At 36.8% G+C, this 60,948-nt stretch overlaps 4 protein-coding genes and 1 non-coding gene across 5 annotated transcripts; all 5 read left to right on the top strand.

Annotated features, from left to right (window-relative positions):
• The first annotated feature begins 13,388 nt into the window (after nt 1–13,388).
• Nucleotides 13,389–13,520, top strand: LOC127671393 (small nucleolar RNA SNORA17). The gene has a single exon (XR_007974752.1). It is a non-coding gene; the product is annotated as a small nucleolar RNA SNORA17 (small nucleolar RNA).
• An 8,544-nt stretch (nt 13,521–22,064) lies between these two features.
• Nucleotides 22,065–23,009, top strand: LOC127671207 (olfactory receptor 6C6-like). Its single transcript, XM_052165937.1, is given in 1 exon segment — nt 22,065–23,009. A coding segment is annotated over 1 exon segment (945 nt).
• Nucleotides 23,010–31,663: 8,654 nt separating this feature from the next.
• On the top strand, nt 31,664–32,602 carry LOC127671215 (olfactory receptor 6C68). Its single transcript, XM_052165946.1, has one exon. The coding sequence runs from the start codon at nt 31,664–31,666 to the stop codon at nt 32,600–32,602; it is 939 nt and encodes a 312-aa protein (XP_052021906.1).
• A 13,687-nt stretch (nt 32,603–46,289) lies between these two features.
• On the top strand, nt 46,290–47,225 carry LOC127671224 (olfactory receptor 6C2-like). Its single transcript, XM_052165955.1, has one exon. It carries the CDS (start codon nt 46,290–46,292, stop codon nt 47,223–47,225), a length of 936 nt encoding a protein of 311 aa, XP_052021915.1.
• An 8,210-nt stretch (nt 47,226–55,435) lies between these two features.
• Nucleotides 55,436–56,368, top strand: LOC127671225 (olfactory receptor 6C2-like). The gene has a single exon (XM_052165956.1). It carries the CDS (start codon nt 55,436–55,438, stop codon nt 56,366–56,368), a length of 933 nt encoding a protein of 310 aa, XP_052021916.1.
• The last annotated feature ends 4,580 nt before the right edge of the window (nt 56,369–60,948 follow it).

Raw genomic sequence — 60,948 nt, forward strand, 5'->3', positions numbered from 1 at the left:
CAAGAAAGTTTTTAGGACTTTTAAGAAGTTATCAGCAAACTTTCAGTAAATTAAGAGAGCTAGAACGTCCGGAGACCACCAGTCTTTAAAGCTACACCTGGGTCCTGCTCTGTGTCTCCCTTCAACCCATCCCAGGCCTGCCAGGCTCCCAGGAGGGTAAATATCTAATACTATTTATTGTGATTTTGAAGAGCTTCAATGCTGACTTCTATAGTGAATGTACTGATTTACATCTCTGCTGAGACTACATCAGGATTCCTTGTCCCTGCATTCTCACTGGCATTTACTAATTGTTATAGTTTTATACATAGGCTTATATTTCGTGCTGCTGTAACAAATTCTTTATAGATGAATGGAAATAGCAAAAGAAGAATGAAACCACGACGCCAAGGAAATGACACAAGCTCTGAACCTTGAAACTGTTGAAAATATCTTTTTTTTTTGACAGAGTAATTCAGGTGAATTTATTTATTTGATTTCTTTTTAATCTCTTTTATTAATTATTTTTATATGCTCCATATTTTATCCCCCACCCCACAAACCCTTGTCCACCCTAAGACTGTTCCACATCCTATACCTCCTTCCCTCCCCCCACTCGCACCCCTCACCTCCCCATCTCCCCACCCCCCAACTCCCAACCCCCATCTCCACGTGGATGTCCCCACCCTTCCACTCCACCTGACCTCCAAACTCCCTGAGGCCTCCAGTCTCTTGGTTAGGTGCATCATCCCTGAATGAACACAGATCCAGAAGCCCTCTACTGTATGTGTGGTAGGGGCCTCATATCAGCTGGTGTATGCTGCCTGTTTGGTGGTCCGGTGTTTGAGAGATCCTGGGAGTCCAGATTAATTTGCTGGTCCTCCTGCAGGGTCACCCTCAACTTCATTCAGCCTCCCCTAGTTCAACAGCAGGGGTCAGTTGCTTCTGTCCATTGGTTGGGTGCAAATATCTGCATCTGACTCTTCCAGTTGCTTGTTGGGTCTTCTGCAGTGCGGTCATGCTAGGTCCCTTTTTGAGTGCTCCATAGCCTCAGTAATAGTATCAGGCCTGGGACCTCCCCTTGTGCTGGATCCCACTTTGGCCTATCACTGAACCTTCTTTTCCTCAGGCTCCTCTCCATTTCCATCCCTGTAATTCTTTCAGACAGGAACAACTATGGGACAGACTTATAACTGTGGGATGGTCCCCATCTCTCTCATTTGATGCCCGGTCTTCCTGCTGGAGGTGGGCTCTTTAAGTTCCCTCTCTCTACTGTCCATCATTTTATCTAAGATCCCCTCCCCTTGAGTCCTGAGAGCCTCTCACCTCCCAGGTCTCTGGTGCATTCTGGGGGGTCCCCCAACTTCCTATTTCCCAAAGTTGCCTGTTTCCCTTTTTTCTGCTGGCCCTCAGGGCTTCAGTCCTTTTCCCTTATCCAGTACCAGATCAGGTTCCCCCCTACCCCCCCCACTCCCCAGACCCGTCCACTTTCCCTCACGGGCCCCTCACTTGTTGGCTTCATTTTCTACTTTTATGCTACACTGTGCGTGTGCATTATTTAGGATTTTATCTTTGCTTAATAATGTGAATTTCTCAGTTATTTACTTTATTCAATGTCCACAAGCGCTTGCTCTAAAATCTCTATTCTGATACTTTTTCCAAGAGAAACATATATAAGGGAATCTATAATATACAATTAATTGCTTCTCGGCCTTTTGGCTAAGATCAAGTATAGTATAATATACAATTATACATACATATATATATACATACATACATACATACATACATACATACAATTTTAAATAAACTGTGAAATATACTTTGATTTACTTTACTGTTTTTAGTAGCATGCTTAGTGGACCTGAGTTGTATTTGATCAAATTATATGTTAATTTTTAAATCTTTCAAATAGTAGTTAAAAAATACTTTATCATCAAATAGGTAAGAATTGATTGCAATGTCTAGGTAACATTCTTGCAGTGAAATATTGATATTAGGACTCATTTTAAAATAGACACTAAGGTTAAAATACTTTCAAATGACTTCAAATACATAGCATTCTTCATTCAAGTCCAATGTTCTCTCATGGCATAGAATATTGTCAAAATAAAACAATGCCTTAATTGGGCATTGTCCACATGTGTGTCTATTAGACTTGTTATGGAACTGGAAGATCTGACTTTTAAATAGTGACTTTTATTTTTTGAATTTTCCAAATGCTGTAGCACTTTTCAGTCCTATTAAAGTTAGTGTATTTTATTCTTTAAACATGAATTTTAATTATTTAAGTCAAAGCCTGTGAAGAGTACAATAAGTATGTTTTAAATAATCATAATACTAAAATTTCTGATTTATTGACTCATTTATTATTCCTAAAACTGTAAGAGTAAATGCTAACTCGTGAAAAGACTGAGAGACTTGCTCACCCCAACTCTATGCCATAATTCTAAAATGTATAATTGTTTACAAATAAATGTACCTCTTAGAATTAAAGCTATGTAAATACACATTAGATTAGTACATTTTGGATGTGAAAATCCATCAATGCATTATATTCCATCCCCTTTTAAAGTTTTATCTAGGTTTCTTCTTATAAGTACTTTAATTTTAATATTTACAGGGAACGATGTAATTATTCACTTTCCACCTATGGATCAGATCTTGGAAGGAGCACAAGAAGCACTGTAAAAAATAAATGCCTTAGTAGGTGTTGGTAAATGAGAACATCCCTCCCCCAGTAACACTTCTGTTATTTACATTTCAAATGTGATTCCACCCTGCCTCCCAGCCCTCAAATTCCCCTACACTGGGGCACTTCTGTACCAGTCTTCAAAAGCCAGAAAAACAGGCTTAAGGAAACTGCAAAGTTACTTGTTGTAAGTAGGTGATTTAATACCCAGATCTAGGGCTGTTGTAATATATTTTTATGTAAAAAAAAAAAAATTATAAGAACTCTGGATCGGATTCTTTTGTCAATTAAATGAATTTGATACAAATACTAAAAATTCATAGACTTCTAGACTATTAAGTTATTCCAATAATATACTTGAAAATAAAGATTATGTCCAAGCATTTAATTCATCTCTTTAGGGCCAGAATGTTAAATGATTTAAGTTATTTATTAATTAAAGATTTGTTTGTTTGGTATATAAGTGCTCTGTCTGCCTGTATACCTGCAACCCAGAGAGCATCAGATCTCATTATGGAAGGTTGTCAGCTGCCATGTGGCTGCTGGGATTTGAACTCAGAACCTCTGGAAGAGCAGTCAGTCACTAATAATTTATTAAAGGCTTTAACAACAGAGCCATCTCTCTCCAGGACATGGGTTATGCTATTAACATCTCATTTCAAAATAAAAAATAAAAGTCTCATTTCCTTCCCCCATTTCATCAAAAAACTACTTCCTACTTACCTTCTAAAGAATCTGAACAATTCAAAATAAAAATGAACAATATTATTTATTCAATATCATAATTACAATAAATTTTCTGGGTTTTCATCATGAAAATATCCTCAAATCATGCCCTTTCCAAGTCTCTCTAATAAAATGAATAACAATGACTCTGCAATAAACTAGGTAAAGTATGGGTGGTTTATATAAATATATAGGAGGAAGCAATACCGACAGTTATATTAGACTGAAAAGTTAAAGAATGCTCTTTTAAGAGATACATTACGGAGTTTGACTAATTGCATTTTATTTTAGTATTTGTGTTTGAATATTGTTAGTAATATTACATGAGAAATGGGGGGTTATTTTCCTGCTTGAGATATTGACTTTGAAAGGCCAGATTTTTCTCAACTTTCTGTACATTTATCTATTTTTTCTTCAGTCAAATCTCATTAGATAAGTTATTAGAAAAATTGCACAAAGCACATTGCCAAACACATTTTATTAATCACATTGCTTTGATTCTTTGCACATGCAAATTTTAAAGTCATTCATATTTTTGGTGATTGAAGAGTAGGAAAGAATAATTATTTAATTCAAAGCATGAGTAATATCTAGCTCAGTCTCAAATTTCAAATTGTAAAAAACAATACTCTATATGCAGGAAGTTGGTTAGGGAGATGGAGAGGATTAGGGATGAGTTGGGTGAGGAGAAAGAGTATGATCAAAATATATCATGAGAAAAATACTAACATACTGAAATAAGTAAACAATAAAAAATAAATATATTCTTATACCAGTATACTCTCACTGCACAATCTAGATCATGCAACAGGGAAAACTAAGGGAAAGCAAGATAATTAAGTCTCATTTAATACTAAATATATTTTTTAAAAATAATGCTAGTAGAGAAACAAGAATTGAATTATAAGGATAACTTTCACAAAAAATGTTAGAAAAAATAATAACTAATACCTCATGACAGTTTATTTAACTTATATACCGATAAACTGTAGATTCCCTAATGTATGCTTCATTTAACATAAATGAATTCTTATTTTGACAGCATATTCAAAGCACTAATAAGTTATTAAAGGCTTTGTTCATTTCAGTTATCAAAGGCTTGTTTATTTTATTTCATTTAATCATTCTAAAATATTTGTCAAACTTTTATTCTTATTCTAAATTAGAGCATTGAGGGTCAATTTGGCAGTTTTCATTAATTTATACAAATGTCAAATGTTAGATATCAACAGATTACCTACAATTAAAGAAGATTTTTTCAAAAGAGCACTAAAAGCCCATCAAATACAGAATGAGAATTGTGAAGATAATGAATCTCTGCTTTTAATCAACAGAAAATATATAAATTGGCATAAGCAGTCATAATACATTTCAAAATGTAATTACAGTAAAGCTTTTTTAAAAATTTATTTTATTAGATATTTACTTTATTTACATTTCAAATGATATCCCTTTTCCTCATTACCCTTAGAAAACCACCTAACCCATCCCCCCTTCCCCTGCTTAGCAACCACCACACCCTTCTTTCCTGACATGGCATTCATTCCCCTATACAGGGTATCAAGCCTTCACAGGATCAATGGCCTCTCCTCTCATTAATGTCTGAAAAGGCCATCCTCTGCTACATATGTAGCTGGAGCCATGGGTCCCTCCATGTATATTCTTTGGTTGGTGGCTTATTCCCTGGGAGCTCTGGGGGTACTGGTTGGTACATATTATTGTTCCTCATGAATTAATTGTTTTTAATAGCTGAGTAGTACTCCATTGTGTAAATATACCACATTTTCTGTATTCATTCCTTTGATGAGGGACATCTGGGTTCTTTCTGTGTTCTTGCTATTATAAGGCTGCTATGAACACAGTGGAGCATGTGTCCTTATTACATGTTAGAGCATCTTCTGAGTATATGCCCAAGAATGGTATAGCTGGGTCCTCAGCTAGTACAATGTCCAATTTTCTGAGGAACTGCCAAACTGACTTCTAGAGTGTTTTACTAGCTTACAATCCCACCAACAATGAAGGAGTGTTCCTCTTTCTCCATATCCTCTCCAGCATCTGCTATCCCTTGAGTTTTTGATCATAGCCTTTCTGACTGGTGTGAAGTAGAATCTCAGGGTTGTTTTGATTGGTATTTCCCTGATGATTATGAATGCTGAACATTTTTTTAGGTGTTTCTCAGCCATCTGGTATTCCTCAGTTGAGAATGCTTTGCTTAGCTCTATACCCCATTTTAATAGGGTTATTTGGTTCTTTGGAATCTAACTTCTTGAGTTCTTTGTATATATTGGATATTAGTCTTCTATCAGATGTAGGACTGGTAAACATCTTTTCCCAGTTTGTTGGTAGCCGTTTTGTCCTATTGACAGTATCCTTTGCCTTACCAAAAGTTTACAATTTTATGAGGTCCCATTTGTCAATTCTTGACCTTAGAGGATAGGCTATAGGTGTTTGGTTCAGGAAATTTGCCCATGTGTCCATGTGCTCCAGGTTCTTCCCCACTTTCTCTTCTACCAGATTCAGTGTATCTGTTTTTATGGGGAGGTCCTTGATCCACTTGGACTTGAGTTTGTACAAGGAGATAAGAATGGATCAATTTGCATCTTTCTACATGTTGACTGCCAGCTGAACCAGCACAATTTGTTGAAAATGCTACCTTTTGACAGTCACCACAGAAGGATGCTGCTTCTGGTGGTTCACAGAGGAGAAGTGGCTGCTCTCTCAATGGAATAGCAAGAAAGACATGGAACACAGGAGTCCTGGGAAGCAGTTCTATTCAGCAGAAAGGTCACCCTGTGACTGAAGGCTGCAAATCCACACAAAAGGCAGCTCCCTGCCTGGGCTGGGACTTGGGAGGGAGGGGGGTGGTGATGAATGTCACAGCTCCTAAAAATGGAGCAGCTGGCTTTGTTCATGATAAAGATGTCAGGGATGCTCTTTTAATACATGTAGCTATTAAACCTTTGCTTCAAGGTTCATATAAGAAAAAAAAAAAGAAAAAAAAAGAAAATGCTACCTTTTTTCCACTAGATGCTTTTAGCTCCTTTGTCAAATATCAAGTGATAGATAAGTGGGTTCATTTCTGGGTCTTCAATTCTATTCCATTGATCTATCTACAAGTCTTTGTATCAATACCATGCAGTTTTTATCACTATTGCTCTGTAGTATAGCTTGAAGTCAAGGACGGTGATTCTGCCAGACATTCTTTCGTTGTTGAGAATAGTTTTAACTATCCTGGGTTTTTTTGTTATTTCAGATAAATTTGGAAATTGGTCTTTCTACCTCTATGAAGAATTGAGTTGAAATTTTGATGGGGATTGCATTGAATCTGTAGATTGCTTTAGACAAGATGACCATTTTTACTATATTAACCCTGCCAACCCATAAGCATGAAAGATCTTTCCATCATCTGAGATTTTCTTCAATTTCTTTCTTCAGAGAATTGAAGTTCTTCTCATATAGATCATTCACTTGCTTGGTTAGAGTCCCATCAAGGTATTTTATATTATTTGTGACTATTGTGAAGGTTGTCATTGCCATAATTTCTTCCTCAGCCTCTTTATCTTTGAGAATAGGAAGGTCACTGATTTGTTTGAGTTAATTTTATATCCAACCACTTTGCTGAAGTTCTTTATCAGGTTTAGGAATCCTCTGGTGGACTTTTTGGTGTCACTTAAGTATACTATGTTATTATCTGTAAATAGTGATACTTTGACTTCTTCCTTTCCAATTTGTATCCCTTTGACCTCCTTTTTTGTCTATTTGCTCTGGCTAGGACTTTGAGTACTATATTGAACAGGTATGAAAAAAAAATGGGAAGCTATGTCTAGTCCCTGATTTCAGTGGGATTGCTTCAAGTTTCTCTCCGTTAGGTTTCATGTTGGCTACTGGTTTGCTGTATATTGCATTTACTATGTTTAGGTATGGGCCTTGAATTCCTGATCTTTCCACGACTTTTATCATGAAGGAGTGTTGGATTTTGCCAAATGATTTCTCAGTATCTAATAAAATGATCATGTGGTTTTTTTCATTGAGTTTGCTTATATAGTGGATTCCATTGATGGATTTCTGTATATTGAGTCATCCCTACATCCCTAAGATGAAGCCTATTTGATCAGAGTGGATGATTATTTTGATGTGTTCTTTGGTCAGTTGGCAAGAATTTTATTGAGTATTTTTGTATTGATATTCATAAGGGAAATTGGTCTAAAGTTCTCTTTCTTTGTTGGGTCATTGTGTGGTTTAGGTATCAGGGTAATTGTGGCCTCATAGAACTAATTGGATAGTGTTCCTTGTGTTTATTTATATTTTGTAAAATAGTTTGATAACAAAATAGTTAAAATACCAAAAGTATTGGTATTTTGTCTTTTTTGAAGGTCTGATAGAACTCTACATTAAACCCACCTGGTTCTGGGCTTTTTTTTCAGGGGGGTGTTTGGGAGGCTATTAATGAATGCTTCTATTTTTGGGAGGTTATGAGACTGTTTAGATCATTTATCTGATTCTGATTTAACTTTGGCACCTGGTATTTTCTGTCTAGAAAATTATCCATTTCATATAGATTTTCCAGTTTTGTTTAGTATAGGCTTTTGTAGTAGGATCTGATAATTTTTTTTTCCTCAGTATCTGTTATTATATCTCCCTTTTTATTTCTGATTTTGTTGAATTGTATACTCTCTCTGCATCCTCGGATTAGTTTGGCTAAGGGTTTATCTATCTTATTGGTTTTTTCAAAGAACCAGCTCCTGATTTGGTAGATTCTTTGTCTAGTTCTTTTTGTTTCTACTTGGCTGATTTCAGCCCTGAGTTTGATTATTTCCTGCTGTCTACTCCTCTTGGATGTATTTGCTTCTTTTTGTTCTAGAGCCTTCAGATGTGCTGTCAAGTTATTAGTGTATGCTCTTTCCAATTTCTTTTTGGAGGCACTCAGAGCTATGATTTTTCCTCTTATCACTGCTTTCATTGTGTCCCATAAGTTTGGGTATGTTGTGCTTTCATTTTCATTAAATTCTAAAACGTCTTTAATTTCTTTCTTTCTTTCTTCCTTGACCAAGTCATCGTTGAGTAGAATGTTGTTCAGTTTTCATATGTATGTGAGTTTTCTGTTGTTTTTGTTGTTATTGAAGACAAGCCTTAGTCCATGGTGATCTGATAGAGTGCATGGGATTATTTCAATCTTCCTTTATCTGTTAAGGTCTGTTTTGTGACCCATTATATAGTCAGTTTTGGAGAAGGTACTGTGAGGTGCTGAGAAGAAGGTATATTCTTTTGTGTTACGATAAAATGCTTTATAGATGTCTGTTAAATTGATTTGATTCATAACTTCTGTTAGTTTCACTGTGTCTCTGTTTCCATGATCTGTCCATTGATGAGAGTGGGGTATTGAAGTCTCCCACTATTATTGTGTGAGGTGCAATGTGTGCTTTAAGCTTCAGTAAAGTTTCTTTTATGTGGGTGCCCTTGCATTTGGAGCATAGATTTTCAGAATTGAGAGCTCATCTTGGTAGATTTTTTCCTTTAATGAATATGATGTGTCCTTCCTTATCTTTTTTGATGACTTTAGGTTGGAAGTTGATTTTATTCAATATTAGAATGGCTACACCAGCTTGTTTCTTGGGACCATTTGCTTGTAAAATTATTTTCCAGCCTTTTACTCTGAGGTAGTGTCTGTCTTTGTGCCTGAAGTACAGTTCCTATATGCCCCAAACTGTTGGGTCCTGTTTATGTATCCAGTCTGTCAGTCTATGTCTTTTTATTAGAGAACTGAGTCCATTGATATTAAGAGTTATTAAGAAAAGTGATGATTGCTTCAACTTATTTTTATTATTAGAGGTAGAGTTATGTTTGTGTGGCTCTCTTCTTTTTGGCTTGTTAAAAAAGGATTGTTTTCTTGCTTTTGCTAGGCTGTAGTTTCCTCCCTTTTGTTGGTGATCTCCATTCATTATCCTTTGAAGGATTGGATTTGTGGAAAGATAATGTGTAAATTTGTTTTTGTCATGGAATACCTTGATTTCTCCCTCTATGGTAATTGAGAGTTTGCTGGGTCGGCATTTTTGTTTCCTTAGAGTCTGTATGATATTTGCCCAGGATCTTCTGGCTTTCATAGTTTCTAGCAAGAAGTCTGGTGTAATTGTGATAGGTCTGCCTTTATATGTTACTTGACCTTTTCCCTTACTGCTTTTAATATTCTTTCTTTGTTTAGTTCATTTGGTGTTTTGATTAAGGAGGAATTTCTTTCCTGATCCAATCTATTTGGAGTTCTCTAGGCTTCTTGTATGTTCATGAGCATCTCTTTCTTTAGGTTAGGGAAGTTTTCTTCTATAATTTTGTTGAAGACATGTATTGGCCCTTTAAGCTGTAACTCTTCACTCTTTTCTATATCTATAATCCTTAGGCTTGGTCTTCTCATTGTGTCCTGGGTTTCCTGGATGTTTTGGGTTAGGAGCTTTTTGTATTTTGCATGTTCTTTGACTGTTGTGTTGATGTTTTCTATGGTATCTTTTGTACCTGAGATTCTCTCTTCTATCTCTTATATTTTGTTGATGCTTGCATCTACAACTCCTGACTTCTTTCCTAGGTTTTCTATCTCCAGAGTTGTTTCCCTTTGTGATGTCTTTATTGTTTCTACTTCCATTTTTAGATCTTGGATGGTTTTGTTCAATTCCTTCACCTGTTTGGATGTGCTCTCCTGTATTTTTTTGAGTTATTTATATCTTTCTTGAAGTGCCCTATCAGCATTATGAGCTGTGATTTTAAATCCAAATCTTGCTTTTCCAGTGTGTTGGTATATCCAGGACTTGCTGTTGTGGGAGAACTGGGTTTGGATGGTGCCATGTCACCTTCATTTCTGTTGGTAATGTTCTTGCATTTGCCTTTCACCATCTGGTTATCTCTGGTGTTAGCTGGTCCCTTTGTCTCTGGCTTGTCCCTCCTATGAGCCTGCATGCCTCTCTCAGTACCCCTGGGAGACCAGATCTACCCTGGCAAAGAGGGCTGTGGCTCAGCCCAGCTTCTGGGTGCAGATGGAGCCCAAAAGGACCCTGTCCCAACTGCTCTGTCACTCCTGTATTCCCTGAGCTCCTGGCCATTACCTGCCTTGCACAATCACAGGAGAGAAAATGGTGGTCTCACCTCCAAATCTGGGAGTCAAAGCATGCCCTGGAGACCAGTTCTCTCCTGATAGGACTGGAACACAGATGACTGTGAAGCAGCCCAGCTCCTGGGTTCAGATCTACAGTAAGTTTTAAATTTAACAAAGTTGAGCTCTGAATTGATGTTTAACTTTTAGCGACTTCCACTTCCCTCTTCACGATCAGCTCACCTGTGATTACATATAGCTTCTCAGGACAGCTAGAAGAGCGGATGCATCATCCATTGCTATATCTTTAAAAATCCCCTCCCCCAGGAAACGAGTTTGGGATTCATTGTAAATGTTTTCATCTACATTTTCTCATGTTATCCAAAGTGAGTTTATTCTTTTGATTGCTGAGAGATAAGAAAGAGTGAAGGTGGACCATTTCAGGAGATGCTTTAAAATAATCATGATTCATTCATTATCTCATGTCACAATGAATACTTAGAATTTTATCTGCAGCTGGCTCAAGGGCCCAATTCACTGAATCAAAATTACCAGCAAGGGAATGTACACAAAACCCAAGAGAATATCAACCATAATTGCATTAGTATCAAAACAAAAGAAAGAAGCTTGAGGACACTGTCCAGTCCTAATACACACATACACTCTACACTCTGGACATAATTTATTCTTAATTATCTGGGGATTGATTAAATTTGAGTGACCTTTGCAGAAAAGCAAAGGATGCTTTGTTAAGAGGAGTAGTTAATTTTATTCATCTGCACATCTCAAGGGCACAGAGAAGATAAACAATTAAAGTGTTTTAATTATAGATAATAGATAACTACGTATAGACATCTTTATATATCAGCAAACTTTATTTCTGGTGAGAGTATAACATGTTGCATCCATTATGGAAATCAATATGGAGTTTCTCAAACTCAAAATTTTAGTTTCTCAAAAAACTAAAATTAAAACTAGCACATGACTCAACCATACAATTCCTGGGCATATACCCAAAGGACTCTAAATACTACCACAGAGGTTCTTTAGCATTCATGTTATTTTTGCTAAATTCATAATTTCAAGAAAATGGAACTGACTTAGTTGTTCAACAGGAGATGAATGTATGGTATACTCACAAAATTGAATTTTATTTAACCATAAATTAAAAAGCAAATAATAAAACTTTATAGGAAAATAACTTGACCTGGAAATTACTATGTTGAATAAAGTAACTCAGGCTCAGGAAAAAAGCAAAACTTAATTGTTCTCAGGTATATCCTATTTTAATTTTTATATGTGCAGATGTCTAGGGTATATATATATATGCATATGTATTACAGACCATGGGTCTGCTGTGGGGTAACCAGGGTCCTCTGGTCCAGGAAAGCACAGGTCCGGCTGAGATGACAGACAGAACAAACCACACACACAGAGGCCGTTTGAACCGAATGTATTCTGGAGCTCTGAGGCAAGGATTTTTATACAGGAAGAGTTGGTGTTACCATTTCAAAAGATGTAGCCAGTGAGGCAGGCACAATTATCATAGCCATTTGGTACAAGGAAATCAGGTACAAAGTTTCTCAAGTAACAGATATAGAAGATCAATTTACAGATGCCATCAAACCTCCTGATTAGAATACAGAGTCACTTATAGTTTACAGTAAACCTTCAAAGAGTTTGAAGTTTCTTATACCACCTGGGTCTTAACAAGTTCTTGTGAGAAATCCTTATCTAACATTTAGCCTTCTATCTTGTGAAACAAAACTTCCTGACTAAATCAATGCTTTCAGTACCAGAGTTCCAGAGCCATCTTCATACACATACGCACAGCCATAAAAACCTGCATGTGGTTGGAAGGTAGTAATTATGTAAACAACTATGAAGCAAGGCATTGAAATTCTGAAAAGGGGGTTTGGCAGTCAGTGAGTTGACTTCAAAGACCGGATTATCAGCCAGGCCTTAGGAATCCCAGTGAAGAGAGAAAAGGAGGAAGTCAGGGCAAACTGCTACTTGGGAACTAAGGGCTCATTTTAAATAGCCAGAAAGTAAGAGAGTACAGTAAATTGCCAGGTGAGATTATCAGCTTCCACAGCTTCCAGAGAGTTCCGTTCTTCCCAGGAGGCATTTCTTTTCCGCCTCTGTCTGTAAAATATCATTTTTACAGACATCACTGGGCCACTGCAGCACATACGCATATATATATATATATATATATATATATATATATATATATATGCATGTATATATTCATATGTGACTGTGAGTGTGCATCTATGCCATATAATTAGAAAGATACCACAGGGGGTAAAAAAAAGAGGTTTTAAAGACACAGAAGATGAAAGAATATATATATGACATTAAAGCAAAAGAGACTAGAGGTAGGGAAGGATGGTTAGAGAAGGTTGAGGTTAGTTGGGACAGAAGTAGGAAGGAAGATAAAAATGCAATTATATATGAAAATACCAAAATGAAACCAGTTACTGGTATTCTAATTTTTAAAATGAAGCATCAAATAGAATATATTAGCTAAAAAATTAAAATTCAAACTAACACATATTTATGAGATATTAAGTGTATATACAATAGTATATAGTAGTATAAAGGGACATAGAGAAAGGTAATTGTAATTCCCATTTGATTACTCTTCTCTTTACATTTTAAATTAGCCAATTTAATGTTCTGTAATATGGCCTATGTGACACTTTGTCTATATTTTTGCTTGTATATAGAGATAGATAGATAGATAGATAGATAGATACCAAATTTATTTTAAATATATATGATACACACACACATATATACATATATAAACATACATATATATATATATACATATATATATTACATCTGTGTGTGGTCCTCACACAATAAGAGTTTAGCATATTATATGTTTTAAAATGTTTATATTTTCTGCCTGCCTGTACAAGTGCTACAGTTGTGGCTGCTGTGGCACATGTGCATCAGGAGGTGGCAGAGAGGAGAGAGGCTATTTCTATACCCAGTGTTCTGGTCTAAGAACATCTAAATGATTAATAGCCTAACATTCCTTGAAAAAAACAAAGCAAGCCTGAGACAACTACCAGTCCAGCACTAGGAGGCTCCCACGGAGGTATAGCCTGAGATGACCGCCAGGCCCTTACAGCTTCCAGGACCAGGAGCAAGCTGAAGACTAGAAGAATCCTGAGACTAAGAGCTCGCTCAGATGGGAGTGAGCCCGAGACAGGAGACTCGCCCATGGGGTCACTTGGGCGGGCCAGGTGAAGAGTGAGCCTGAGATGACCATCAAACTGGCCTGGGCAGGAGGCCTGGGCAGGAGGCTAGTCTGAGACAGACCACCAGTTGGCCACTATGAAAACCGAGGTAGAGTCTGGGCCAAAGCATGCCCAAGATGGCCCCTATCATGCACCATAATGCTCGAACAGTGCATAGCACTCCTGAGATCACTCCTGAGATGATCCCAATCACTCAGAAACCATATGGACCACTAAGAGGAGCAAGTAGTGATGGAAAAATGGAAGAGAAACAAAAGGGTGTTGGCACTGTGACGACAGGCAAAACCGGAGACTCGAGGGTAGTGAGGGGCACCCTGATATGAGTAGCCAGTTATGCCACCTGGGGCCATGGTGGGGTCCTGGCCTGTGCTGCCACATCTGGGTCCCAGGCCCTGAAGCAGCAGAGGTCTGTTATCACCAAAGGTCAGGTAGATGTACCTGGTCTGGGTTGCCACCTAGGGACATGTCAGTGTCTGGGGGACTATGCATAAGTGGCCACAACCCTAACCTGGGCATCATGGGAGAGCTGGCCCTAGCCCTAGCTAACTTCAGTATTCAGGAGAGCCCCTGAGAGCACATGGCAAGAGTTGTAAGTGAGCCAAGCTCTGAGGATATGAGTGTGAGAGAGTGGTCCTACCACTCATCTGGGCATTGGTATCAATGAGAGAGAGATACCTTCATGCCCCCATTGACACCTACAGCAGGAAGGAGAGCTGGCCCTGGGGTTATCAGAGCAGGAGAGCTGACCCTGCACCCCACATTGGAAGCACAGTAGAGCTTGCCTTGGATGTGGAAGTTGTGGGTGAGGCAGCCTGTGTTTCTGAGTTTGAGAAAGCTGGTCCTCTTTGAGAAACCTCGTCCTCCTCCTCCTCCTCCTCCTCCTCCTCCTCCTCCTCCTCCTCCTTCTTCTTCTTCTTCTTCTTCTCTCTCTCTCTCTCTCTCTCTCTCTCTCTCTCTCTCTCTCTCTCTCTGCCTCTACTACCCTCTTAACTCCCCTCCCCATGCCCTGAATAAACTCTATTCTATACTGTACCATCTGTGGCTGGTCCCTCAAGGAGATGGGATGCCTTGGCATGAGCCACTGAAACATCCCCTTCCCCATACTTTACCACCCCTCCATAAAACATATCCCTTCTCTCTTTATCTTTTTAAAAACACATCACCCAGTGTAATGAGAGTGGGAAAACTAACATGTCCCTCACCATCTGCAATGCTTGGGAGAGAGGGCCCTTCCCCTTGCTTGGGCAGCATAGTAGCACTGGCCCAGATGGCAAAGTTGTGGGTGAGCTGTCCTGAGGGTATGGGAGTGGGGAAGCCAGTGAGCTGACCAGCTCAGATTCCTCTCAGGCCTAGATCCAGGACTTTGAGTTGGACCAACACAACATCTACTGCATTGCTGGAGTACTGTAGTGCATGAAGAGGCCAGCTCTATAGATCTAAAACTGTAAAATCTCCATGACACAAGGCACACAACAGAATATCTGAGAGAAGGCCCAGTGAGGTTCCAGTACTGATAGAATAGCAAAAGCCAGAGACCTCATACAAGACCAGTCACTGAAAAGAGTATTTGCAAGAAAATAATGTATAAACAAAGGGTATACCATGAGACACAGTGTGACACACTACAACTTCCACAATGAGATTTTGTTCTCTTTGGTTTGGGGAAAGGTTGCAGGGGTGGATTGTAGGTGCAAGGGGAGGGGGAGATGAGGGGGATTGGAGTGCATGGATGTTATGCCCACAAGGGACTTATAAAAAGTTTTATTTTTAAGTGACATGACTACCTGGGCATAGAAACCCAGAAGAAGTAATTCTTTAGAATCATGAGTTGAATACAAAAGTCCCTCAAAGGCAATCTATTTTCCAAAAGAGATATTGAGTGTATTTTATTATTTATTTTCTCTGTTCATCAATTGCTTTTGTCTTGTTTAATATTAAGTATTATTTCTGGATACTAATCAGAAACTTTTAAATTTTTTTCTTTTATTGCACAAATAATGGGTTTCATCATGGAAGTTTCGTGTGTGTGTGTGTGTGTGTGTGTGTGTGTGTGTGTGTGTGATTATTCATGATTCTCACTCATTCCCCTCTAATTCTCATTTCACTCCCCTGTTATCCTCTAGTCCCATGCTACCCTACCATTTCCCAAGAGAGTCTTCCTTCAGCTTGCATGTCCCATGTACCATGGTCCTCTCATTTCTGTTCTAGTTTACTTTTCAAATATGAACAATCAGTAGGAAAGTAGATGTATGGATAGCCTTTAAGTCAAGAAGCCCTCGCAATTTCAGTTACAGCAGGGGAACTTCAGAATACCATGGCTGTTAAATCATTCTTTTTTATATCAATCCAGGTTTGGAGAACAGTGTATTTTAACCAGAATAGTGCAGCAGGTATAGAAACAAAGAGTTTTTATGAATAGAAGGTCATCAGCATATGCAGTGTGTATAGTCCTATTCTGGAAATCCTGTGAGTATAGGATGCTTTGTGTAATTATATCCACATGTGTAAAACCATAAGTGTACACAAAATACATTTCCTTCTTTCAACAAAAGATGCAAATGTTTATCACTAGATTCCTGGAGGCATGTTTATAGTATGTTTAGTATAATCCTAAATGCAATTGCATATATATATGCATTATATTATATATATTATATATATGCATATATATATAATGTGTGTATACACATATACATACACACACATAAACATCACACATATACACATTCATACACACATGTGCACACATGCACACAAACATGCATGTAAATATATACACATACATATGCACACATACATACACATATATGTATACACACATACACACATGCACACACATGCATGCACATATACACACATGCATACACATATATGTATAGACACATGTACACAGACACACACATACATACACATATGCACACATACATGAACACACATATACACATGCATACACACATGTTCACACATGCATGCACACACAACACACACATATATACACATATGCACACACATACACACACATGCTGTATCTTTGTGTCCTCTTTTTTATTTTTGTGCTGAACATGTGCTTGGTTGTATGGTCTTCTCTCTAGGGTTACCAATACACCAAGAGGCATTGTTTCCTTGTAGTCAGACAATGCCTCTGGCTTTTACAATATTTCCTCCCTGTCTCCCACAATGATCTCTGAGTCTTGGAAAGATAGTATGCCATACAGATTTTCTGTTCAAAACTAAGCATTCAGCATTCTCCTATTATTGGCACCTTGAACTGCTGTGGGTCTCTGTGTTGATCATTATCTCTTGCAAAATGAAATTTCTTTGATGAGAATTTATCATTTCACCACTCTATGGTTATTATGATCTCACTAGGAGTAAATTTGCTGTTCTGTTCATTTAGCAGAACCATAGTACTCGTTTCTTCCCTGAGGCCTAATTATAAATTCTTGACAATCAAAGTGGTACCAGGTATGGTTTTCAACTTGTGGAGCAGGATTTAAGTCCAACCAGAAAGTATTTGGTTGTTTCCATTACATTTATAATATTGTCCCATAACTGAACATGTCTTGCCAAGGTGGTAATTGTTATAGCTCACAAGGTTCACAGCTAGGTAGGACTCGTAATTAATTTGTTCCCAGGACTGGGATTAGGACCATACTGAAAACTATCCAATGGGCATGAGGCTTACAGGTGAGAAGAAACTCGACTTCTTTTATTTTGTGACTCAAACATGTGGTGTTTACATCAATAGGGATCACAACTGTGTAAGGCACAGATGATGCACAGTAGGACACCTGTACAAGGCTTGGATGATACACACCAAGACAGCTGTATAAGGCACAGATCATGCATACTAAGACAGCTGTGTGAGGTGTGGATGAAGCACGCAAGGGTGTTTTAGGAGATTCTAGCACAGCCTATGCCTGTAAATGTGAAAACATCATTTAAGGAGTGAGCAAAGGTGCCCTATAGGGTGGAGAAAGACACTCCAGGAAGCCACACCTAATTAAATGAGCATGCCAGTGCTAGAAGTAGGTTGTCCTCTGTGAGTCATTGCTGAAAGGGTCCCTTGAGCCTCCCTGACATAATATGGTGTCATAGTTGTTAACTGTGTGTTAGAACTAAATTGTAAGAGCTATTTATTTCTCAAGACAAAGGACAGTTTGGTTTCAGAAACTAGAAAAATCAAGCTGGACTGGTCCAGACACATTCCCTCCCTGTTGAACATCTTTCACAATGATGGAAGAACTGTGCAAGCTGTTGGGAAGAATGATAACCACATTTCTATTCAGCTATTGATCCTGTATGCTATATTGTAGAAGTGCCAAGCAAGGAATACCAGCTATAGCAACAGGGGCATGGACAAAAATCTCATGGTGGTTGAAATTTCAGTCACCAGTGAGAAAATAACTGCTATTGGTTTGATAATATAAAGCATCTATCACACTACTTTCTGAATATTTCTGTTTTTGCACACTTATTACTTCTGTTAGCCTTGGTTTTGAAAAAGAGGTGGAAGGATAGCTAAAACTATTCTCAACAACAAAAGAAATTCTGGGGGAATGAGTATCCCTGAACTCAAGCAATACTACAGAGCAATAGTGTTAAAAACTACATAGTATTGGTACAGGGACAGGCAGGCAGATCAATGGAACAGGATTGAAGATCCAGAAATGAACACACACACCTATGGCCATTGGTTCCTCAACAAAGGGGCTGAAAGCATACAATGGAAAAAAGATGGCCTTTTCAACAAATGGTGCTGGTTCAACTGGAGGTCAGCATGCAGAAGAATGGGAATTGATCCATCCTTGTCTCCTTGTACTAAGCTCAACTCCAAATATATCAAGGACCTACACATAAAGCCAGACACTCTGAAGCTAATAGAAAATAAACTGGGGAAGACCCTTGAGGACATCGGTACAGGGGGAAAGTTCCTGAACAGAACACCAATAACTTATGCTCTAAGACCAAGAATTGACAAATGGGACCTCATTAAATTACAAAGTTTCTGTAAAGCAAAGGACACGATCAAAAGGACAAATCGTCAACCAACAAATTGGGAAAAGATCTTCACCAACCCTACATTAGATAGAGGGCTAATATCCAATATATACAAAGAACTCAAGAAGTTAGACCCCAGAAAACCAAATAACCCTATTTAAAAATGGGGTACAGAGTTAAACAAAGAATTCTCCCCTGAAGAACTTTGGATGGTGGAGAAACATCTTTAAAAATGCTCAACTTCATTAGTCATCAGGGAAATGCAAATCAAAATAACCCTGAGATTTCACCTTACAACAGTCATAATGACTAAGATTAAAAATTCAGGAGACAGCAGGTGTTGGCCAGGATGTGGAGAAAGAGGAACACTCCTCCACTGCTGGTGGGGTTGCAAATTGGTACAACCACCCTGGAAATCAGTCTGGCGGTTCCTCAGAAAACTGGGCACCTCACTTCCAGAAGATCCTGCTATACCACTCCTGGGCATATACCCAGAGGATTCCCCACCATGTAATAAGGATACATGCTCTACTATGTTCATAGCAGCCCTATTTATAATTGCCAGATGCTGGAAAGAACCCAGGTATCCCTCAACAGAAGAGTGGATGCAAAAAATGTGGTATATCTACACAATGGAATACTATTCAGCAATTAGAAACAATGAATTCATGAAATTCTTAGGCAAATGGATGGAGCTAGAGAACATCATACTAAGTGAAGTAACCCAGACGCAAAAGGTGAATCATGGTATACACTCACTAATAAGTGGATATTAACCTAGAAACCTGGAATACCCAAACATAATCTACACATCAAATGAGGTACAAGAAGAAAGGAAGAGTGGCCCCTTGTTCTGGAAAGACTCAGTGAAGCAGTATTCAGCAAAACCAGAACAGGGAAGTGGGAAGGGGTAGGTGGGAGGACAGGAGGAGAGAAGGGGGCTTACGGGACTTTCTGGGAGTGGGGGGGCTAGGAAAGTGGAAATAATTTGAAATGTAAATAAAAATATATCGAATAAAAATATGATTCAGAGAAAATCTAAAAGAAAAGAAAAGAAAAATATTAAAAAAAGAAAAACAAAAAAAGAAAGAAAAAGAGGTGTATATACACATAGAAAAAAGTTAATATATACTTGCTTTATACCACAACAAAAAAATCAACTTTAAGTGAATCATATAAATATAATACCTGATATTTTTAAAGTCTTGAAAAAAACTTGGAAACCAATTTGAGATTGATCTTTTTTATTTTAAAATATTTCTTTTCTTTTCCTTACATGTATGTCTGTATACCACATGTGTGTAGTGCTTGTAGAGACCAGAAGAAGGTGCTGTATTTCTTGGGATCAGAGTTTACATATATTGTGATATCATATGGATGTTGAGATTCAAATCCAGGTCCTCTGGAAGAACAGCCAGTACTCTTAACCATAGAACCATCTTTCTAATCCCAATGACTTTAATGATTTGAAAAAATATAATACAGAAACTAAAACAAAAATAAGATGATACCAAAGTTAAAAAAATGAAATAAAACAAAACAAAAAAATCAACAGAATTAAAAGATAGTCTAGAAGCATAAAATGTTTATAAACCATAAAACCCAATAGAAGGGGCTAATTTTGAAAATACATAGCAACTACAGTGAAGTGTTGATGCTTCTGATAAGCATTTTTCTGACTTTTCTAAGTCATTTATGACACTCCTCTGGGATGGTTTTTTTAAAGCTCTGATACACACCATGGTAATTTTTATTACAAGTAGTGAGTAATTTGTAGCAGTGATTCCCCAGAGAATTCTGCCGCTGTAATTTTCATAGGATCCCCCTGGAAGTAGAAAGCAGTGGAACTGGAGCATTTATAAGTGCACAGTTGGCTATGAGGCATCTCTTTGATCTAAGACTTGGGTATATTTCAGCAATGAGTTCATAATCTTCTCATTAATCCTGATTTTTGCTTCATCTTTAAGAATGACATCTAATTGGAGGACTGGAGTGACAGTGATCTCAATTCTAAGAACTGAATTTCATAAAATTCAGCCTATCAGACGACACATGTTAAAATTATCATCATAATCTCAAGATTCCAGAGTAAATGTGAATTTGAAGGAATGTGGAAATTCCTTATTGAAGTATATTATACATTGTGTGTCTTTTTCTTACAAAAAACGTTAGTAATGAATATTTTTACTCAATGGTAAGAAAATGATCACGCAAACAATTGAAATTATCTTAAACAAAGCAGAGTGGTTAATCGACACAAAGACGTGAGTTGATTTTGATTTTAAATTAATTTTATAATGTAAAACTTTATAATGTGAAATGTCCCTGCTCATTTTACATTAATTTTATAATGTAAAACTAAGGCAAATGTATATAAATCCAATTAAGGGAATTGTGTTGGGAAAACTAAATTTTTATTTTATAAAATGTTCTAAGTGGTAGAGTAAAATTCTATTACATTTGTACAGCATTGGTTTTTTTTCTTCCAAATTGGTTTGTAAAATAGCATATGGAAAGGAAAAGAATATCAATAAGATAAATAAAAAAGTAATAAACGTAGGAAAGAAGGAACACTAGTAAACTGGTTTAAAGGGAAGAGAGCACCAACTAGTTATTCAACACCAAACTGTCAGCTCTGAAACCATACACAATTAATACTGTACAGACTGAGCAGGTTGTACTTATGTATTTAGGAATACATGCAAATACATGTATTTAAGGGGAAAGGACTGTGAATCTGAAAGAGAGCAAGAGAATGGGGTATATGGGAAAATTTGAAGGAAGAAATGCTATAATAAAACAATAATTTCAAAAAAGGAAGAAATGCTATAATAAAACAATAATTTCAAAAAAGCAAGAACCAGTAGCACAGACGTCCACACACTACTTCAGAGTCTCAAGAATGGGGATCCGAAGCTTCTGACCTGAATGACAATAGAGACCATTTGGAAGTAGATGTTCATTTGCATTTCCAAATTAATGAAAAATACGATTCTGGTTTTTTTATGGCGAGGGACACAGGGAGGGAGCATACAATAAGAAGAATGTTGAGAAAAACTAAAGTAGGACAAGTTTATAATTAACCTATGGCATATAATTATGTATCACCTGAAATTTCAGGCTTGAAAACTGATTTTACATTTCCTCCAAATGAGTGATAACACAAAATCAATTTTCAAATTTCAGAAATTTCAGGGGACCAAGAGAAGGGCGGTATTTGGGATGTAAACAAATAGCAAAACAAAACAATTCTAATTTACATAAAATACTTTGTTTTTAGTTTCCTATGTTTGTTTGCTAAGGCTCACACATGGGAATGAAAAACCAGTCAATGGAACTTGACTTCATTCTTCTGGGATTGACCGATGACCCACAGTTGCAAATTGTGGTTTTTCTGTTTCTCTTTCTCAATTATATGATGAGCCTGTTGGGGAACTTAATCATTGTTCTCCTCACACTGCTAGACCCTCGCCTCAAAACTCCAATGTATTTCTTTCTCCGTAATTTCTCCTTTTTGGAAATCATGTTCACAACAGTGTGTATTCCCAGATTCTTGACAACCATTGTTACTGGAGACAAAACTATTTCCTATAATAATTGTGCATCTCAGTTGTTTTTCATTCTCTTGCTGGGAGTCACAGAATTTTATCTCCTGGCTGCCATGTCCTAAGACCGATATGTGGCCATCTGCAGACCACTGCACTACCCCATCGTCATGAACAGCAGAGTGTGCCACCAACTCGTCCTCAGTTCCTGGGTGACTGGGTTCTTGATCATCTTTCCCCCATTGGCAATGGGTCTGAAGCTGGATTTCTGTGATTCCAGGATAATTGATCATTTTATGTGTGAAACTTCTCCTATTTTACAGATCTCCTGCACAGACACTCATGTTCTAGAAATGATGTCCTTTGTCTTAGCAGTGGTGACACTTGCAGTCACACTGGTACTAGTGAGTCTCTCTTACTCTTTCATCATTAAGACTATTATTAATTTCCCTTCTGCACAGCAAAGAAACAAAGCCTTCTCCACCTGCACTTCCCACATGATTGTTGTCTCCATAACATATGGAAGTTGCATCTTCATGTATATTAAACCTTCTGCCAAGGAGAGAGTGACTGTATCTAAAGGTGTAGCTTTGCTGTATACTTCAATCGCCCCTCTCCTGAACCCCTTCATTTATACACTAAGAAACCAGCAGGTGAAAGAAGTCTTCTGGGATGTATTACGAAAGACTTTGGGCTTTTCAAAACACAAAGTTTAAAATTGTTTTCAAAATACAGAGTTTAAAATAGATGGATAACATTTGTTGAATTTCAAGGAAAAAAATCTTTCAAAAAAAACAAAATCACTAATATACCAAGTAATGTAAAAAAAAATTGTGAATTTGAAAGAGAGTACAGATGGTATATGAGAAGGTTTGGAAGTAGGAAAAAGGAGACAAATGCAGTTATAAACTACAACCATACATTAAAAGTGAAACTCTAGTTCATCTATTTTTATAATTGTTTTAAGTCAGCACTTATTTCATACACAGGATTTTTTTTCTAAAGAACCCTGTAACTCTGTTCCACCTTAAATTCTACTTTCTCATGAAAGGTTGCACTCTGCAAAAACTTCCTCTAATTCCTTTCTAAAAGTACCTCTATGGATATATGTTATTGTTTGTTACCTCTTTGGGCATATGTTATTATTTATTACATACCCATTTCCAGAAATTGAATAAAATAAACTTTGTTTAGTAGCAATTTTCTTTGTGTGATTTGTTATTTGACTGAACATCAATTCAATGTGTATCTATATCATTCTATTCATTGAGAGAAACATTACTTTCATCTCAGTAGTCTTTAATATCTGTAAAGGGCACAAACACACTAAATATTGTTATGTGGTACTAATTGTCCTTATATTAAATGACTCAAACATATTGTAGAGCAGATGGGTGACTTTTGTGGAATTTCAAGCAAAAAATCTTTCAAGATGTCAGGAGCTGACCAAACAAGGTAGTAACTACCAGGTGATCTTCCTAAGATGGTCAGCCTGGAATTAAAATAATCCATGACAGATTTGATCCTATAACCAAGGCCCAGGAGACAATCATTTTTGGAAAGATTCCTGCTATTAATATGCTTTTTCTGTTACTATTAAGCATATAACAATCACTAGATGTTAGCCCACTCTTTTGAGCAGAAAAATAGATGACTTCTCAATTCTTCATGATGATCCTATAAGAATTCCTAAATTTATATTAGTGTTTATTAAGCTCATTTATAGTAGGACTGCTATTAGGTCCGTTCTGATAGTAAAAACTGCAGTGAGAACTCTGCCAGTCCCCATGTGTCACTAGTTAGTTGCTTCTGATAGTAAACAGAGCACATTCCAAGAGGTTGCAAAACCATTAACCAAAGGTGGTAAAAAGGAAACTAATGATTTATTATAGGTGCTAGGACAGAAGATAAAATATTGACTGAGTTTATTCAACACTTCACAAATAACTTAGCTATGGTTTTTAACTCTTGATGAACCTGCGGAACTGTGACAGGTGATGAAGATAATTATTCCTGATTGATATGCATGTAAACATTCTCTGCTGTAAACTTCTATTTCAATTTATGATTTGGGTAAGCTTGTGATGAACTTTTTACCATGCAATCATGTATTCTGAAAGATGTATAAATGCTGAGGACAAAGAGAGGAGCATGCAAACTTCCCTTGGCCCACTTAGGATCTTTCCGCTTTCCCCCCTTTTCTTAGAGAGCTTTCATGGGTAACTTTTTACAACTTAGAAATAAATGCTAAGTTCACTTTTCAAAATGTCCTTTTTTCTTCCAGTGACTTCACCTAGCAGGTTGAAAGTTAGAGCTTAGAAGACCCCGCTGAGATAGAACAAAGGCTACATTATTTTTCTCCCTGCCCCTCACCCCACTGTTAGGCCACAGGTGTTTTTAACTCTCAGAATTAGCAAGAATGTTTTTAGAACATTTTTAGAACTTACCATCAGCATTCAGTATAGAGAGCTAGAACATCCAGATACCCATCAGTCTTTAAAGCCACACCAGATTCCTACTCTGGGTGTCACTCCAACTGGCTCCAGGCCAGGAGGCTTATGACATCAAGAAAGCATAATCATGCTGAAAAAAAAACCACGCAAATATATCAACAATTAATGTAAAAAGAAGATGTGAATGTGGAGGAGACTAAGTAGCAGTATATGAGAATGCCTGAAAGGAGGAAGAGGAGAGAAAAAGCAATTATAATTTCAAAATATAAAAAAATTAATAAAAGATACATTAAATGAAAGAAGACAAAGGTACAAGCATGTACAAATTCTACATGGATGCCAAATAACTCTATACATTGCAAAGTGCGCATAATAAATAGTTATAAAGGCCTTTAAGAACTTATCTTGAGAGGAATCAGGATGATTTAGTGATTAAAAACACTTTCTATGGCAGGGTGAGTTCGGTTCCCAGAAACCATGGCAAGAACTTTCCCCAGGAGTTTTCCTCCAACTTCCATACATGGGCGCACATGCACTTCACATCTCTGCATCACACACTCCATCCCTCCTCACCTTAACAGACACTCAGTACAATTAGACAAGCATCTCTGCCCTAGCTTCTCCATGTGTTACACAGGAGAAATGCAGCCCACAGAGTCTTTCAGTGAGTATTCTCTATTAGGACTATGGACCACTCTGTAAAGATAACACCCGAACATCTAAAGACACAGGGATGCCTGTCTCACAGTTCTCTAACATCTGAGCATCTAAAAACACACAGACACCTATCTCACAGTTCCCTTAGTGTGATAACGAAGGTGAAAGCAACAAGACAGGAGAGGTGGACAGATCAAAACACGACAGGATCTGTTATTCAGAAAAGAGTGTGGACGTGGACCTATCATGTCAATAATTTGCACATATACTTGTAAAAGAATTTACTGAAAAAAAATTAAAATATTCTTCTTTTACTTTTAACTGGTGAATTGCATTGCACATGTTTTTTTGGTACAAATGTGATATTAAATATGTGCACATATTGTCAAATAACCAAATCATATATCTATTACCTCACATATTTTCCATTTCTTTGTGACATTCTAAGTTCTCGTTTCTAATTTTTCTTAGTTGAGATGTCTGGGACATAATCAATATATGTATATTTTATGTGTTCCTTGTGTTTTGAAGCATATTCTGTATCTAGTTTTTCCAGTTAGAGAAGCCATTGAAAGTGTGTGCAAGCCGAGCGGCAGCGGCGCACGCCTTTAATCCCAGCACTTGGGAGGCAGAGGCAGGCGGATTTCTGAGTTCAAGGCCAGTCTGGTCTACAGAGTGAGTTCCAGGGCAGCCAGGGCTACACAGAGAAACCCCGTCTTGAAAAAACCAAATCCAAAAAAAACAAAAAAAAAAAGTGTGTGCAAGATGAACACTTCATTATTAACTCTTTAATCTAGAGGGATTACTCTTTTTTATATGTATGTACAAACAATTTATAAAGCAAAAATTATTCAAAATTTCCACATATTTTCTTTTATGTGGTATCCCAGAAAGTACTCAAAATTGAAATACAATTTTTCTCATAATGAAATCTTTTAAGTAGAAGCTTATTCATGAAGAACTTCAAGTAACTTCAATCTACCATTTTATAATAATGATTAATATGAGTTACATAGTAAAGCAGTTAACTGAAAAATCCAAATATATACAAGGGGGTGGATTTTCATATCACTAAGTTTTTAAAAAAGGACCTTGAATTAATTAATTCTAAAATCATTCACCTCTCCAGATTATATAAGGCACTGAAAATGCTGAAAGTAATGACTAAGCCTGCCCTGGCTTTATGTTGTATTTATTGATGTTATGATTATTATATAATAACACCAAGGAAGAATGTGCCAGGATCGCCGCCAGTGACCACATGTACCAGTATGATCATTAGTGTTCATATGTGCCAGGATAATCTCCAGTGATCACGTGTGCCAAGATGGTCACCAGTGATCACATGTGCCAAGATGGTCACCAGTAATGACGTGCCAAGATGGTCACATAAAACCTTGAGGCAATATGCTATTGCAAAAAAACTATGCTACAAGTATCTAAACTGACAACACTTATTATAAATATGATAATAAAACATAAATTCTGTCATACAGAATGATATCCAACAGATTTTTCAGATTTCCTCACAAAATCGTTGAGTGTTATCTCTTGTCTTTTCTTGTTTTAGGGGATTTTGTTTTGTTTTGTTTTTTGTTTTTTGTTTTGTTTTGTTTTTGCCATTCTCGTTCCTTTTACTATAAAAGTTTCATAATGTCCACAAGTCATTTTGTAAGGATAGAGTGATCTTATACCAGTTTCCTTACTGTGGACAATTTAGGGAACTCTTTAAATAGTATTGTTTGAGTCCTGCTGTCCAGAACCAACAGTGTGTCTAATGTTTTCTCATCCCCTGGGCTTTCCCCTATTACTGCCTGTGAGGAGTTGGTTGCCAAAAATTATCTTGATTCCTAAGTGACTTTTAAACATGGGGCTCTAAGGATTCTTTTGTTTCTTGTCTCTTTTCTATTATAGTTGGAATATATAAAATAATAGTAACAGTCTTGAGTGCTAAATATATCCAGAAACTCAACTCTTCTTAATTAATCGATTGCCCATCACAAACCAGTGATTTATGTTATGCATTACTGTATTGTAGCTCATAAGAAAGCAAGGACACATCTGTGTTTTAAATGACAGATGCTCTCTCATGGAAAAAGAATGTGCCAGGGGCTCAGATACTTCAGAGCCTTTTCAGGATCAGTATGTTTCCCTGAGAAAACTTGGTGTTTACATCTCTAATGCAGTATCACTGTTCAACCTGAGCCTCTCTGTCAGCACCTACAGAAAAACTGCCAACAGATGCCATGCAATGACCTCCAGCCAAAGAGTAAGTATGAACACATTTTACTGTGCTTATATTCATGAGTATTCTTGTATGTATTATATACACACTTTCAGGATGATGAATGGGAAATATAGTGACATGTTTTTCCCTTTAATAATCAACAAATGATGACCCTAGAAATTATGAGCATGCCTGATTTTAAAAAATTTAAAAATAAAATTCCTCACAAACATATATACATACTTTAAAAGATTTTTTAAAGCTGGGCAGTGGTGGTGCATCCACTTTAATCCCAGCACTTAGGAGACAGAGGCAGGTGGATTTCTGAGTTTGAGGACAGCCTGGTCTACAGAGTTCCAGGACAGCCAGGGCTACACAGAGAAACCTTGTCTCAAAAAAACAAAAACAAAAAAAGAATTTTTTTAAATTAAATACATGTGCTGTGTGTGGTAGTGCATCCCTTAAGTCCCAGCAATCGGGAATCAGGGTCAGACAGATTTCTAAGTTTGAGATCTACAAAGCAAGTTCCAGGGCAGCCAAGGCTACACAAAATAACTCTGTATCAACACCAAAAACAAACAAAAAATCCAAACAAACAAACAAATAAATAATTTTTTCTGAGATTTTTATTATTCATTTTTGTTCTCTGAAAATTAAACATTCAAAGCATCACTTAATCAAGATGAATATTATGGGATTATTAAGTTTTACACATTTGTTCAAGTCGGAATTTAAGAAAAACCACATATTTATGACTGAAGACTAAAGGTAGTCTCAGTACCTAAGTAAAGCTGAGTTTACTAAAGCTACTGGGTGATGAATTGAGACTGGGAAAAGAGGAAGATGTAGCCCGACGTGGCAGTCTGTAATTTCCATAACTTAGGATGCTGTGGCAATAGGATAGCAAGCTTGAGTTAGCACTGGCTACACAGTGAGTGAACGCCCATGGAGAGCCGTACTGGGGTGCCTTGCTGCTTGACAGGAATCTGACAGACATTAGGGCGGGACAAAGAAGCAGGCTTCCGTCATGATTATGATTTTAGGCTAGGACTAAGAAGTAGGCTCAGACATCTTAATCATTCTTAGAAACAGGAGTGAGCACAGGATTTTGTGGTTATTGTCTTGCTTGTTCCTCGACTATTGTATTGTTTGATTCCTCATTGTACTACTCTCCCTTAATACCTGCATGTAATTAAAATGGTGTAAAAGTGAATTGGAAAAAATAAACCCATCTTCAGTCTCAGAATTGACTGAGGCCATGCTGCAGTTTTGTCTAGTTGTCTTTTTCTTTTCAATCCTCACTCCTGGACTGGAGACGGTGTTGACTGACTGAGCTGGCTTGGTCAAACACCTATACAATATACAATAATATATTATATGTAATATAAATAGATGGATGGATGGATGGATACATGGAGAATGAATAGATAGATAGGTGATAGATGATAGATAGATAGATAGATAGATAGATAGACAGATAGATAGATGATAGATGATAGATAGATAGATAGATGATAGATGGTAGATAGATAATAAATTAGATAGATATAGATAGATGATAGATAGATAAATGATAGATATAGATAGAAGATAGATAGGTGATAGATAATAAATTAGATAGATAGATAGATGATAGATATAGATAGATGATAGATAGATGATAGATGATAGATAGATAATAAATTAGATAGATATAGATAGATGATAAATAAATGATAGATATAGATAGATGATAGATAGATAGATAAATAGATGATAGATATAGATAGAAGATAGATGATAGATAGATAATAAATTAGATATAGATAGATGATAGATATAGATAAATATAGATAGATGATAGATAGATAGATAGATAGATAGATAGATAGATAATAGACAGACAGACCATAGGTAGACAGATAGATAGACAGACAGATATTGGGAAAGGCCAGAGAGGTTCTCAGAGTGTGAGATGCAGTCATTTGATGACAATTGACTTCTCAAGTGGATTTAAGCTACCACATTTTCCCCATGATCACAGACTGGGATCCCACTCCAATGGTGCTGCTCAGTATATGTAAGACCAGTAGTATCAGAAGGCAGCACATACTCAGGCAAAAGACAGAAAGTAGAAAGACATTATTCAAAGGTCTACAAGTACATGAAACAAAGCTTTCTGAAGTTAATAAATTTAGCAGTACAGTTGATGGGAAGAATAATACTTAATGTTCTATAAACTACAATTCATTGAAATTTCTGTGAAAGTTCATATAAACTTTTGACGTTTCCAAGATAAAGAAATGATCCTTGAAGTGTTAGACACGCCATACAGGGTTGAAACGTTCCACTAAATCCCATAAATGTGAATAGTTACTATGTTTCAGTTGAATATGAATATATTTTATGAATAACTCTCTAATGAAAATGCTTCAAAACCATAGGAAAGTAGTTTAATCTCAAAATACTTTACTTTTAGACAAGTAAAAACATAATATAAGCTCTGAAAACATAGTGTATGGGCTAAAACCCTGTTAATATCTATCAACATAATTGGGGAAAATTTACCTTAGCTTGGCTGATTATTTTAACAAATAAAATGTCCTCAGTTTCTGATATTAATTATTCATGGAACAAAATATTGAACAAACACAGAGGAAGCAACAGGGGAAATTAGCTGTATTTGATATTTTTAATCTCTCTCAGATATTATATGTAAACAAATAATTACACAGAATATTCATTTGGGTTTTTCCCCATAACTAGTATTCTTTTACACCAGAAGTACCAACATAACATCTAGTTGTGCCTCCTTTTTATTTCTCAACCATTTTGGTTTGAACAACAAATAATACTAACTCTGCCTTTGACTCAATAACCAGTTTAAAAAAAATGTTTGTGAAAATGAAGTAGTCAGACAAGTATAGTCCACTAATGAGAGGACTGTGACTAAGACATAAAACCCTGACCACTGACTTGCCGCTGATTTAGGAGCGCGTGGGCACATACTTTACCTCTTAGTGCCGCAGACTTCCCATTTTCAAGTACATATAGGGCCAGTGAAAGGTCTGCATGCATTTGCTGTACTTTTTCTGTCTCTCTTTTTTTTTTCTGTTTGCTGTTTATTTTGTCTTTTTCTGGTTTGCTTATATGTTATCTTATTGTATCATTATTATTGGTGTTTATTATTATTAGTTATTTTAGATGCTTGTTTGTATTATAAAGAAAGAGAGAACAGGTGTAGAATTAGATGGGTAAAAACAGGAAGCATATGGGAGGAGTTAAGTAGGGAAAACTGTTTTCAAAATCTATTGTATGAAAAAATCTATTTAAATTAAAACATTGTAGACAGATGTCTCAGCGGGTTAAAGGTCCTTGCTACCATGCCTGAAATACTGAGTTAAATACTTGTTGCTCACATGGTAGAGGTAGAGAATTAAGCACCACAAGTTATCTTCTGACCTCTGTATACATGTACTGTGGCATGTGTGTACACGCATACACACAAATAAATGCATACACATATAAATTTAAAAATAAATACTGTGGAAATAATAGGTCTCCATACTTTTCAGGTTAATGTGAGGATTGTGGTAGCACATATATGGCACAGTTAGAATACTGCTTGATGCAGGTCAAAAGATTTATATTTGTTTAATTGTTAATGAGTTAAGTCACCAGAAGATATGGAGTGGTACATTTCGAGTGAACAAGATTAGAAGCTAGAAAATAACAATTTAAAAACTAACTGAAGCAAAGGAGAAAGGAAGGGTGTAGTTTGTAGTGAGAATATTTTTGTAGCTTGTTTTAATTTCCTTCATAATATGTTTTATAAACATGCTATCACCTGCATACCTAACTGAAACCATAAATACATCTGGACATATAAACACATGTCCTTTCCCTCTGAAATTCTTCATATTAATAAAATGGCACATAAACACATAACTGAATCCTTATGAGAATGCCCATTAATAATGATTTGTCATTGTGTTCTACAGTCCAAGTCTCTCTGACATTAACATTTAGGTTTGGAAATTTTCTGGTGTTGACAATGAGAAACCACACTTCAATTACAACATTCATCCTCCTGGGACTCACCGATGATCCTCAGCTTCAGGTCTTACTTTTTATTTTTCTATTTATCACCTACCTACTGAGTGTAACTGGTAATTTAACTATCATTACCCTCACTACAGTGGATCCCTACCTTAAAACTCCCATGTATTTCTTCCTCCAAAATTTCTCTTTCCTAGAAATCTCATTTACAAGTGCTTGTGTCCCAAGATTCTTATACAGTATTTCAACTGGAGACAGAACAATTACATACAATGCATGTGCAACTCAACTATTTTTTACAGATCTCTTTGGGGTGACTGAATTTTTTCTTCTGGCTATCATGTCATATGATCGCTACGTGGCCATCTGTAAACCTTTGCATTATATGACCATCATGAGCAACAAGGTGTGCAGAACAATGGTTATCTCTTGTTGGACAGCAGCCTTCATGGTCATCCTCCCACCCCTGAGTTTGGGTTTACACCTGGAATTCTGTAACTCTAATATCATTGATCATTTTGGATGTGATGCCAACCCTATTCTGAAAATATCATGCTCAGACACGTGGTTAATCGAGCAGATGGTAATAGGCTCCGCAGTATTGACCTTCATCATTACTCTTCTGTGTGTAGTCTGTTCGTACATATACATCATAAGGACAGTTCTAAAATTCCCTTCTGTTCAGCAAAAGAGAAAAGCCTTCTCCACTTGTTCTTCCCACATGATTGTGGTTTCCATCACCTATGGCAGCTGCATCTTCATCTACATCAAGCCTTCTGCAAAAGAAGAGGTAACCATTAATAAAGGTGTGTCCTTGCTAATTTCCTCCATATCGCCCATGCTGAACCCTTTCATATATACTCTGAGGAACAAGCAAGTTAAACAAGCTTCTCATGACTTGCTTAAGAAAATTGCGTTTCTCTTAAAGAGGTGAAGTGTGCCTACGTTGACTAATTAAAGCAACATCTCTCCTAATCTTTTTTTATTACAAATAACAAGCTTTATACTTTCTTAGGCTACAGGTAATCATGTTGACCTCTTATGGTTTTGGTTGGTTGTGGTGTTTTTGATGTTGTTGCTCCTGCTATTTGTTTTAGATGTTTGTTTGTTTGTTTAATTTTTTTGAGACAGGATCTCTCTATGTAGCCATGGTTGGCTTTGAACTCACAGAGATCTGCCTGACTCTGCCTCCAGAATGGCAGGATTAAAGACATATACGACATATACAACTGTACCCCGTCCCTTTTAGTCATTAATTTTCTACTCATCCAATTACTGAGAAACTAAATACTGAGACATGTGATACATAAAAATGTGTCACTTTTAATTCTTTTCCTTTTTAAATTTTGTAATTACATTTATGTACAGAAAACTTAGTGTACATTTAACTGAATTTAGTGGCCAGTTCTTTAGCCTTTGCCTTTTCCAACTTGGCAATGTGAGCCACAGACTTAGGACCCAGGACAATGCCTCCAGGATGATGCGAATCTCGTCATATATGTCATTATGATTGGTCCTGATAGCTCCCACTAGCTTAGCCAAAGCGCCCTTGTCTTCCGAGTTAACCTGTGTGAAAGCAGCAGTGCTGCGTGTCTTCCTGTGGACCAGGCACCCCCGCCTGGCCTTTCCCTTGGTGATGCAGTCGGGCACTCCAATCTTTCGACACAGGGCAGACAGGAAAACCACCAGATCAATGGGGTCTACACCACGGGCAATCACCACCAGCTGAGCCTTCTTGTTCTCCACCAAGGTACTGACTCCTATTCAGAGGACAGGTGGTCTCTTAGTTGGGACGTCCCCTTTGCCAGCAGCTTTCTTCTTATCATGGGCCAATAGCCTTTCTTTGCCTCTTTCTTTGTCTCTGGCCTGTACTTGTGGGCAAGCTTAAGCAGCTGAGTAGCTGTTTGCCTGTCCAGGGCCTGGGTGAGCTGGTTAATGGCAGAAGGTACTTTGAGCCACTTGTAGAGGATGGCTCTTGGCCACTGCAGCAGATGTAGTGGGGCCATTGGACGAAGCGTGTTAGGTCTGTTTTGGGCTGGATGTCCTGCCCAGTGCCAAAGTTCTTGGGCCTTTTCTCAAAGTATTGACGCCCTTCTTTGCCTCTGTTTCTTGATGACTGTGGGGCTAGGGTCACTTTCTTCCTCTTGGCCTTCTTTCCTTTGGGCATCTTGCTTGGCTGCTGGTAAGACACTTTTAATTCATAACCAGAAATTATCACAATAAAATCACATTTCTCTCTTTTCAGATGATTTTCCTTTCCCATCTGTGATAAGGAGTAAAGAAATTCATTTACACAGTTTCTTTGAGAAGTCATTTTTAAGCAAGACCTGAGTTATTCCCCCTATTTTAAAATATGACAGATTTAACTAACAAACTTTTAAATATCTATGGCAAAATGAGAAATTTTAAATAAAAATATTAAAGATGAAGTGTAAACAAATAGTTAAATTTCTTGCACATTTAACATGAAAGGATTGCTCTCATGACTAAGTAGGAAGTTTCTGTGGATCCATTAAAAACAGCTTATTATAAGTTGCAAGAATAAAAGAAATTAACTTTAACTAATATGAAACACACACAACCTCATTATTAAACATAGTTTACAAATAAAAATCTATGATATATATTGTATCCATCACGTTTTGTGAACGTTTTTATTATATCTAAAGATAGAAAGTATTCTAGCATTTACAGTAAATCACGAAGTATAATACACAATTTGCTTGAAGAACTCAAAATAAATATCAAGTGATATATAACCACTTACCTACTTGGTAAAGTATAAGTCAATGAGAAAATTAGGCTGAGGGTGTGGCTGAACAAGAGATCACTTGATTAGCAGTCTTAAAATATTGAGCAATGTGAGTCAAGAATATTTATATTCAAGGCTTTAGAAATGACTCAATAATTAGGAGGACTTATTGCTTTTCCTGAGAACCCAGGTGGCTCACAAACATCTGTGATTCAAGTTTTAGGAGATCAAATGCCTTTGATCTCTCTCTCTCTCTCTCTCTCTCTCTCTCTCTCTCTCTCTTCACACACACACACACACACACACACACTAAAAAAATAAATAAATCTGTAAAGAAAAACAAACTTCACTGACAAATGGATGGAGCTAGAAGTGAGGCATCCCAGATTCAGAAAAATAAATATTATATTTCTTTTCTGTATGTGGATGCTAACTGTAAATCTTTAGGGTGTGTGTGTGTGTGTGTGTGTGTGTGTGTGTGTATGCACGCACACACTTAAATAGGAATACACATAGAAGTCATGAAAATGATAAGTGCCATGGAACCCATGAGCTTTTAACAAATGAGATATATGGTTCAGGTGTATGGAGGGAGAATTGAGAAAAACAAAAAAAGGAAGGTTAAAAGTGGAGGGATATGGGAAGACATGGCAGAAGAGAAAATGTGGAAAGGCATAATCAACACTCAAAGTCTTCTGAAAATGGCAACCTATATTTAGAAGCTTATTAACACACACACACAAATACATATATATATGTATGTATGTATATACGTGTGTGTGTGTGTGTGTGTGTGTGTGTGTTTAAATTAAATCGACAATGGGGCAACAATGCTCCTACTATACACCCCAAGCTAACAAAACTCCCAATGGCAAGTATGGAATACCTCTTTTGTTACTGTTGGTCTCATAGACCCCAAATATTGCATACTGCTGTCAATGCTTTGACTACCTTCCAGAAATAATACCCTATTACTGAACACACAACAGAGTCAAGTCAGAGAACATGAAGAAATGAAACTGGTGCTCACCTGGAAGCTTCATCACTTTTGGCCAGCTGTCATAGTTCTGGAAGGTGCCATGATCGCTATGGTAATCATCACTCTATATCCTTGAGAAGCTACCATAACTTGAAAAGATGTGAGCACTAGTGTAATAGTGGCATGGATGTTATGAGTAACCAACCATTTTCTGGTTGGATTTAAAGCCACTCATGGAACTCATGCCCAGTATTAATGAGTTTGGGTAGATCATGGGTCCTATGAGAGAACCTATTATTACTATTTAATACATATAATATTAAATAAACTACTAAAGTGTTAGACTGAATCCTAAATACTTATTAATTATACCCATAGATAAATTTGTCTCTCAATCCTCATCTGAGAAGCTTGATTTTGTGGCAGATGATGAATGACAAGAGACCCAGATTATGAAGTGCTCAGTCCAAAAAGGTACATCTGTATCATGCCTCCTCACCTCAGAATTCAAGGATCATTACTGAAGAGTAAACAGAAAGATTATAAGACCCAATGGATGGAGATAACAAATCAGTGCTGTTGGAATCTGTTATGTTCCTTGACACATGAGGGCAGTTGTGCATATGAACTGACAGTGGCTGTGCTGTAACTGCATGCCCAAGACCTGCACAAGATCAAGCCAGACAAAAGTCACAGCATGGAAATGGAGGGGTGTCAGGAAGTCTCAGCCCTAGTTGGGAAACTATTGGCAACTGGTGGTTCTAAAAAATAGAAACCCCAAATAGAAACCTTTTGGGTTCATGGATGTGGCCCCAAAAGGCTACTTATGCTTCAGTAGATGGCCCCTACACCCATGCTCATTCTGTGAGCACTAAGTCATATAAATGGACTCAGTCATAAATCACACAATCATCTCAATATATGCAGACAAGAATTTTGACAAAAAATCAGCATACCTTCATGAAAAAGTCTGTACACTAGGAGTGTACAGAACATATCTCAACATAATAAAGGCTACATATGATAAACATTTAGTTAACATGCTAAATGTAGAAAAATCTCTAAATGCTAAACAAAAAATCAGGCACAAGAAAACATTGTCCATTCTCTCCTCTCCTTCTCAATATAGTACTTGAACTATCAGCTAGACAAATATGAAGAATTGTGGAGAATAATCCCAATGGATGGATACATCTACAAAACCCTCCCATGCCTAAGGATCAGGGAACATTGCAGAAGAGGACTGGAAAGATGATAAAAGCCAGAGTCAGGGAGTTTTCTGTGAGAATATGTATCCTAGTAACATCAGAAGCTACATGCATCAAGTCATAACTGGACCTGCCTAAAAAGTAACTGAACAAGAATGACACTACTGAATGTGACAAATAGCACAGGAAAAAGCCCACAAGGCCTCACTCCTACACAAAGAACTATAGGCAACTCAGCAAAACTGGGAGTGGGAGAGGTGGCCCTCACCAGGGAAAAACATACCAATTGGTTGCCCAATGCAAGCTGGGCAGCCCTAAAAATACATATGCAAGTAACATTATATGGACTCAACAAGTCATATTTGGTAAGATGGATGGATAGATAGATAGATAGATAGATGATGGATAGATAGATGATGGATAGATGGATAGATAATGGACAAATGATGAAATGATGAATGGATGGATAGATGGATGAACAGATGGATGATGGAGAGATGGTTTGATAAATAGATGATGGATAAATGAATAGATGGTACATAAATGGATGGATGGATGATAGATGATAGAAAGAGAAAGAAAGAAAGAAAGAAAGAAAGAAAGAAAGAAAGAAAGAAAGAAAGAAAGAAAGAAAGAAAGAAAGAAAGAAAGATAGAAAATAGATAATGGATAGAGGGATAGATGTGAAACACATATACACCTGCAATAACAATTGGTAAAAAAAAAAAAAAAAAAAAAGAGAGAGAGAGAGAGAGAAAGCTCAAGGCGGAAAAAAAAAGGCCATGAATTTTAAGAGTGGAGAAGGGTATATGGGAGGGTTTGAAGGGAGGAGAGAGGATGAAGAAATGTTGTGTTTAAATTATAATCTCAAAAATTTTTAAATAATAATAAATTAAATTTTGGATCATGTGTTTTGTTTCATTTAGAATGAAGAAGGGCACAAGCATTTTATTTTATAATGTATTGCTATGACTTATTTCTAAAAACTCTATAATGGAAAACCTCTAAAATAGAAAAATAGCTGTCAATTTGAGGGTTTCTCTACATTGTACAATTCCATTGCTGTGTATGTAATTTGATATCAAATTGTCTGTTATTCCACACCTAGGTGAATCAAAATTGGAAAAATATTAGGCCAATGAGGCAGGGTGGCACGTGGCCAGATGCAAAGCGATCCACAGGTTCAATCCCACCAGTTCATCTAAGAAAAAGATTCTTGAGTTCTCACCTTGGCCTTTAGGCATCTGGATTTGGAATAATTACAGGTCTAGGCACTGATTTTCTGATTTTGTCTGATTTTTGAAAAAAAAAATGTGTCTCTTACCCTCCACTGTTTTGTTGTTATTGTTATTGTTTATTTGCTTGTTTTTATTGTTGTTGTTTCTTTTTGGTTTTGTTTTGGTTTTGGCCTAAGTTGAAACTCCTTGAAATTCAGAATTCTTTTTTGAAAGGAGGACTTTTCCATGGGGCAAATATAAAATAAGGGCATGTCCAGATGGAAAATAAGGTCATCTTTATCTACCATTTAACATTTTCTCCTCTAACATATAGTTTTTAAATATACCACAAGTGGTTAGATCCCAGACTTGTAAACAGGCTTAATCTTCTCTCATTGAGTGTTTCATTGTAAAAAGAAAAAGTATTCTGATAAATATTACTAAGAATTAAAGTATAATTTTTTAAAAATTAAAATGTTGGCCAGGTGGTGGTGGCACACGCCTTTAATCCCAGCACTTGGGAGGCAAAAGCAGGCAGATTTTGGAGTTCAAGGCCAGCCTGGTCTACAGAGTGAGTTCCAGGAGAGCCAGGGCTACACAGAGAAACCCTGTCACAAAAAAAAAAATTAAAATCTCATTTGTAAATGCAGAATATATGGTTGACACAATTTGCTAAATTAAATTTTTAGTGACACCAGGTGACATCGGGTGGCAAAGCTGTTTCAAACAAGAATTCAGGGTATTCTATGTGATTATACATCTATCCACATAATTTCCTAACATACATCAAACTATTTAATGACCTCCACAGTTTCGGTGATTATCTTTTCAATTATAAACTATGCGTAAGGTCACACATTCCATACCCTAGCCAAAAAGCAACCTTAAGCACATACACAGTTTTCTGTAAATTTCAATATCTTTCAGATGACTTGTTAAACAGTGGTTTTATAAAGTCATAAAGTTAAATTTCTTTTTTATTTCTAAGATTTCTAAAACTTTTCCTCAATTTGTTTGAGCAGTTATTGTAGACTCTTCCTCCTATCTGTTCTCTTGGCTTGAAAAAAGTGACATTTGACAGCTGAATTTTTATCAAGAATATGGGATGGCTTAGGTATCTTCTTTTAACCATTAAATCTATTGTTGAACAATTTTACAAGTATATACAATGCAATCTGATTATACCCATCCTCCACCCTCTCGTATCCTTTTCTGCCCACCCCAATCAAACTTCCTGACCTCTACAAATATTTTGCCAATGTTAATGTCTTTTGTTTTTCTGCAGGGATCAAGTGAAAGGAAAGGCAAAGAGAAAGAGCCAGTGAGGAGGGTATTTTAATATAAAACCTGATACAATTATAAATAGATAGATAGATAGTCAGACAGATGATAGATATCAAAAAGTATTTATACTTAGATACTGCCTTTGAATATATTGATACTTTAATATCTTTGAGTTAAGTTAAATACAATTTTTTGAGAGATCTGAATTGTTAGTCAGTTATTGATTTGTCCTTAGAATGTGACTAATAAAACTGTTGCATCTTATTGTCCCCAAGGACACAAGTCCCAAAGTTGCTGCTGTTTGGTATTCTGCCAAAATTTAGAGACTATTACATTCATTAATCATGTTTGAGTTTGGCCACAAAGGACTCTTCTCTTTATCACCTATATATCTGTTAAAGATGTGCATAATAAAACAACCACCTTTCTTCACAATTTAAAATTGTTTTTGGTCCAGAGGAGTTGGAAATTACCAAAATACTATGAAGATCATTTTATATGCCTTTACTTCAGTTTTAAGACATAATAAATAGGTTACTAAGTTTAGAGTAGAATATAAACTTATGTGAACCTGTTAACCAAAAAGATCATTATCTTTTGCATTCTCTATAGCCATGTACATCTTCGTAAGGTTTGTGCACACAATTGATCACTCACTTTCAGCTTCACCTTTGGGAAAACCAAGATTATAGCACAACTAAAGTCATGATTGCCTTCCAGCAGAGTAAGTATCCCTTATTTTGGTTACTTCCATTTATTTCTCTGTCCATCATTCTATTTTCTTAGCCTCTACAGTAGTCACAATTACTCATTTAAAAATCAGAGGTAGAAAATTTTCAATATCAGCATTGCTAGACAAGAAAACATATATTTATGGTGTCATTTTCTGTTCCACACAAATTAAAAATGAAGGAATAGGATTCATTGGAAATAATTTATACATGCATCCTCAGGAAGAATATGGCAATATCTTGTTCACTCCATCTGTCTTAATTATTTAATCTGTACCAACCACATCACAGATTTCAAAAAAAAATCCTCTAATAAATCAATAAATCCATGAGTACTCTTTCAGAAAGGGTAATTTCAGAGGCAAACAGAAGTGGCCCACAATGACACTTTCACCAACCTGTATACAAATGGAAATTGTGATATCCTTCATGAGATCTCCAAAATATTTGCAATATTGTCACTTGTAACTACTGAGCTCATAAAAAGTGAACTTGAAATCCTCAACACTGAAAATATACCTAACCTGAATTGATTGATCAGAACATTCATTCCATATATAGGTTCAAAGAGGAAAAGACACTACTCATCAGACTAGAAAGATGGTTTTCAAATCTGTACGTCTTCTATAAGTTAGGATACAACATGAAAAGCTAAGAGCAGAATTTTCATGTTTGGTCTAAATTCCCAAATGATCTTGTCTAAAAGAATACTATATTGATCCTATTGAAGAATATCTGATTTTCAAATAATTATTTCTTCCCCTGTGCTTGAATTATTTCTCTTCCTCTGTAGGTCTTTCACTTGTAACAAGTCTTAATCCAACAACTTTAAGAAAATAGATTTCTTTCAGAGTGTATTTGTAACAAATAAGAAATTTGTGCTGGAGCAACTATTTTTATTAGAAACATTTTCAAGCTTGGAGTAGAAAGAAAGAGAACTCTTTATTTTTTTTTTTTAGAATAGAGTTTATTCAGGACATGGAGAGGGGAGCTCAGAGGGTGGTAGAGACAATGAAAGGCAGAGAGAGAGAGAGAGAGTAGAGGAATAGAGGCTGGCCATGAGCACATGGAGAGAGAGTGAGAGAGTGGGGAGGGGAATGGGGAGAGAAGGAATGGGCGAGAGGACAGAGGGAGAGGAAGAAGGCAAGAGTGAAAAGAGAACTCTTTATTTACAAAATAAATTTAATAGACTAACTTTTTCCCCTTACACATTTGGAAAGGTTACTTACTCATAATGCTTGGACTTAAGATGAAGTGTTTCTGATTGCACTGATAAAAGTGAAAGAAATTGAAAACATGTTTTGAGAAATAAATATATAATCCTACTGACACAGGCCATAAATTGCAGAAGCCTAGCTCCTCCTCTTGTTAATTCAATAGTAGATCATAGGTTACCAGAGGCACCAAATTTTCTCATCTATTATCAAGATTACAAGAACAAAAACATAGTATAAACAGTGGCCATTGGTTACTGATGTCATACATTATCATAAATGTTAGAGCAAGTTTCAGAGCATAAGAAGAAAACAGAAGGAATCAGAATACAAAGGAAAGAAATTCAAGATATTGGACTAACATACTATCAAAGAACTGTATTAATATTGAAGAGATTTCTGAACTCCTGTGTTCATTTTGTTATAGTGGGTTGGTCTAATGCCACTTGTATTAATGTGAATTTGGGGCCCCCAAGACTGGTTACCCCAAAGACAAGAGAGTCCGCACATAAGACACTGAGTGGCCTTTCTCCCGGTTAATTGTGATTGGTAAATAAAGATCCCAATAGCCAATAGCTAGGCAGAAGAGACATGGGTGGGGTTGAAGTTTTGCAGGCTTGGTGCAAAGAGGACAACAAGCAAGGAAGGAGAAGGAGGAAGCCGCGTGGAATTAAGGAAGAACATGCAGGAGAGGAGAAAGAAAAAGCTAGCCTGGGTTAGCTGAGCCATAAAATAGCGTGACCCTAACCGCTGCCCAACTGGAGTTAAGAGCAGCCCAGATAGAATGTAGTAAATAGTAATAACTTGGGATTATCGATAGGAAAGTAGATTCTAACAGCATTGAGGGTACGCAGCTGCCCAGCTATTTTGCTGTTTAGGGTATATTCTAAATATAAAGCCTGGGAGTATATCTTTGTCCCTGGAACTTAATAAACAAAGGAGGGGTAGGAAGCCTGTGTCAGGATTTTTAATATTGTTTATGACATTTGTCATCATTAGCAATACCCAAGCAATAAAACTAAGTGCCCATCAAAAGACAAACAAATAAAAATGAAGTATGTATGCCAAATAAAATTGTATAAGCTTCAATAAGAAGGAAATTCTCCCATTTGTAATAACGTATGTGGAACAAGAGGACATTATACTAATTGAAATGAACCAACTACAAGAATATACAATGTGGTAGTTTTCAATTTTATTATGATGGGAAAAATTTTATATAATCAGATGTGGGATATATGGACCACATAGCAATTTTCATTTGTTTTAGCGTTTTATGAAACACCAGCATTTTAATTGTCTTATGAAAATAATTTTAATATTACTCATTAGTTTTTTTTATTATTTACTTTACATCCCGACTATAGCTTCACCTCCATCCTTCCCTCCCAGGCCCTCCCTTTCACCTCACCAACCTGCCATTCTCCTGTCTTCCCTTTTTCCTCAGAAAAGGCTCAGAAAAAAAAGGGAGGCCTCCCATGGATATCAGCCTGCTTTGGCATATCAAGTTGCAGTAGGACTCGGATCATCTCCTATTATGGCTAGATATGGCAGCCCAGTAGGAAGAAAGAGATCTAAAGGTGGGCAACAGTCAGGTACAGCTCCTGCTCCTACTGTTAGGAGTCCCATATGAAGACCCAGCTTCAGAACTAATACATATATAAGTGCCAAGGCTTACATCTGTCCCACGCATGCTCTCTAGTTGATGATTCAATCTCTGTGGGCCTTTATTGACCTAGGTTAGTTGATTCTATGATTTCTAGTGGTGTTCTTGAAATCTCTGACTCCTTCAATCCTTCATCTCCCTCTTCCACAAGATTCCCTGAGCTCCATCTAATGCTTGGTTGTGGGTCTCTGCATCCATTCCCATCAGCTGCTGGATGATTCCTCTCAGGTGACAGTCATGCTAGGTGCCATTTTGGAAGTATAGCAGAATATCATTAATATTGTCAGGGTGGGCTGTCTCTCATGGCATGGTTCTCAAGGTGGACCAGTCATTTGTTGGCGATTTCCTCCATTTCTGCTCCATCTTTACACCTGCACACTTTGTTGGCAGGAGAAATTGTAGGTCTCAGGCTTTGTGGCTGGGTTGGTGTACCCATCCCTCCATTAGAAGTCTTTTCCTGCTCTAGATGGCCATTTCAGGCTCCATATCCCCCATTGCTAGGAGATTTAGCAAGCATTACCCTCACAAATACCTGGTAATTTCTATTGTCCTAGGTTTCTAGTTAATCCTAGAGATATCCCCCAACACCCATTCAAGTTCTATCTCCCTGTACTCACTCCTTCCATTCTCCCATTCTTGATCCTTCATGCTCCCCTCCACAACCCCTCCCTACCCAGTTTCCTCCTTCCATCTACCCCTATGTCTAGTTTATTTTCACTTCTCAGTGAAGTTAGAGCATCCTCCTTCTTACTTAGCTTCTTTGGCTCAAGGATGGCTATCCTGTAATTTATGACTAATATCCACTTATAAGTGAGTACGTACCATGTATGTCTTTCAGAGTCTGGGTTACCTCACTGTCATAGTCAGGGTTCTCTAGCGTTACAGAACTTATGGATGTCCTAGTTTTTAATAGCTGAGTAGTACTCTATTGTGTAAATTAACCACATTTTCTGTATCCATTATTCTGTCGTGGAACATCTGAGATGCTTGCAACTTCTGTATATCACAAATAAGGCCACTATGAACATAGTAGAACATGTGCCCCTGTGGCAGGATGGGGCATCTTTTGGTTATATTTCCAAGAGTGATATTTCTGTGTCTTCAGGTAGATCTATTTCCAATTTTCTGAGGAAACTCCAGATTGATTTCCAGAATAGCTATACCAGTTTGTAATACCACTAGCAATGGAGGAGTATTCCTCTTTCTCCACATCCTCTCCAACATGTGTTGTCACCTGAGGTTTTGATCTTAGCCATTCTGATTGATGTAAGTTGGAATCTCAGGGTTATTTTGATTTATATTTTTCTGACCACTAAAGACTTTAAACATTTCTGTAGGTGCTTCTCAGCCATTCGAGATTCCTCTGTTGTGAATTCTCAGTTTAGTTCTATAGTCCTTTTTTGATTAAGTTGTTAGGTTTTTTGGTAATTAGCATCTTGAGTTCCTTATATATTTTAAATATTAGTCCTCTATTGAATGTAGGGTTAGTGAAGCTTTTTTTCTCAATCTGTAGGTTGCCAATTTGTCTTATTGACTATATCCTTTGACTTACATAAGCTTTCCAGTTTCATGAAGTCCCATTTATCAATTTTTGGTCTTAGAGCCTGAGTCATTGGAGTTCTGTTTAGGAAATTTTCCACTGTGCAAATGAACTTGAGGCTCTTTCCTTCTTTCTCTCCTATTAGATTCAGTGTATCTAGTTTTGTGTTGAGGTCCTTGATTCACTTGGACTTGAGCTTTGTGCAAGGACACAAATATGGTCTATTTTCATTTTTGTACATACAGATAGCCAGTTAGACCAGCACCATTTATTAAAGATGCTTTCTTTTTTCCCTTGTATATTTTAGACTTTGTTGTCAAAGATCAAGTGTTCATAAGTGTATGGTTTTACTTCTGGATCTTCATTTCTATTCCATTGATCAATGTGTCTGTCTCTGTACCAATATCATGCAGTTTTTTTCACTATTGCTCTATAGTATAGCTTGAGGTCAGAGATAGTGATTTCCCCAGAAGTTCTTTTATGGTTAAGAATTGTTTTTGCTATTCTGGGTTTTGTGCTTTTGCAGATGAATTTGAGAATTGCTCTTTTCTGAAGTATTGTGTTGGGATTTTGATCGGGATTGCGTTGAATCTGTAGATTGCTTTTGGCAGAATGGTCATTTTTACCATTGGTTAAGTCTACCAATCCATGAGCATGGGAGAGCTCTCCATTTTCTGAGATCTCCTTCAGTTTCTTTCTTGAGAGACTTGAAGTTATTGTCATACAGATCTTTCACTTGTTTCGTTAGAGTTACCCCAAAATATTTTATATTTTTGTGGCTATTGTGAAGGGTTTTGTCATTTATAATAAAGGATTAAGATCATCTCAAACTAAAACAAGGCTGATCCAAAACAAGATGACAAGGATATGGCTCTTTAAATATGTCAGCATACTTCTAATTACCTGAATCAAAATTATCACAATATAATGAATACAGAGAGGAAATATGCTACTATTGAATGTGTTTAAAAATGAATATAGGCAACTTCACTTTAGAATTTTAATATCAAAAAGATAGTTTTTATTGAAATCCTTGTGGCAAAAATAAAGAAAAATTTTTCAATGTCTAGAGAATATTAAATTTGCAGCTAGTTGGAGGGCACTAGTGTTTTCATCACAAAAATCAAATAATCAGGTGATTCTGTTTCACGCTTCCACTTAAAACCTGGGAAAACAATTCCTTGTAAGAGCCTGTCTTAGAAATCATAAAATGGTACATAGATATCCTATTGTGGCATTCAGAGGAAAATAAAATCAACACTAATTATCACATATACAAAATATATAAGATATATTAAAATATGCATTAATCTGTCAAAAACACTCTAAACGCAACACATCTAAGTGCAGCCATTTATGAGGGGATATTGCAACAGATATGTTTCATACATAGGCATAGTTGTTCTGGAACTCACTGTGTAGATTAGCCTGGCCTCTAAATTACAGAAATCTACCTATCTCTGCCTCCCAACTGCCAGGATAGTATGTGACACCACACCCTATGACCTAAATGAAACTTTAATAAGCCACAGTAAAAATTACTTTAAACATAGTAAATAGTCTGTACCTGCACAAGTATTTATCAGCTAATAACTAATATTAACGATGAACATAATAAGATTATCTTAACAGAATACTTTTCATTTTTTTTATTATTTCTCTTTTAAAACCTTTTCTAGGAAAAGAAGTTAGGGAAAGGCAGAGTGTTAGACCAAAAGAAATTAATTTAAAGGGACATTTTGTGGAATGATGTTTATAAGATTATATGTCAAACTGATATTAATTACAGATAGATTGTAGGGACATAAGAATAGCAGTATGGAATGTGTGATTCAAATACAAGCTATGTGTGACACAAAGAAGTGTTCAAACATCAGCTTGTACTGTGTGCTTGCTTTTCCACTAACCATGGTAATATGGGAATGGCACTAATGTTAAATTGTCTCAAGATTGGAAGCTGACTCAACTCTGAGGTTTTATAAACTCTTTCTTATCTTTCAACCAGATCGGACAAGAGACAATGATCAAGAATGAGAAACCGAACAGTAACAACCTTCATTTTGCTGGGTCTCACAGATGACATTCGGCTGCAAATTCTGCTTTTTATCTTTCTGCTCCTTTCTTACATGTTGAGTTTGTCTGGCAACCTAACCATCATCACCCTCACTCTGATTGACCCCCATCTTAAAACACCTATGTATATTTTCCTCAAAAATTTCTCCTTCTTGGAAATTTCACTCACAACTGCTTGTATTCCCAGATTTCTATACAGTATATCATCTGGGGACAAGTCCATTACCTATATTGCTTGTGTCAGTCAACTGTTGTTTATAGATCTATTTGCAGTTACAGAATTTTTTCTCCTGGCTATCATGTCCTATGATCGCTATGTGGCCATCTGTAAACCTCTGCACTACATGACCATCATGAATAGCAGAGTCTGCAAGAAATTCATCTTCTTCTGTTGGGTAGCAGCTCTGATCATCATTCTCCCGCCAATTAGTCTAGGCTTGGGCCTGGAATTCTGTGATTCAGATATTGTTGATCATTTTTGTTGTGATGCAGCTCCACTTCTGAAAATCTCTTGTTCAGACACATGGCTGATAGAACAGATGGTGATAGTTGGCGCTGTGATGACATTCATCATCACCTTTGTGTGTGTTGTCCTTTCCTATGTTTATATCATCAAGACCATTCTGAGATTTCCCTCTGCCAAGCAAAGGAAAAAGGCCTTTTCCACCTGTTCTTCCCACATGATTGTTGTTTCTATTACTTACGGTAGCTGCATCTTCATTTATGTCAAACCTTCATCCAAAGATGATGTAGCTATCAATAAAGGGATTTCACTTATTATCATATCAATTTCACCAATGTTGAATCCCTTTATTTATGCACTGAGAAACAAGCAAGTAAAACAAGCTTTCAATTACTCAATTAAAAAAATTGCACTCCTCTCAAAGATATAAAAAAAAATAAAAAATATTAAATTTAAAGAAAAATGAATGAATGCAAAATCTGAAGCTTTATAATAGCATTACTGTATCCTTGTTTTTCAACCTTCATATACTCATACTTTCTTCTTAAACTTGCATACTATAAACATGACTATCTTGATTCAAACCAAATTTTTCAAATATGTTTAGTTTTGCAGTCAACCTAAAATTGTTGTATGACTGTTATCCATGGAAACACAATAAATTGTGGTTTTCTACCATACTTTGCACACTTTTAGGTGTGCCTTTTTATTTTACACTGTAGCAAATCAAATGAGTGTGGAAATGATATGTACCACTGATAGGCATGGCCTATAAAAAGTATTCATTAACCATTTGTCACTTAGAAAAAAGATGGCAATTCTTAAATTACTTTCTATGCTTTGTGCTGGTTGTGAATGATCTTATTAATGTTTCCTCTATAACATGCTTTAGGAAAACCTTGCCAATCACTACCAAGTTGAAACCTCCATTAACTCATTTAGGTGAACAAGAAACTGACTGAAATTCTGTCTATTGATCAAGTTTTCATGGAATTTTTCAGTGAGCAGTTAGTTGTTATAGTTAAAACCTAAGATATGACACTCATACATAATGAGAAAATGAATGGAAAACTAAAAACATGAAAATGTATACAAAGTAGTAGAAAATGGTGATAGTTGCTTGATTCCCTGAAAACCTGAGAGCCATGAAAGCCAAGGAATGATGCAAGCAATCTTCACCCTCCTTCTTCTCGTCCAAATGCAATTCTCCACGGTCATTCCAACATACTCTGGCCACTCCTGCTTCTCTGTTCCAGTTCCAAAGGGTCTACAAAGATCCTGGTTACACAGAGTGCTTAATTCCCTCCTCTGTACATGCTTAACCCCACACCTTTGTTCATTCCCAGTCCTTAGTGTCAGTTCCCAATACCTAGAAACACATTCTACCAAGGACACCCAGTAGTGACACATCATAGAATCTCAAAAGTTTTCCCTACTAGGCAACCCACAGCCACCACATTCTCTTAAGGCAACAGAACCCCACCCAACAAACACAACCAGATATCAGCACCTAGAATTACAATTAGCCTAAACCCAGATACCTAGATGCTAGCGTTAAAACACAGTAACAACCAGAATACTATGGCACCAATAGAGTGCATCAGCCTTATTACCATAGGCCCTGAGAAGTGCAATATAGATGCAGAACAAGACAGAACTTCAAATAGGCTTTAAAAACATGTTAGAGGTCCTCAAAGAGTATATGTAAACATCCATCAATGAAATGTATGAAAACACAAACAGAATGAAATGAAGAGAGCAATTCAAGAAAGGAAAATGCAAATATGGGTGCTCTCAGTCCCCTGAGCATCATTGTCTAGTTCTGGCTTTGCTCCTCAGTCCAAAGAAGCTTTTCAGGATCCCAAGAGCATCCTGATTCGCCATGGAAACTTTTGGGGCCCCAAAACTAACCAACTTGGAACTCTGCATGACTACCCATCCTAATTGGATCTGCCTGTCACCCCAACTGGGTCTGACTTTGGCACAGCCTACAAAATAGGATCCATCTGTGACACAGCCCACAGAGTAGGGTCTTCCTGAGGCACAGCCAACAGAATAGGGTACCCTGACCTCCACTGTCTGGCCCATATCTCCCCCACCTGCTTCCATTAGGATCATCCAGTTAACACCAAGGAAAAACAGATGCCTAAAGGACAACATAAGAACACAATCAACAAGACCCAGGGCAGTATAGCACAACCAGAGCTCAGCTATCATGCTACAACAAGCCCTGTATATTCTAATAAAACTGAAGCACAACAAGTGAACTTTAAATCCAATCTTATAAATATGATAGTTGCCTTTAAAGAGGACATGAATTAAGGAAATACAGGAAAATTCATTCAAACAGGTAGAGGCATTAAAGAGGAAACAAATAAATGTAAGAAAATACAATCAAACAGATGAAGGATATAAATAAAGCTACCCAAGACCTACAAAGAGAATGGAAGCAATAAAGAAAACACAAATGGGGCAACCTTGGAGATGGAAAACATAGGAAAGAGAATGGACCACAGACATAAGCATCAATAACAGAATACAGGTGGGAAAGGGAAATCTCAGGTATAGAAGATACAATAGAAGAAATCAATATGTCAGTGAAAGAAAGTGGAAAATCTAAAATGTTCATGACACAACTTGAGACACTATGGAAAGTTGAAATCTGAGAATAATAAGAATAGAAGAGGAGGAGGAGGAAGATTCCCAGATCAAACATCAAATGAATTGTATCAGAAAAGAAAATCTTGCCACTACATAATAATCAAAACCCTAAATATAAAGAACAAAGAAAAAATTTAAAAGCAACAAGGGAAAAAAGACCAAGTAAAATATAAAGGCAGACCTATCAGAATTACACCTGATTTCTTATTGGGAACCCTAAAGGGACATAACCAGAGGTATTGCAGATGCCAAGAGACCACAGATATCAGCCTAGATTACTATACTCAGCAGAACTTTCCATCACCATAGATGGAGACACAAAGATATTCCATGACAAAATCAAATTCAAATAATATCTTTCCACTCATCCAGCACTACAGAGGATAGGAGAACAAAATCTCCAATGAGGCTAACTACACTCAGGGAAAAAAGAAATAAACAATTTCACAAAATTAAAACCAATACAAGAGAAATACACATACACTAATACCACAGACATCAAAATAGCAGGAAGTAGCAATTATCGGTCATCAATATCTCTCAACATCAGTGAACTCAGTTCCCCAGTAAAAAGACACAGGCTAACAGAATGGATGTGTAAAAAGAATCCACCATTCTGATGTATACCAGAAATACATCTCAAAACAACAAACGTAGTCAGTATAAATGACTGAACTCACTGGCACTTGCAAAGGCATTCTAAATATGACACCATTAGCACAACTAAGCCCAACAATTAATAAATGGCCTACCATGAGACTTGAAAGGACCATCATGACACTATCATTCAAAGCTCCATGCTACCGAATGGGAACTAGTTTTTACAAACTGCACATCCAAGAGAAGGCTAATATCTAAAATATATAAAGAACTCAAAAAATTGGCCATAGAGAACACAAATAACTTGATTAAAAACGGAGCTCAGATCTAAACAGAGTATTCTCATAAAAGGTAACTCAGATGGCTGAGAAACACTTAAAGAAATGTCCAATGTCTTTAGCCATCACAGATGTGCAAATCAAAAATATTTTATAATTTGGTCTTAAACCTGTTATAATGGCTAAGATCAATAGAACAAGTGACGGCTCATGATGACAAGGGTGTGGAGTAAGGAGACCACTTACCCATTGCTGGCGGGAGTACAAACATACTGCCACTATGGAAATCAGTCTGACAGTTTCTTGAGAACATGGAAGTACATCTGTCTCAAGATTTAGCTCTCCCACTCTTAGGCATATGCTGAGAAGCCATTTGATTCACAATAGCCAGAAACTGGGAGCCAAGTCTCTGTCAATGGATAAATGAATAAAGATCATGTAGAACATTTACATAATGGAATGTTACTCAGCTGTTTAAAAAAATGAAATCATGAAAGACTAGCCTTGGCTATCCTAGAACTTACTCTGTAGCATCTCTGAGATGAGCTAAAAAACCTAGGACAATGGAAAATTCCCAGGATCTATGAGGATGACCTTGCTAAGCCTACCAGCAATAGGGAATATGAAACCTGAAATGTCCACCTCCTGTAACTGGTAAAGACTTCCAATAGAAGAATGGGTTCACCAACCCAGACACAAAACCTTCAGTCTACAATGTTTCCTGTCTACAAGATATGCAGGGACAAAGAGGGAACAGAAATTGAGGTAATGGCCAAAAAATGACTGGCCCAACTTGAGACCCAAGCCATGAAAGAGAACCCACCCCTGGCACTATTAATGATAATTGTGCTATACTTGCAGACAGGAACCTAACACAACTAACATCTGAAAGGTTTCACCCAGCAACTAATGGAAACAGATGCAGAGACCCACAGACAAACATCAGGTAGAGGTTGGGAAATCTTATGGTAGAGGGGAAGAATTGAAGGAGCCAGAAAGGTCAAGGACACCATAAGAAACTCTAAAGAATCAAGTAACATGGGCCCATGAAAGCTCACAGAGATTGAACCACCAACCAGCTGAGCATACATGGGATGTACCTAGGCCCCCTACATATATGTAACAGATGTACAGCTTGGTCTTCACTTGGGACCCCCTAACAGCAGGGATAGGGGCTGCCTCTGACTCTGTTGCCTGCCTTTGGATTCCTTTAACCTAACTAGGCTGCCTTGTCTATCATCAATGGAAGAAGATTCACCTAGTCCTACTGCAACTTGATATGCCAAGGAGGATTGATATCCATGAGAGGCCTCCTCTTGTCTGAGGAGAAAGGAGGAGAGAAGATGAGAGGGAGGAACTGGGAGGACAGGAAGAAGAAGAAGCTATGATCAATATATAAACTAAATTAATTGATGGAGAAAAGTAAAAGAAAAGAACAAAAGAAAGAAAAGAGAGAGAGGAGAGATAGAGGGAGTAAATATAGAGAGGTAGAAAACAAGTGATCCAGACATAGTGAGGTAACCCAGACCCAGAAAGACAAATATGGTATGTACTTACTTATATGTGTGTATCAGCTAAGTTGTTGATAAGCAAGCTACAGTCTATATAAGCACAGAGGTTAGATATAGAGCAAGGGGCAGGGAGTGGATCTCACTAAAAAGAAGAAATAAAATAGATAATTATGGATGGATTGGGGAGTACTAGAACTGGAGAATCAAATGGAGGGGAAGGGATAAGGTGGGCAGAGGGAGGGAATACAGATAGGGACAACTGAAACTAAGGGCCATTTGAAGGGTCGTATCGAAAGCTAATGCAGTAGAAGCCTCCTAAAATATATACATACATGAAGGTGATACGAATGAAACTGCCAAGTAATGGTGGAGGTAGAGTCCCAACTGAACATCTCTTGTCACCAAATGGAGCTTCCAATACCGGGACTGCATTATTTATCTAGTTGAGTTGTTAGCCAAAAAAGGGGTGCCATAGGAACTCCAAAACCTAGACTATGGCCAAAGCTATTGGTTACCACAAACTGACAGGAAGGCCCTATTGCTGAAGACAATACCTACACAACTTACAGAACACAACGACGCAGAACTAGTGCCTACCTAGAGCCATTACCCTTAGTGACTAGTGTTCATGGTACCAGAAGTTATTCTGATTGCTACCAAAGAAGAAAAGTAAACACATACCCGGCACCATAAACCCATGGACCTACAATACTTATTTGCCTGGGAGATATTCTGGTCCATTGCAGCACAAAGTGCATAAGTTTCCACGGACTCTCCTGTCTCTGCTCCCCACTTTCCACAGGAGCACTGTGATTAGAAAGTCACACTACCATAACCAGCTTCACATGGGTGCTGGGGATTAGAACACAGGCCCTCATATTTTCACATCAAGCACGTTACTCTCTGCACTAAACCTTCTCCTCAGCTCCTTAGTTTGACTTGAAAAAATCAATATTCTGCAGCCATTCTTTAGTAAAGACACCTGCTGTATAAGCCTGGAAACTTGAATTTAATCTCCAGAATCCACATAAAGGTGGAAGGAGAGAAAGCACTCCACAAATTTGTCCTCTGACAGCCACATGTCACTGTGGCACACATGTTGTATGCAAACACGCACATCAAGTACACATAAACACACCGGTTAATTAACTTTTTAAATAAAATTAAAACATTATTCACAGAGAATAAAGCTGAGTACTATTTTAAACCTGTGTAATTTATTCACAACATAACAAATGGATAATACAGAAAATGAGAGCTAAATCTTTTACAGCCAACATAACAAGTATTAATTATAAGAATCTGGACTAGATTATCTTTTAATTATACTCTACATTTTCCTTGCAGTTTCTTGTAAGTGATTTTGATGCTCTAAGTCTCCAAAGGTCCTCTTCCCACAAATGATTCATTAGTTATTTCTGAGCCTGGGTCACCAAGGACTCTTGTGTTTATTTGCTGTACATGTGGCAAATTAATAAAAAGTATTGGTCTTGATATGAGAAAACCCTCTTTCTGAGCAGAGAGTTCAGAACATAAGCTTTTCCCAAACTAGCAGACATTCCTTTGATCCTATTTTTCAGGAATCCAAAAAGTGAAAAAGCTACTTTCTTAAAATGGTACTGCATCATCAGTGAGAAAGTCAATCTGAATGATTAAAAACAGAAAATGTGAACACCTATGAATTCCAAGACTATTATTTTTGCACACATGACTAGACTTAATCAATGGTCGCCAGAAGTAATCATTTTACATTATATTTACAAGAATCATGTGGTTAAATAGCTAAGAGAGGAAGGCTATGAACAACTGCAAGAAATGTGAGTATGATAAATTCTGTCCTTTCAACTCAGGTCCCATGTTCCTTAGTTAAAAAGTCTTCAAGACTGTATTAAAATTACAGATGGAAAATGCAATATGATAGTAATTTAAACAGCACTTTAGAGAGCTTTGTTATTGGATATGGCATGGCCATTAGTAAGGTTATATTAAACATCAATGAAAACTGGGGCTGTATCTCAGTGGTTCTTGCATAACCTATGCAGACCCTGGTGAACAAAAAAAAAAAATGCAACAAGAAATAAAAATCATTTAAAAATCGGATAATTTGAGAACTGTAAAAAATATTTGCATGCAGTTCTCCAGAAATTTGTGAAATTGTGGACTAAGGACCAGGAATAGAACTGGAAACAAAGAGCATTGGAGGATGATTATTTCTGATAGGTAAGCCAAGTGCTTGTCTCATAATGAAACCTGTAGTAAAGGTTTAGCAACCATAATATACTGGATTGATTAAAAGATATGAAATAAAATAGAATTAGATATGGCCATCAAGTATTTCATTTTTAGACTTGTGTTCCAGGTTTACTCAGTTACATGACTGATAAGAGGAGTAATCATTTCTAGAGACTGAAAGTTCAAGAAAATAGAGTTATGTTGACAAATAATAATTCAAAGGACTGCATAAAGGCATCAGCAAGTGTCTCAAAATTACAAGAAAGATGACAGAAAAAACCACATATGGGTCCTCAATGTAAGCTGTAAAAGAGTGCTATGAATGTTGTGAGGTTAGAAACACATTCTGCTTACAAGTTCCCTAAATTTAAACAGAAATTTTATACTGTTTGAATAATTTTGCTATAAATTTTAAACATAAATAATGGAGGAAATGTGACTTTGGTATATTAACAACTGAACATAGTAACAGGAAAAAGAAATCACTGTGGATAAACTGAAATAATTCAAATGTGTCTGCTAATCACAAGCACTGCATATTTGGTGTTTCAGTGTGGAATATGTATGAATAGTAACATCACTTCCATATTAAGACAAAACTAAAAGACAATGAAGTTGAGATAGTTCTGAGGACAAGCCTAACAGTTACATATGGCATTTTTTTTACTTAATATATTAGTAGTAGCAACTGTGATGATTTTTTTCAAATATATGTCTTATATATAACATTATCTTACTATACAATAAGCCTTCTCCAAATACATGTTCTAATATGGATGTTTGTAATATATAATAGTATTATATATTACAATAGCATTAAAACTAGCTACTTGGGCCTCAAATATAAAGCTTATAACAACCTGAAACTGAACCTGAATCTGAAAATATTTGTAATTTTATGAACAAAATAAAACCCTCAGGAAACATGAACAGACCAAAGATAGCAAAAGATTTCACTTCAGGATTCAGGCTCTAGGGAGGAACTCAGTCTCAGAAAGCATTAGCAGCCAATTCCTATTGCTTGAAAAAACATGAGCCCAGCGAGCAATTGAATAAAAATAATAATAATGTGAGAATCAAATGCAAAGAGAAGGGAGCACACATAACATTTTGAAATGTGCAGACAAGCCAATTTGATTTTCTAAATTTGCCCAGAAAAGATCCAACATAAGCAACCAGTGCATTTATGTTCACAAACCAATATATATATGTATATATATATATATATATGTATATATATATATATATATATATATGCATATGAGTTGGGTTTCATAATATTTTCCCTGTAAATTACTACTCCTGGACAGATATCTCTGAATTTTAAATACGGATGGGATAGAGGTAACAATTCAATTATGAGAAACCACACAGTAACAACATTCATTCTACTGGGACTGACGGATGACCCACAACTGAAAACTCTGATCTTCATCTTTCTGTTTCTCACATACGTGCTGAGTGTGACTGGGAACCTCACGATCATTTCCCTCACCTTTATAGATTCACACCTAAAGACTGCTATGTACTTTTTCCTACAAAATTTCTCCTTCCTAGAAATCTCATTTACAACTGCTTGCATTCCCAGATACTTATACAACATCTCAACAGGTGACAAGACAATTACATATAACAACTGTGTCATTCAAATATTTTGTACTGATCTTTTTGGTGTGACAGAATTTTTTCTGCTGGCTATCATGTCCTATGACCGATATGTAGCCATCTGCAAACCCTTGCATTATATCACCATCATGAGCAGCAGGATATGTACAAGACTTATCCTCTGTTGCTGGGCAGCTGGCTTGTTTGTGATCCTGCCACCACTTAGTCTGGGCCTCAAACTGGAATTCTGTGACTCTGTTATTGACCATTTTGTCTGTGATGCATACCCCCTCCTAAAGATCTCATGCACAGAAACATGGCTCATAGAGCAGATAGTGATAGTTTCTGCAGTATTGACATTTATCATGACCCTGCTGTGTGTAAGCCTTTCCTATATATACATAATCAGGACCATTCTAAGATTTCCTTCTGCCCAGCAGAGGAAAAAGGCCTTCTCTACCTGTTCTTCCCACATGATTGTGGTTTCCATCACCTATGGCAGCTGCATCTTCATCTACGTCAAACCTTCAGCAAAGGACTCAGTGGCTGTCAACAAGGGTGTGATGGTTCTCACCACTTCCATTGCTCCCATGTTGAACCCATTCATTTATACCTTGAGGAACAAACAAGTCAAGCAGGCCTTCAATGACTCAGTGAAAAGAATTGTGCTGTTCTTCAAGAAGTAGGGAAATTTACCACTATAGAAAGCCAACTTTTTATTAAAAATATGTCATCTATATTGTTAAAATTTTTATCCTTAGCTTTCTAACTGGAAAAACTCATCACATTTTAATGTCTCAATAATTATGTATGAAACACTTTCATGAAATAAAAATATGCCTTTGCATCAAAAAATGTTAAAACAGCAATGATAGAGCAGTATCAATGAATAATTGTGTTTATTGTCTATTCTAACTTCAGCTTTCACAAGGATCTTGGTGCCGGGCACCATGATAAGTTCAATCTGTTTCTTGATACACTCATGGAATTGGTTCAGGAAGCCCCCACGAGCATGTTAAAATGTTTGTATGCACAGGTTCCTTACATTAAATGGCTCTGTATTCCCATATACATATGTACACTCTCTTGTACACTTTAAATATTCTCCACATTGATGAAAGTGCATAACAAAAGTTAATTTCTATGTAAATAGCTATAATGTTTAGGGAATTATGAGAAGAGATTGAGAATGTTCACTATATATGCAAATTGGTTCAAATGTTCCCCATCTTTTAGTTGACTCCTGCATAACCCATAGCTATCTAGGGACCCCTCGTACTTTATTATTTACTCTAAACAATAAAATAAGAAAAAATAATGGATTTAGAACAATAGATTTAATATTACAAATAATATTAAATCTTGACTTAATAATATTGTAATCCTATTACTTCTATGATTTGTAGTAAGTACAAATTATGCTTTATCTTGTGTTTTAAACAGAATTTAATGCCTTACTAAACTATACCATAAAGATGTTATTAAGTATTACTTAAGAAAACTATAAATGCCTCATTGGAATATTGATTCATTTGTGAAAACAGAGAGAGAGAGAGAGAGGGAGGGAGGGAGAGAGAGGGAGGAAGGGAGAGAGAGAGAGAGAGAGAGTTTTTAAAATGTGGGCTAGGAAGAAGGATTGGCAATTAAGACAGTTGTACTCTTCTAGAAGCCCCAAATTTTATTTAATAATGCCTTTTAAATATTTATTTCTTGTATGTATATGAGTATTCAGTACACTATCACTTTCTTCAGACACACCAGAAGAGGGCGTTGGATTCCATTACAGATGATTGTGAGCCACCATGTGATTACTGGGCATTGAACTCATGACCTCTGTAAGAGCAGTCAGTGCTCTTAACTGCTGAGCTATCTCTCCAGTCCCCCAAATTTGATTTTAAATGTATTTATGGATAGATAGATAGATAGATAGATAGATAGATAGATAGATAGATAGATAGATAGAGATAGAGATAGAGATACACACACACACACACACACACACACACACATATATATATATATATATATATATATATATATATATATATATATATATATATATATATCCACTAAAACTGGACTCTAACAATAGGCCGATCTCTTCATTTTGATCTGTTGTGAGTTTTCTATAATGTTCTATACCTCTTGCAAAAAGAAGTTTATTTGGTAAGAAGTCAAAGCTACATTTACCTATGAGGATGGGGGAAAGTACATATACTTCATAAGAGTACATTTATTTCATAAAAATAAAGTAATAAATTATGCTTGTCTAGTAAACTGGTGATACTAAGTTCTCCACAAGGATCCATGACCTTACTAACCCTACCTAATCGGTTAGCTTTCCAGACACAAGCATGTCTTCCCTCAAGCTAAGTAGTCCATAAGTCCAATTAGATAGTTCTCAGTTACAGCCAAGACAAGTGCTGCTACCACTTGCTCATCCAGGAATTTATTGTCACATCGGTCATTGTTAGGATTTCTAGGTGTTACATCTATGGAGGACTAATGGGTGCTGATAAATTTAATTGATTAAATAATAAATAAAATAATTAAAATGAAAGACAATATATAAAATACACTAAGGTATTGTATACACATTTTATTAAGTTTTGATTTGGTTTTGGTTTTTTGGGTTTTTTTTTTCGGAATTCTATACCGTAGTTTTATTATAACATTTCTTCCCTCAGTTTCTCTATAATTCACACCCTTTTCCCCACACATGCAACTTTGTGTTCTCTTTTTACAACACTGTGGACTACAGTTTGTGCTACCCGTATCATCCTGGATATGTATCCTCCACTGCAGCATGGCCCACCTCCCAGGGGCCAGACTTTAAAGAAAATGAACTCTCCATCTTTCAGCAGTCATTCATTGGAAATAGCTCCTCAGCTCGAGGTTAACCATGTCTACCTCCCATCTCCACACTGGGATTTACCCTGGCTTGACCTTGCACGGATCTTGTGCATGCTGACACAATCACTGTGAGTTTACATGTAAAACTGTTCTGCTGTGTTCAAACTATACTCTTCCCTTTTGTCATCCCACCACCGCTTGCTTTTTTAATCTTTCCTCTCCCTTTCCACAATGACAACTGAGCCCTGAGAAGAGGGAGCTGTCGTCAACCCACTAAAGCCATCAAGGCTAAGTCTTCACAGATTGAAATGTATACCAAAATATCAGCATGGGGTAACCAAGGAATGCAAGAACAGTGCAAAGCACTTTCCATTTTTATTATTAAAACAAGAAAAGCACGAGGTGACCTTTACAGTTAGCTTAAACAAACACCAGTATAGTGAGGGAATACACATGGTGTTGTCTTATCATCTTTTGTCATGTGAAAAGAGCCAAGAATATTGGTAATGAGATGGGGTGAACGTGCCAGGACATTCCATTCATGCCCTTGCTTTCAAGTGAATTCACTTAACACAGTTATGCAATTCTCTCTAGAAAGCCACCTTGTGGGAAGAACATTCTGCACTCTGTTCCTTACATAGTTGGCAGTGAATCCACAGCTTCTTTTACACAGGTTGTGATACAAATGCCCAGTTTATAGCTTAACATTCTGAAGTCTCTTATCCCCTGCTACTCCACCAGTTCCTTATCTGTTTATTGCATCTGTTAACTGACGGAATTTTTTTTTTGATGACTGTTCCTTGTTACACTAAACTTTGAGTGTGATAGCTCACTGAAAGTGAACTTAATACTATGCCAAATTAAAATTGTAATAGTAGTAGGCTTTCCACAAGAGTCTATACCTGTCTAGGTCAAAGATTTTAGTCCCTATAACAGCAGCCCACCATCTGATTGGATTAGGGGTTCACTGCTCAAGAAAGAACCCATGCCTAACATGGTTCAAGTAGCCAAAAACCTGGAACTAGATAGGCCACAGATATGGGGAAACGCCAAATACAATTGTTCTGCTTAATGACTATACCAATGCAATGACTCAGCAACAGTTTGCTAGGTCAGTGTCCTGCTGAGCCATCAACAAAGATGCTTCTTCCTTCAGTAGATGGAAGTAAATACAGAGACCCACAACTCAGCAATGTACAGAAGGTGAGAGACACTGGAATGCTCACTCCTAAGTGGGAGGTCTTCATCAAACCACTTTCCTAAGGGCTTAGGTAACCCTGATGAACAGGAGGCAGAAAGACTACAAAAGCCAGGGGGGATAGAAGACACAAAAGAAGCAATGCCTTCCAGACACTGCAGACTGACACACATGTGAACTCACAGAGACTGTGGGAACATGCACAGTACTACACACAGCTAAGCCAAATGGGTTCCCAGCACTGAGAATGGGCAGTGGACAGGATCTCCATCCCTAATGAAGAAGCTATCCACTTGACAACTACTCACAAAGGAAAAATTGGTTTTTTAACATAGTGTCTCATTGACTATACAAATCAAACTTAAGTGCACAGGCCATGTGTATGACCAACATGAAATGAACTCGGGGATATTTAGGGGTATATTTTGTCTCATCATTCTTCCCTTGTAATTTTTTTCCTTACTGCTATTTTGTTTAAACATTATAATTTCCTATTGTGTGTGTGTATGTATTTCTTTTGTTATATCTTTGTTTTGTTCTTTTTTGTTTGCTTCTTTTTTTTCTAAACATAGAGAAAAAGAAGGACTAGGATAGGATAGATGGGGAGATGGGGGATCTAGGAGGAGGAAAGAGAAACTGTGATCAGAAGATTTTGTATGGAAAAAAATCTATTGTCATTAAAAAATAAAATAAGCATGCGGGTTTAGGACTAGGACGACCAAGAATAAAACCACAAACAGGCCTTCTGAAAGGTTTTCTAGCGTTGAATGAGTTTCCTAAATTCTTTTTTTTTTTAAATTTTTTTATTCGATATAATTTATTTACATTTCAAATGATTTCCCCCTTTTCTAGGCCCCCACTCCCCAAAAGTCCCGTAAGCCCCCTTCTCTTGCCCTGTCCTCCCACCCACCCCTTCCCACTTCCCCTTTCTGGTTTTGCCGAATACTGTTTCACTGAGTCTTTCCAGAACCAGGGGCCACTCCTCCTTTCTTCTTGTACCTCATTTGATGTGTGGATTATGTTTTGGGTATTCCAGTTTTCTAGGTTAATATCGACTTATTAGTGAGTGCATACCATGATTCACCTTTTGAGTCTGGGTTACCTCACTTAGTATGATGTTCTCTAGCTCCATCCATTTGCCTAAGAATTTCATGAATTCATTGTTTCTAATGGCTGAATAGTACTCCATTGTGTAGATATACCACATTTTTTGCA

This window comes from Apodemus sylvaticus, chromosome 20 (assembly GCF_947179515.1).
Source record: "Apodemus sylvaticus chromosome 20, mApoSyl1.1, whole genome shotgun sequence".
Lineage (NCBI taxonomy): Eukaryota > Metazoa > Chordata > Mammalia > Rodentia > Muridae > Apodemus > Apodemus sylvaticus.

Bases quoted from the DNA above. Each gene is read 5' to 3' on its own strand.
- LOC127671215 (XM_052165946.1), top strand. From the start codon at position 31,664: ATGAGAAACCACACTTCAATTACAACATTCATCCTCCTGGGACTCACC.
- LOC127671224 (XM_052165955.1), top strand. From the start codon at position 46,290: ATGAGAAACCGAACAGTAACAACCTTCATTTTGCTGGGTCTCACAGAT.
- LOC127671225 (XM_052165956.1), top strand. From the start codon at position 55,436: ATGAGAAACCACACAGTAACAACATTCATTCTACTGGGACTGACGGAT.